The sequence below is a fragment of the Perna viridis genome, chromosome 10 (genome assembly GCF_037379345.1).
Source record: "Perna viridis isolate PV_CMFRI_1.1 ecotype Kerala chromosome 10, ASM3737934v1, whole genome shotgun sequence".
Lineage (NCBI taxonomy): Eukaryota > Metazoa > Mollusca > Bivalvia > Mytilida > Mytilidae > Perna > Perna viridis.
This window is the reverse complement of record NC_142454.1, coordinates 1,585,269-1,643,436: the sequence shown is the minus strand read 5'-3', so window position 1 is coordinate 1,643,436 and position 58,168 is coordinate 1,585,269. Positions and strand designations below refer to the sequence as shown.

Genomic DNA, 58,168 nt, shown 5'->3' with positions numbered 1-58,168 from the left:
CTTGAGTTTCATACTGGATCGATTGGCGTAGCCCTTTCATCGAAGTATAAGGGTCTTGGCGTAGTCCATTCATCAAAGTATCTTGGTTTTTTTCTTTTCTCAAAGCATATTGGTGTAGTTCTGTCATCAAAGAGTAATCAAGGGAACCAAGGCTATAGCGGTAATCAAAAGAATGCAATCCAGGGACAAATACCTGACATGGAAAACAGACATACACAACAAAGAACCTTGAGCAACTCGGACTCCAATAAAAACAGGGAGCATGGACCAGGTGCATTTGTAGGGTAAGCGTCCTCTGCTTTTCTAGAAACACCTGCCGAGTTGCTCATAAAAAGTCAAGTCCTGGGTAGACAAACGAGGAAAGGCAAACTGTGACCCGTTGAATAAATCAGTTATCATGGTGCTGATGGATACACCATAACGATCCACGAGTTCATGATGACGACCATTAAACTTCTGTAGTGATGACTACAATCTTGTAGCAACATAACCCTGTTCCAGAAGCCTATTTGTTAGAGTTCTAGCGCGATATAAAAAGTCTGCGTAGTTTCGGCAAGCTCTGGCATAACGTATGAGTTGTGATATGAACACTCCATACGCAGGAGCCGCTGGGATGTTGCCACAGATGAAAGGAAAGTTGACAATTCTGAATGAAAAGTCATCACGTTTGTCGTAAAGTTTGGTCAATAGGTTTCCTTTACCATCGATTTCTAAGTGTAGGTCAAGTATATCTTTTATGGTTGTCATCATGAACTCTTTGATCGTTATGGTGTATCCATCAGCACCATCAAAGTATCGTAGTCCAATAAACCAGTTTGCATCGATTCTGTCTTTCTGAGGTTGTCTGTTGCTGGACAGGATGCGTAAGTGGACTGCATTGGTCTGTTTGCATGGTTCTCGGAGCGTGATTGACGCAGTGATCCTTGCGATGGTCTAGAATAAGGAGAACACCTGGTTTCACTCCGATGGGGTACATCAACTAAAGCTTGGTATCCACGAGTTTTCCTAAAATGACGTTTCATATTATACCTTCTTGTAAAGACCATCTTGCATTCTGGACAGGTCGTGGACATCTTGTAAATGACGACCTTCTTCTTCGACAACTGAGAACATCATGATAACAATTTTTTTTTTACTTTTACTTTTAAGACTATTTTTTGCAAATCATCTCGCTAATATTCCTTCCATACTTTACCCCTCCTTTTTGAGGCCATGCTTGGCTCTTTAATCTTCCCCTTCTTTCTTTTGACCCCTTAATATTGACTCTTTACTCCGACTCTTGACTCTTACGTCCGACTCTTGGCTCCGACTCTTGACTTCTACCCCGACTCTAACGACTCTTGACTTTAACCCGATTAACGACTCTTGACTTCGACTCTTGACTCCTATCCCGACTCTAACGACTCTTGACTTCGATTCTTGACTCTTACTCCCGACTCTAACGATTCTTGTCTCTACTGATACTAATCACCTTCAATTTTCCATTCACTCCTTCTAACCATAACTATTTCTATCCTTAACTCTAAACTTTTAACCTGACATAAGGTTTAACACTAGATGGTTATTTCTTTAACAATAACATTCATAACACAAAGGTCTCACACCAAGCCTTAACCAATACAAAACCTCCGATAGACACAAGTAACCCTGCGCAATTTTGAAGATTCAACCCTATCTTCGAAGATTCTTCGAAGAAGAAGGTCGTCATTTACTACAAGACGTCCACGACCTGTCCAGAATGCAAGATGATCTTTACAAGAAGGTATAATATGAGACGTCATTTTAGGAAAACTCAAGGATACCAAGCTTTAATTGATGTACCCCATCGGAGTGAAACCAGATAAAAAAATCTTGTTGTGTAATAAAATTAGACCAAAGAAAGACCTCCTTACAAAACAGGGTAGCTCAAAACCGATAACACCTATTAGCGATAGCATGAAAACATGGTTACTTTCAGAGCCTCAGAACACGGGTCAAAGTATAAGTAACTTGAAAACATACTATAGCAATAAAAAGTTCCTTATAAAGATCCCATCATACAATCCTTAAACAAGAAAGGGCGGCGAAGGAAAAAAACCACGAATGAAAATATAGAGAGAAAAATAAAATTCCGTAGTTTTACCCCCATAACGGGTCAAATCTAGTGCACGTCACATGTAAACATTGAAAACATGAAAAAGGAAATTTACCCACTAGAGCCCCATAACACGGATAAAATCGGTGAATAGCTTCAGTGTACGCGACATGCAAATATCGAAAATATTATAACAAGTTCAATCTCCTTATAATAACAAAAAGAAAAACATTAAACGAGCACACAAGTCTCAAACAAAAGGGCGTAAGAAACAAAATACGAATGAAAATATGGAGAGGAAAAAAAAATCAACAAATCAATGGTTTGCCCCCATAACGGATCAAATCAAGTACACGCGACATGTAAACATTGAAAGTATGAAAAAAGGGAATTAACCCACTAGAGACCCATAACACGGATAAAATTGATGAAAAGGTTGAATGGGTCTGTAATAGGTGATGAAATGGTCGACTATTCAAATCTAATTATAATAAAAATGAAAGGCAATACACCATTCAAAAACTATTAACGTTCCAATAGTAAATAAACCTTACAATTGTCAGGATAATCATTAGTGGTTAGTCAAAATAGTAACATTAATTATTCAAACTGAATAAAAAAAAATTAATTATAATTAAACAAAAAAATAATGATAAAAATTGATTTCCTTGTTGTAAACAATGCACAAAACGTCCTTACACCTGTAATGTATTCATAAAGCACAATAAAAAGCGATTAAAAATCAATACATGTGCTATTGAAATCACCAGTAAAATGGCAAGTTTCAAACATCTGTCTAATCCGTGAGACATCAATTCAAATTACACAATTTATTGAACACAAGGAAATTCAAATCAAAATTTAAAATCTATTCAAAGTGCCCATTCAATTATTACACGAAGACAATGAAATTACAAACAAATAAATAGCAAACCTAATTAAAAACAATAAACGTTAATGAAAAAAAATGAAAATTAAAAAAATATATATATAAACAAAGAAAGATAACTCTTGTCATAATACACCCCCTTTTTTGTACTCACCTGTTTATAGTATACAGTATAATGACACTAATTAGGACACTAAATGAGGATACCTATGGCGGTCGTTTCCCCTTCCCAACCTTTAAGACCCCCTTTCCTACATCAAAAAATCCCCATGTTTCCTCTATGGGTCTAAGTCAAGGTCCACTTCCGGTCATAGCCAAGATCCATTTCCGCCCCTTCCCTCTACCTGTCACTTCCGGTCCACGACCACCGGATGTGACGTCATGCGCATGCGCATTGGGGCTAATCCCCCTAATCCCCCATCGGAAAATACTAACCCATACGTGCACATATACTACTCAGGACGAACTTTTTGCAACCGGAAGTTTGCAATTTCTTATTGGATGTGGGAACAAATAAAGTTATTTTTTTTTTCTAAACTATGAATGTCTGTCAAAAAATATTTACACATTCTTAAAGCCTATAATAAATGGTTTATTTTGATATAAAAATATATTATTTTTGTTATTTAAAGGGTGAAATCATGACAGGACGGGCTCTCTGTGCTACGTGATTTGTGCAGTTTTTTTACGGGGTACTGTAACAAAGCATAGAATATCTGAATTTTATTTAATGTCTGTCAAAATATTTATCATATAAACACGGGTTTATAAATAAATAGAACCGGTTCTGGTAGATTGGGTATATAAAGGAACTGCGCAAGATTTTATATTTATCGAAGTTAGGGCGGTGACCACTCGACTACTACATACACGTTTGTAGACAAATTTATTTTTTGAGGGAATTTAATGCATTTTTAATATATTTTCTGGATATTGAATATTTATGCTGATATTCATTTTATATTTATAGAATGCTGCTTGAGGTCTGTAATTTGGGACAGCCGGAGTGCGGTTAGTGTTTTTGGGACATTTAGTTTTTTGTTTGTATAGTTTATTAAAGGAGTCACCGTGCTTCGTAGTATCAGTACTTTGTCTTTGTGTCTTATTTTCATAGACAATTATGGCAAGTTTCGCAAATAAATGCTTTATATTCGTTTGAACGAAGTGAATTTATAACATAACTATATTTAAGTTGGAGATAAATCCAAGATCGTGACAGAACGAACTATTTTCAGGGTGAAATATCTAAATTTATCGACACAATTAGGCTTAGAACTAAAATGTATATGTATTTACGAAAAATTAATGTAGTTAAAAAAGAAATTTGGAAGTACTGTTCTATGTAGAATTGTAATCAGTAGACAGTCTCACAACAGTGGTTTTTTAATAGGTCGAACTACATAAATGATATTTGTAATGTGCCGTAGTTGGATAACTAGTAACTATCTCTAATCAACATTAACTGACTTATAAAACTTTCACACCTTGTTAATCTAATTAAGAAATGATTACATAAAAAAAGAAATCTGTAGAGAAATGAATGCCGAAGTAAAGCAAATGAATGAATAGTGACCATAAGTTCAACATAAAAAAGAAATGCAAAATCATTCTAACAATGAGTACTTATCATGGAATGTTTTTATTATAGTGTTAACGATATTTTTCTTCATTCGTATTCAAGACAGTATAGTGCTACTATCTATAGTGCTCTGATTTTAAGTATTTTAACTTATTTTAGCCTGGTATTATTTTCGTGTAAATAAGTTTTATTGTTATATAATATGTGTATCTTATCTTAATAGTTTTAATTTTTAGTGTAAATATTGCATTGTATTCTATATTTTCTTCATTGTGTTTTAATTTTAATCATGTCTTCTTTTAAAGTGGTTTCTGCTAAGGTTGCTTCTTCTAATGTGGTTTCTGCTACGGTTGCTTCTTCTAAGATGACTTCTGCTAAGGTGTTTTCTGCTAAGGTTGCTTCTTCAAAGGTGACTTCTGCTAAGGTCGTTTCTGCTAAGGTTGTTGGTAGTGGACCTATATCATACATGACAAGTGATACTGAGTTAGATAAGGAAAGGATTCTAGCTATACTTAACAACCCTGGCAAATCTAAAGTGAATACATTGCCACCTGCTAAACCTAAAGGAGGTGAGGTTTATGTTATTCGTAGCTGTAATGTAGATGATTGGAAATGTGACAAGTACTCATGGTTGAGAGACAGTATGCGGTCTTTTACACATACGATATTAAATTTTCGAAGATACATTACAAAACTAAGCTACCAGGAGTCGAAGTTAAGTATGGACGAAAGCGTCCTAAATATTCCCTTAAGTTTAAAAGTCTTTGGTTTTGGTTACAATCTGATCCTTTCATTACATTGGAGATGGTTTTGTGTATGTTCCAATGCCTCATTATTGGACAGAATAAAAACTGAGGACGGCGGCGCAAAAAAGGTCTATAGAAAAATGATGTGCTCATATTCAGTACGAAGAAAAGTATATTAGAGACCATTTGATTTCATGTTTGGAGAAGGGAGAGTTTAGGATGATTCCTAAATCTCTAATGGGTCAAGTAGGTAAGTTGAAATCAAAAAACAGCAACTGTAGAAATGAATTGTGATTGTGGTGAGGCCGATGATATTGAGGACATCGTAGGTTGTGACTATAAAAATGGGGTCAAGAGCTGTAGTGTTTGGAAACACAAATCTTGTGCAGATGCTGAACCTGAAATAAACATGGTATTGTACTAAACATGGCCCTACTTAAATATACATCAACAGATTACACTAGACATTGTTTATTCAGTTAATCTTTTATAACAACATGTCACTTGAATTAATTGGTAACACAAAGTAACTCGATAAGAAACCACAACAGTTAAAACATAATTGATAATGTCGTAATATTAAAAAAAAACAAACAAAACAACTAACTTTAAATAAATGAAAATAATAAAAAAATAAATAAATATATAGAGCAAGATCAAAGGAAACTCAAAACTTATATAATTTATTTTAGAAAGAAATATTTAACAAGTATATTATAGTTTTAATTCAGTTAATTAAAATGACGATAAATGCAAATGAAGATTTTTCAACCCGAAAAAAGTTCGTCCTGTCAAGAGTTTGGGTTTATCTTTAACTTAAGTTAAAAAATCTATGCATCAAAATGTAGCAATAAATATAAGCTTTAAGAATATGATAAATATTTTTGACAGACATTAAATGAAATTAAGATATTTCATGCTTTGTTACAGTACCCCGTAAAAAACTGCACAAATCACGTAACACAAAGAGCCCGACCTGTCAAGATTTCCCCCTTTACCTAAATCAAAAATAAAATATTTTTATATCAAAATATACCATTTACTATAGGCTTTAAGAATGTGTAAATATTTTTTGACAGACATTTATAGTTTAGAAAACTATTTGTTCCCACATCCAATAAGAAATTGCAAACTTCCGGCTGCAAAAAGATCGTCCTGTCAAGATTTTGAATTTTATATCATAAGTTATTTCAACAAAATATATATCAAAATATATCGAGAAGTTTACGCTTTAAGAATATGTTAAGTCTATATTTTTGGCAGACATGAAGTAATTTACAAGTATGTAATTTTTGTTACCGAAACCCGTAAAAGCGATACATTTCATGGAACAGAATAAGTCCGTCCTGTCAAGATTTTTCCACTTTAACTGACTTAAAATGAAATATTTTTTATATCAAAATGTGCCTATAACTGTAAGCTTTACGCATAAATAAACTTTATTTGGCAGACGTGACACATTTTATAAAGAATGAACTTTACTCACCGACATGTCAATCTTTTTATCGCCATTTTCTTGTCAAAAAAGTTCGTCCTGTCAAGATTTTCGCTTTATTTTTTGACATATCCAAAAAAAAAAAAAACCTATGTAAAAACAGTTTTATTTTCCTTTAGAAATCAATTTAAATTTTTGAATTCCATTGAGTAAAATAAAGTTAAAGCCAAAAATGTATATGAAAATCCCCGTCCTGTTTTTTCTTGTCCTGTTAATAGACCGACCCGCTAATAAAAGCAAATTAAAGAGTCAGTTTTCGATATCGTAGTTCAAAATGTAACGAAATCGCATTAAAAATAAGTAATTTTATAAACTTGTGATTGATAATAGTTGAATAAATCAGACATTTTTATTTGACTTTTCTCATAATTTTTTATACACCATCGATAGTAGCTTTAGCAGGTTAATTTGATTTAGAACGAATGTCCGTAGGGGAGTCGGTATTTCGGGTATCCCGAGCCCGAGCCCGAGACCGAGCTCAACTTACCCGAGCTGAAAATGATTATTGTTGATATCTTCTTTAATATGAGGTGAATTTCTTAGATGTTTTTCAAGAAATGTCTATGAGTACAATAGAGTAATGAAGGGAATCAAGGTTATAGCGGTAATCAAAAGAATGTAATCCAGGGGCAAAGACCTGACATGGAAAACAGACATACACAACAAAGAACATAAAGTAACTAAAATCATACATACAAAGTAACAAAAGTAAATGAGCACCGGTAGGGTAAGCGTCCTCTGCTTTTCTAGAAACAACCGCCGAGTTGCTCATAAAAAGTCAAGTCCGGGGTAGACAAACGAGGGAAGGAAAACTATGACCCGTTGAATAAATCAGTTTCCATGGTGCTGATGGATACACCATAACGATCCACGAGTTCATGATAACGGCCAAAAAACTTCTGTAGTGATGACTTCAATCTTGTAGCAACATAACTCTGTTCCAGAAGCCTATTTGTTAGAGTTCTAGCGCGATACAAAAAGTCTGCGTAGTTTCGGCAATCTCTGGCAATATCAATATATTGAAATAATCAATTTAATGAGAGATAAATTTTGCTTTCAAGTATTGAAGAAAATGTGTTTCAAAATGGGTATTTTAATAGGTACGAGAACACAATTAATTCCCCTTGGTTTACGAATATAGTTCCAACTTTGGTAGTAGGTACCTTTCACATTTTTCATTTTTTTACTGGAAACTTATTTGCTGAAGTTTTACCTCTAATTTGTAGAAAATAGGTTAAAATTACATGGGATTTTTTTTCATTAATCGATTCTGAATAAAAGTTGTGATTTGGTTCAGTGGAAGAAGGTTAAAATTTAGGACTTTTAACTCAGTTCATTTGTCATGTTTATCCCATGTCCAAATTATATGTATTAATTTCAGAAAATGATGGTAAAATTTTTTACAATTTATATATAAAATCTTGTTTGTACATATCTTTAGGCCAGAGAAGTTTTATTCAGTTTGCGCCGGTGGAATTTTTTTAATCTGCTCAAATGTGTATATTGAAATGCACTTGAAAATTAATTGCGGTTTCGTGCTTTAGGCCTCAATATCGTATTAATTTTCCCATAGACTTCTATAGTAATGTGCATATTTTTAGGATTTTTTTAAAAATATGTAAATTGATTCAATAAAACTTTCACTTGTGTAGCATTTCTAAGGACATGTGAAAAAATAATTTCCCGCAAAGAAAATAGGGTGAGTCCACGAAGATCGGACAGAAAAGTAGTCTTGAACTATAAATAGCCATTTTCCCCACTTTCACTTTCGTTTTGCACTCACCAAACCAATCTTTTCAGTGGAACATTTTTATGTTATTATGTTAGATTTTCTTTTAAAAAATTTCTTCATCTTACAGTGTGAGGTTTGCTCCATTTTATAAGTCATTATTCATAATTTTTGACAAAACATTAATTTGTAGAGAGGCAAAAAGAAAATGGACTATATTTTTATAGCATCCATGTTTTGACGTACACAGCCTCAGGGATATGCAATACGATACTGGTACCTTTAGGTACCAGTATCGTATTGATATTCTTGAGCGGGTGTACATGGAGGCTAATAAAATAGAGTTCCTTTTTTTTCTTATTTTTTGAAACAGCTGCATTTAATTTTGAACTTGAATTTTGGCCATATTTAAAGATGTATCCAAGTACAAAAAAATGTGTGATTTTTATTTACAGATTCAAAGACAGGAAAGAGGAAGGATATCCAGTTGATAGGGAGTACTGCAGCACAACAACAACAACAACACCAAAGTGAAAGTAGAAAACATGTGCTTTTGACTTCAAGGTTTGATGATTTTCCAATATTCCTGGACTGGTCTAGGTTTTTTTAAGTTAAAATCAAATTTGAACATTTCCTGAAACATGCTATATGTATGAAAGTTTATTTGAATCAACTTTTCAATTTAAAAAAAAAAAAATTGAAACATGCACCGTTATCATTGGAGCCAATGGAGAAATCTATACGATACTGAGACCTTTAGTATCCCGTCTCGGAAAAGGGAGGTAACTCGATCTTAATAGTACCTAAATTAAAGAGTGCAATTTCTGATGATAAACAAATCAAAATTTCAGTTTTGTCTCATTTTATGTATTTTTTTTTGTTTTTGCTATAATATGAATTGATGGATTTTACACAGTGTCGTATCTAAATTTTTATTGATCATGTATCTATAGTTAATTTCTTTGTTATCATTATTATTATCTAATACAGTGTAATATAAAGTCCCTGTCTAATGTTAAAATATTGTCAACAAAGCATCATGCAGGTCAGTACCTATTTAAAACCATTTATGTAAAATTACTACATGAAAGTTTACACCACTTGAAAATACGGTAAACGGAATAGATCATAATAAAGTCACTGAAACAAAAATTAAACAAAAAAAAAACCCAAAAAAACAAAAAACAGATGTGGCTTTCCCCTCTTTTAATACATGTTATAAGTAAGTAAATTATGAAAGTAAATGTCTTCCCTGCCAATAAAAAAACTGTTAATTTTTATATTAATTTGTTTTCAAAATTCATATTTCATGAAATAAGTTTGTTTTTTTCATTTGATTGTTTCTAAAAAAAAAAATAAACTTTCAACTTTTCAAACAACAAAATACATGTGTACCAATATGATATAAAATATTTAATTTCAGTATGAAATATAAATTTTTATCATTTACAGTCGATGTTTTTGGTAATTTTAAAAAAAAAATTTAATCATTTTAATATACGTAAATTTCTCCGTGACTTTTTCCCATGACTATTTACATTCAAAATACAGGTGCTTGAGTTTGTGAGTTAGATCCATAAAATTACCAATCAAAAAATCAACTAAAATGCTGAGAAAACTCAATTTATTCTATAATGTCAAACATGGAGATGCTCCTGAATATTTATGCGAACTTATACCCCTAGTATTCAAAGTTTGAGTACATATCCTCTAAGAAACGGTAGTGATATAATGGTATAATAGAAAATCAGAGGACGCTTACCCTACCGGTGCACCTGGTCCATTCTCCTAGTTTTTAGTGGTGTCCGAGTTGTTCATTTCCTTTTGTCACTTTGTATGTATGATTTTAGTTACTTCATGTTCTCTGTTGAGTATGTCTGTCTTCCATGTCTGGTCTTTGTCCTTGGATTACATTCTTTAATTACCGCTATAACCTTGGTTCCCTTGATTATTCTTTCCATCCACTATTCGTGAATGGAATGTACTTGATATATCGACATGAAATTCAGAAACTATTCCAAAAACGTGAACTAAAACAAAAATCACTTAATAATATTCAAGTCCCGATTAATGTCTCGTGCGGACCACTCATTCCTGAATTTCGAACTTTTTCGCATCAATAACATTAATAATTGTAGTTGTCAATGTGGGCACGAGAAAGATGTTTATTATTACTTCTTTGAATGCCCCGGTATACTGACACAAGACATGACTTACTTAAAAATCTGAGATGACTACCTCAAAACTGCATTATAGACATCGATTTTCTTTCTAGCAGAAATTGTGAGTTGTTAACTGTGGTAGGGAAAAAAACCCCAAGTTTTTATACACGTCTATGAATTTATTAGGAAAAGTAAACATTTTCTTCTAGCTTAATAGTTGCTGAATGTTTGGTCTAAAAGACATTATCATTATCAACTTCAACATCATCAAGTCATCACCATCGTCGTCATCGGAAGAAACATATGTATATGGAAGTATTTAAGTTTTATTTATCATACATTCTTCTGTCGATAAAATGTTAATTAACTTGAACATGTTTGTTTTGCTCCTATTATTGTTAAATATTTTAATTTGATGAGAATCCTGCCATTTGATTGGTTTGTTGACAAAAATCAACATTGTTTCAATTGTATAAACTAACTTGCTATTTAGGCCACGCCCACCTTTTACGGAATTACTTTTTGTTTGTCAACATCCGAAACAACGTTTTCAGTCATATTGTAACGTTGAAACGTTTTTGTAACAATAAATTATTGTTTATGTATAAAATGCACATTTAACCTGGTATTAATGAATTTATGTTGTGATATTAAATAAATAAAAAAAATATGTGTTGGTTTTTTTTTCTGTAATATTTTTTTCGTGCGTCGTCTGCTTGTTTACCTTTGACAAAATGGCATCCTTTGATGTTCCCTTTGATGAAGAAATGGAATTTAGACGTGTTGAGTTTCCTTTTTAACCCTAAAAACTCCTTTGAGGAAATAACAACAGAGATTTTTGCTTCCACATCCTCTTGTGAGGCAAATGCTGATTTAGAAAAGGCTTTTTCTGCTGACAGATTTCAAAATTTCAATGTTCCAAATCCTGAGCTTCTAGTAAATCAACAGAAAAAAAAAGATTCAAAAGTGTGAAGGCGACGGACCTTCAAGAACTTAAAGAGAAAAAACAAGCAAAATCAACAAAAAAGAGCACTAAATGGGATGTCAGACTTTTCCAAGGTGTGTGTTTCTACTTTTATTTAGATTTTTATAAATTTGTATTTTTGAATTACAGACTTCTCAAATATAACAGCTACACAACTGGACGATAAATTAGGGAAACTTTATGCTGAGGCCACACCTAAAAACACAGAAATTAGAGCGAAACAAATGACAACAGAGCAGGCCGCAGAATATACCAAAAACACAAACAAATCAATTCGTTCAGCAATAAACCGACATCTCCAGGATTGAGGGAGGATATATTTAGATATTGTATGAGGGAGGGAATTCAGAACAAGATATAATATTATAGATGGTAAAACTTGCAAGAAGGTTTGGCCCGTCCAACAAAACACAAAGATATCAAATCTCCAAATGACTTGAAACAAATTTTCACTTACCTGTATGGAGAAATGAATCCAATAGTTTTAAGATTTCGTGTCTGGTTTTTAATTGCTATTCATGTTTGTTCCAGGGGATTAGAATTCCACGAACAACTTAAATTAAATTCATTTATATGCAAAAATGATGAAAATGGCAATGAATATATGCCTCGCACATGAAACCAAAAAAAATGGCAAGGTGGAATTGATGTTTCAGATGATCCTAAGGAAAAAAGGATGTACGCCATTCCAGGTGCAGGTGATTGGTGTCCTGTGAAATTGTTGTTGTTTTTTTCAAAAACAAACCCTGATGCAACAAGTCTATTTAATCACAGTTCGATAATTGTACTTGCAAATCCGTCGTCACAAGATATATGGTATACTAACATTCCAACAAAATGTATCAGTTCTCAAGGTATATGGCTGACATTTCAAAGAATGCAAAATGCACAAACAAATACACTGCACACTGCTTACGTGCCACAATAATTCAGAACATGAATGATGCTGGCTTTGAGATTCGCCATATAATGCACGAGTGATCACAAAAACGAGGCATCCGTCTGTAGTTACAATCGCGATTGCTCAACTATGCAGAAAAAAAACAATGAGCGATACCATTCCGAACTTGTTACACCAACCACATCATCATCAAATGAATCTGAAAAAAAGTTTGGTACCTCTTCCTCTCCAGGATGACACACGTGTTACACAAAACTTAAACCATGATGATCAGACACACGTAACTGGGGATCCGATTGGATAAGGTAATTTTGAACTCACTTCTGCTAACTTTATGTCCGCCGGGTTTATGTCAAATTCCTGCTTTAATAACTCTGTCTTCAATTTTGGAAAATAACTGAACATTTCCCAGTGATGAAATGACAGCGTCTTGCCGCTGATTTTAAAATGGCGGCCAATTTGTTTACTAGAATTACTAAACGGCGGGAAAATTAAAGTTGCTGTCTACTCAGTGTTAATAAAAGTGATGGATATATCATTCTTGTTTTTATTTTTAATTAAAATATGTACTTTTGATTAAAATATGTAGTCTTCTCCAATGTAACATATTTAATGAATGTATTCAGTTTCTGATTAGTTTATACGGATTATGTTTCTGTAATCAGCGTAAACGGACCATAATTAGGTTATAGCGTATAAACTAATCAGAAATTGAATACATTCATTAAATATGTTACATTGGAGAAGACTACATAAGATGGTATAACTTGTGTCAGATCCATTACTTTACAAGTAATAAAATGTGTTTAAACTTAACTGTTACATGTTTCAACGAAAACGAAAATACACACCCTTACAAGTCAAGAAGATAAATATTTGAAAAAAAAATTGTAAAAGGAATATATTTGGTCAGTTCTAAATGTGTTTGACTTCATATTGGTTTATTTATTTGACAAGGCACTGACAGTAGTCCAATAAACAGACTTGTCAAATTGTCGTCTGTTCATTGATGGGAATGACATACGAAAGATCCCATCCGGGGGTTGTATGGCCCAACCAGGTGTTTAGCGTTTGTGCAGTTATTAATTGCAGTCTGTTCATATAATTCGACCAATTTGAAATACTTACCATTGTTATCAAAACATATAAAAAAAACAGTAAAAGTGCTATAAAAAACATATGGTGTTAAAATGAGACTCGAGGGCTCATAAATATATTTAACTATAAAAAATACAGCTTAGACAACTTCAAGGCTTATAACAAAATCAACATGATATTGAAATACTTTCATCTGGTTATTCTTGGAAAATTTTAACCATCACTATTTTAATTTAGTATCCGACCAAACTCGCTGATCGGATATTGCACTCTATAATTTAGGCAATTTTTTGATCGAGTTACCTCCCTTTCCCGAGACGGGATACCTAAAATACCCATTTTGAAACACATTTTCTTCGATGCTTGAAAGCAAAATTTATCTCTCATTAAATTGATTATTTCAATATATTGATATTGTACTCATAAATTCACCTCATTTTAAAGATGTCTGCATTAATCATTTTCAGCTCGGGGAAGTTGAGCTCGGGCTCGGGATACCCGAAATATCGACGCCCTGTCCGGAGTGGATAAACTAAACAGGAAGAACTTTTATTATCCATTTGAATGGGCCCGTGAGGGCATGATGTATTATATAAGAGTGAAATATTGTTCAGCAATTTGACGAGCACAATTTGTTCCCATTGGAATGCCGAAAAAAAAAGAAAGAAGAAAGAAAAGATTTTTGTGTGTACAAAATAAATCAGGGAACCTTAAGTCTTTTCGTCGAAAACGTAATGTAATGTAAGATAGATGTACTTTCGATACTTTACACCTGTCTCTTTTCATATAAAACAGCCATAAATTAATTATACAAATTGTCCGGAAAATGATTCTGTATTAAAACAAGGCAATTTAAGTACAATTAATAGTGAAAATTTGCAACTTCAAACTCATTTTGCAAAGCTCATGTTGCAAATCGAATCGAGAATGTTGTTTTTGTTTTATCTATTATTCGGTACAGAATATTTAGGTATACATCGTAATATTCAACGGTCCCTGATTATATCTTAATCAAAGAAAAAAGGCACAAAATGCCACCAATTTTAGGGGCATTTTTGTTCAGCGATGAAATAGTGACCTTCTGTCGGAAAAAGTCCTTTTTTCCATTTTTGAAATTCTATATATACATGTGATCTTTACATGTTTCCCGATCCCTACAGCGCACAATTTCACTAAAACTAAAGGGTAATATTGGGGTCGATTGATCTTTGACCCATCCTCTAAAAAATTGCAAAACTGCAGTCAAAAATAGCATTGATTTGTCGTTCCACTGACGTATGATATAGTCGTATACCCTCTAGGTTAATTAAAGTTCTAATAGTCCTTATCCGTCCACTGCTCTAATATTGTTAGGTCAAAATTAGTTGAAATGCACTATGGATAAACGGCGCTAAAATTTCCTACACCTTTTCCGTATATAAACTAGTACGCTGGCTGAAATGACCCCCCCATGTACCCCACTCATGAACCAAAATATGATTTTCATATACTCATGTACTCTTATACCTCCCATTTATGAATGTTTTTGTCGCAAAAATATTAACTGAAGAAAATCTGCTTTTTGGCTACTTTTTATACCTCGTTGAGGCCCAAATCCATTTTTTTTACGTTTTTTTATATTACGGTTTTGGGGTAAAATGAAAAAAATGTACCCCTTCCCCACCGAAAAATCGCTTAAATTGACATATTTATCCATGTCAAAACCCCTATAGTATTTTTGCTTCATTAAAAATAGGTTATTTGGTATTTTCTGTATATTATTATTACAATCAATACTTCTAGGTTCTTTTGATTTTCGTAGTCAGAATTTGTCCAAAAAAGCGAAAAGTGGGATTTTCGATTTTTCCGTAAAAAGTCACATAAATTCAACTCTTCAAGCTATTGCCCAACTAAAACGTCACAGATTTGGTATCATTCAATAGATAATTTGATTTTGTACATAAATAAACCACGGAAAACTAATTTTAAAGAATGACATTTAAAAAAAAAATGTTCCAAACATTACCACTACCCCTAGAAAACCGGTATCAGTATCAAACAGAATTCTCATTCACAGTATACTGACATTGTAGAACTCATATTCCAGGTATTCATAATTATGATAGTGATGTATCCCATGCTGTCCCAGGAAGACTTAGACGCTCAAACAATTGAGTCACAAAAATCTTGCCTTTTTGACCCAGTCGGGTACAAATATAGGCTTATACTGAAAAAAGAATTCGAGAATATTCTTTCGCGACAAATTGATTCGGTAATGGGAATTATAAAGGTACCTAAAAATCACCATGAAGTTGATGAGTGGGGGCTGTTGGGTGAGGTGGGGTGCACGGTGGACCCTCCCAGCCCATGGACTAAGTTGATAAGATATGATGTCGCACGGCATTTGAAGGTCCGTAACAAACGTCGCACTTCTGAAACAACATATATATATGATATGTTTTGGGGTTAGTAAAAGAGCAACGAATATTACTACACTCTCAGAATTAAGATGATTTCCTTTAGACTTTAGATATTTTGAAATCCATGTTATAATATATACTAGCATATACTGGAGAATTTAGATACATCATTTCCACTCCTGAAAGATGCATATAAAGCATCAAAATCATTATATGATCAAAATCTCCATCTTGGTATGGATCAATCTCATATGCTCTAAAAATATAAAAGGACTGAAAGGACTTGAAAAATACAAGTTCTTACAGATTTTCTTTTTTGTATATAAAAAAAAACCATTTATACCAATATTATGTAAAAAGCTGGAAGAATCCAATGAGAAAAAGTGCGGATGGAAAATTATGCACCTATGTTACCTTCAAAAGGGAAAATTTCACAAGATTACGTATATCTGCACAGCGACTTAGAATTAAACTATGTCCTTATCAGGGTACTCATCGGCACTGCAGGACATGCCTCAGGTGCAACACTGATGAGGTAGATGATGTAAAACACTTTTTATTGTCTTGCAAATCATTTGAGGATACAAGGAAAATATGTACACATCTATTTATCTTATCTCTTCAAATTTCAGCTTGTTAAAATCTGATGAAAAGGTAATTTGGCTACTAAACAAAGAAAGTCTTTATATATTGACTAATATTTGCAACCTCATAAAACAAAGCAAGATGTAACCAACCTGTAAAATGACTCAATATCTTTTTGAATTGGGCACAGTTCCTATCTGTTATATAAAGCATCGTCCATAGGTGTCCTCGGCGTTTGTACTCTCCAAAAAGCTGCACTTCCTGCCCCGGACACAAGGATATAACAATTTGATCGTTGAAGCCCTTCGCAACTCAGAAATGGCAATGTTCATTTGAACATATTTATAACTGAATATAAATAGATAGCTGTGGTTGGAACATATATATATATTTCTCAGAACAACGTCTCAGAATATATATATATAAAGGTCTGAAAAGGTCCCAATGATATGTTAGAACTGCCAAATTTGCAATGCAAATTTTTGGTCGTTCCCTCCGCGGGACTCGAACTCGTACCTCTGTGACATCTACGGCAACACCACCTGCACAAAGTCCAGCGCCCTAGACCATTCGATCAGCTAAGCTATATAAAAAAATATAGCTTTTGCTGGCCGGGTCATTCCTCCACGTAGGATAAATCTAGGGCTGTAACTTAGTACACGATGTATGGTATATTTTCAGACCTTTCTATACGTTTATATGTCTTCCCTGTATCAATTTGATCCGATGGAGCAGTGTAGCAAATAGAGTTGTCACATTCTGAGACGTTGTATAATATTGATTTGTTGTGACATGCATCATTAATTTGATCCTCTATCCTACATATTAACATCTAAATGAACTGTCCCGTACCACTATACATCGTGTACTAAGTTACAGCCCTAGATTAATCCTACGAGGAGGAATGACCCGGCCAGCGAAAGCTATATTTTTATATAGCCTAGCTGGCCGAGTGGTCTGGGGAGCTGGAATTTGTGCAGGCGGTGTTGCCATAGATGTCACAGCAGTACGAGTTCGAGTCCCGCGGAGGGAACGACCAAAAATTTGCATCGCAAATTTGACAGTTCTAACATCGTTGGGAATTTTTCAGACCTTTATATATATATATATATATATATACAACTTCTCAGAATGTGACAACTCTATTTGCTACACTGCTCCATCGAATCAAATTGATACAGGGAAGATATATAAACGTATGGAAAGGTCTGAAAAATTCCCAGCGATGTTAGAACTGTCAAATTTGCGATGCAAAGTTTTGGTCGTTCCCTCCGCGGGACTCGAACTTGTACTGCGCTGGACTTTGTGCAGGCGGTGTTGCCATAGATGTCACAGCAGTACGCGTTCGAGTCCCGCGGTGGGAACGACCAAAAATTTGCATCGCAAATTTGACAGTTCTAACAACGTTGGGAATTTTTCAGACCTTTCTATATATATATTACCCCAGCCTCGTCTCTGTTGTACCTGACATCCCACATTTTCATACTATATTGTACTGTGTTGTAAATTAGTCATTATAATTCTGTGTTATGTTTATAACGTAGGTTCAATGTAATGTGGCGTTATAATTTTAACATATGTAATTTATTATGCCCTCACGGGCCTATTGATAATGAAAGTTCTTCTTCTCCTCCCTCTTCTTTTATGATTATATAGATTTGATTTTTTTAAAAACTCTTCTATAGGATTGTTATCATAACAAGTAGCAATCTTAAACTGAAAACATATAACTGCACGTAGTCCCGGACTATGGAGAATTCGAAATATGTTTATACTTTCTTGCATTAAGCTTGTGAAGTCAACCAATTTTTGACACTAAAAACCATGCGTTTGCATCAGAAATCAAATCAATTAAAATATTTTTAAACTTTTTAACCGATGCTGAAATACGTTTGTCTCCCTTTGTCCAAACTGTCAAGAAGGAAGTAATATTAGGAACGAAAGTTGTTTATAGTTACCATTTATTTAAGGACATCATTTGACACAACATGCTTCAAGAAGGTAACTATTCATTTGATTTTACCCAAAAATCGAAGATTCGGTTTGAAAACAAAGCCAAGAGAGAGGGTATACTATAGGTAGGGGTACAAAACTTTGCTCAGAACTTTTCCTCCATGAATGATAAAGACCCCAAATCCTTTTGGCATCTAATTAACAAACTAGACAATAATTCAAAATCAGAAAAGACAAATATTCCTCTTAAGACTTTATACTGAATTTTGTAAGACCTTGAATAAGGAAAATAATAATAACATTAACCTTCAAAACAATGTAGATGATGAATATAATAAACTATTTAATGAACTAAAACATGAATCATCTTTCACTTCCAAATATAAAGAGGAAATCAAAATAGATGAAATTAAGAAAGCTATTAGTTCACTCAAAAATGGGAAATCAACGTCATGTGATATGATATCAAATGAAATGATAAAGAATGCTGTAGATTTTCTAATAAAACCACTTCAGAAACTAGAACGAAAACTACTTAGTGCTAAAAATAAAAAAGGTGACAAATTTGACCCTGGTAATTACAGGGGAATATCCATCACATCTGACCTTGGGAAACTTTTCAACAGTCATACTTAACAATCTTAAATTTGATAAAAAAAAACCTTTTAAGTAAAAACCAAATTGGATTTAAAGAAAAAAGTCGCACTTCTGACCACTTATTTACATTAAAGTCAATTTTCAATGCAAAAAAATCGAAACACAAAAAAGTCTTTGAAGCTTTTATAGATCTTAGGCTTTTGATACCGTGTGGAGAAAATGGCTTTTCTATAAAATTCCAAAAAATGAATTCCCACTGTTAATATCAAATATTCTCATATCAAAGTATACAAATACATCATTCAGAATAAAATTTGATAATGGTCTAAGTCCAATCTTTCCCTCCGAGCGTGAAGTGAAACAAGGAGATGTTTGAACACCATTTGATTTAATTTCTTTATTGATGATTTAACAAAACATGTTGACCATCCAGAGACGGATCCAGTGGTCATAGAAGAATCCCCATTCAACATTCTCTTATATGCTGATGACTTTGTTTTATTGTCAGAAAGTTAGACTGGTTTACAACATTGTTTAGATAAATTGCACTCTTATTGTAAATCATGGAAACTTGAGGTCAATGCAGACAAATCTAAAGTTATTATCTTCAATTCTAATGGTAAAACACATGAAAATTCATTTATATATAAAAATTTACCTCTTGAAAGTGTAACGCATTATAAATATTTGCGTTTAACCATTAAATATAATGGAAATTTCAATTTAGAAATAGATATTTTGATTGACAAACTAGAAAAACCTATTTCATAGTTAAGAAAGTTATTGGATTAAACAAGCCATGTAGACTTTTAAAGAAACTTTTTGACTCTTTAGTTTCTCCAATTATACTTTACTGCAGTGAAATTTGGGGAAATGAATTACTTCTGAAGAATACATCAATTTACCTTGAAAAATTACATACTAAATTTATTAAAGAACTACTTGGAGTTAACTGTAAATCTTGCAACTATGCTTGTCGTGCAGAACTATGTAGATTGCCCCTGCAATGTAAAATTTTTTTTCAATCATTGGATTTCTAAATCATATTTATTCCAATAATACTACTCTTTTATACCATTTTTTATATTACAAAGGATTCAAACACTTGGACAACTAATACCAAAAGGTTACTAGATATCTTGGGCTTTGGCTATTTAATGAGTAACCCAAGTGCACTAAAATAAAGTTACCAATGATTAAACAAAGAATATCAGATCAATATTTACAAGTACAAAATTTATATATGTATATCAGTAATTCTTCAAAATTATCTTTTTATAGAAAACTTTATAGGTCTGGAACTAGACCAAATTATATAGATGATTTGTCTAAACTGGCCGAGAGATCCATGATATCCAAAATAAAAATTAGCTCTCATCAGCATATGATTGAGAGAGGAAGACACCTCAATATTCCAAATGACAATAGAATATGCCCCGTATGCCATATTAACATTGAAGACGAAGAACATTTCTTATTTGAGTGTGATTTATACAACACACTAAGAGATGAACTAAAACTGAAAATTTCTTCTTTATATAAAAAACTTTGATACGTTTAATATTATAAAAAAACTAAGTATAAGTTTAACAGTAAAAATCCTAAATTACTGAGGTTGTCTTCCAATTTCATATCAGATTGCATGAAAAAAAGTCTTTATCATTTGATATATAAATTGTATTTTCATAACCCTTTGTAACTTTAATTCAGTAAGCTACATTTGTAACTACTATACATTATATATAACACATGTTCAATGTGTTCAATTAATGTAATTTTAAGATTGGCCAAAACCACTTATTGTAACTGTGTCAGAGCTAACACACCCAGCATTTAACCTAACAGCAATATGAATCTTGGTTCCCTTGGTTATGCGGCATGCTAAATTATGGCAAATCTTATATTCTGTTTTCTAAATTTAACCACGGACACTGAGCATATTTAGAAAAATTAACTAATAAACCATCCAAACCATGTTTACGCTGCTGGGGGTGGGGGTTTAAAAATTATGGTCTGAAAACAGACGGGAGTGTTCTTCTTGTAGTTCAAAACTCCGATCAGGCAAAAACTTCAGCACAAGGCCTCCCACAGATCTTCAATGAACTACAAGGAAACCCTCACACCAGAGGACAGGCTGCAGCTGGCCCAAAAACAACATTATTCACAGGTACAGCGAAAAAGTTGCCCCGATATACTTCAGCAACATAAAAGTGAACTGAAAGTGAAAACGAAACAATACATACAGAGGCCAGAAATTTCTGATTTGGGACAAGCACCAAAAAATGTTGCGGGGTTACAGTATTTTGGCGTGATCACAACCACCTTTTAAATCTAGCTATTGTGAAAAAAAATATCGCACAATTTAACACACCTACTAACTGTAACCAGTCAGTACCAATTCAGTATAAAATGGTCTGAGTCCTATGTTATAACAGAAATAAAGGAACTGATTATTCGTTACACAAATGAACAAAGGACTAGCTAGAAGTTAACTGACATTCCAGCTCCAGACCAGTTTAAACCTACAAAAAGTTATGCCCTCATGGTATGTTATATCGTAAAAAAAACGTTGGTTTTTTGTTTCAGTTCATTTTTACCTTACTTGTAAGAGGGTGGTTAAGACCTTATAAAACTAATGTAATCCCACTGCAGATTTCTATATGCCTGTCCACACAGCGAAGAATTGACATCGTTCTGTTACCGTGGATTTTTGTTATTTTTGTTGTCGGGGCTATCCAGAGCTTACTTTTAAAAAGAGTAATCAAGGGAACCAAAGTTCTCGCGGAAATCAAAGAAAGTAATGCAGGGACAAAGACCAAAGACTTAACATTGAAAACATACACAACAAAGAACATTACATGTAAGTAACTTAAATAATGCATACAAAGTAACAAAAGAAATGAGCAACTTGGGTGTATTTACACATATTGAAGACGCGGGTGATCTCTGGAAGTATTTACTATTTTGTATTTAGGTTATACGCTTAAGTGAATTTATTGTTGCGTTTCACCATGTCCAGAATTTTTTAAATGCTGACAAGGTAACTTCATCACCGCCACTCTGCTTCACTAGGCTCGTGTTGTGGTGACATTAGGAATCAGTATGTACTTTTACGAGGAAGGTGTAATCTCTTTCGTACTTCTTCTTAGATCTAAATGATCACTCTTGAACATTTAAGTACACCTCTGCCTTAAAAACCAGGCAGATGCTTATAAAGATTCATGCATTATTTAATACCAAATGTGTTTTATGGAAATCTTTCTGTAGGCCCCGTAGAAAGTATATTAGGAAATATAAGTGCTAATAAAAGTAGTCCACTGGAGATATTAAAACTTAAAATTTGGTTTTGTTCTACTAAAGAAAAAGTAAGGGAGAATTTTTACACTAAAACCAGTCAAATAATATTTCAGCACACAAAAAAAACCCAAATATTTTTTTTATTGGAAATCCTTCAGTAGGCCTCATAGAAACTGCATTCAAAAATAAAAGCGGAAATGAAAGTTGCCCACGGGAGATATTAGCGCTTAAAGTTTTGTTATGTATTGTAATGCATGCTTTTCTCGGCAGCTTAAAACTAAAACAAAATTAGTTTTGGGTAGGCACCAAAATTTGTCATTGAAACTAATGGATCAGTAAGTGGTAAAAAGAAAAATATACTATATACATTTTTGAAAGTTGAAATAAAAGAAAATTGCTGACTTACATTTCTTTTGTTGGAGTAAATGTCCCATACTAGTGTAGGATATGATCAGGAAAGTATAATACAGTTCGTGCATATCCTTATGGCTATTGTCTGCCAGTTGTCATGTGCAATTTATTGTCAACAAAAAAGTTCAGATCGTAAAAGCTAACATGCTAGTCCGCCTTTCTTAAAAAGGCAGCATTGAATTAAAATTTCAGGTTTTTCTTTTATCTGCGGATAAAGTTAAGCAGTACAAAGAGTGGACTAATCTAAGTTCTCAACCACTTACTGACCAGTAGTTTCTACAAACGACAGATTTATCTCCGTACATATTACAATATAACAAATGGAAATAACTGGTCCCTTATTTCATTTTGGGTAATGCTTCATATATTTTTATACCCCCGCAACAAAGTAGAAGGTAAATATAAATCACGCTTTCTGTCTCAGCGTATTTTGTAAACATTTTATCCGGTTTTAACGAAATTTAACAGGGAGGATCTAAGAAACATATGAAGGAAGAAAACTCTTGTGCAACGCCTGGCGGAGGACATGTAAAAATATTTTAAACGCAACTCCTCCTGAACCGCTTTATTTAAATCGATGAAAAGTATTAAATAAGACGTTTAAGCATCATTTGTAGATGTGCATTAAAGAAGTTTATAATTGTTTACAAAGCGAGATAATTTAACTTATGGATTTTACGTTTAAAACAGGAAGTACGCACAACTCCTTCTAAACCGTATATTTGATTTAGAGTATACACCGTCAGGTTGAGAATAATCCTGCTTACATTTGGGATTATTACCTAGTTAAAAAGTCAGGTCTTTTTTCTTTCATATTTCGTAAACAGTTTTCGTTTAAGCGACGTTTCATTTACACACAGGGAAGTTCTAAATCAAATAATCAAAGTACCCCAAATGCCGCACTGGATATGGAAGTGGTAGGAAAATCTCCTTTACCAGAAACGTAAGTTGCTTAAATTATATTGATAAACTACTGTGGATATGCCTTTTTAGCCCCCCTTCCCGAAGCGTCAAGTGAGTCGTTGCCTTCGTCCGTCGTCGTTATTATTTTTTTAATCCGTGGAAAAACGTGGCCGTCGTAACTAAAAATAGAACATAGGGTCAATCAGAAGTCGCATATCTTCAAAATCGTGTGGTTCAGGAAACTACTGGAAGGATAAAAATGTTTAGTATGATTTAATCTATTTGTAGTCAAATTTTCATTTAAATTTTGTTGGCGTTATGAACCCTTTCCGACGTCTTTTTGCTATTTTAAATGTCATTTACTTTAAAAAAAAACCTCTCCTCTGATACTATTAGACCAAATACCATAGAGCCAAACTTGGTATGAATGTTCCTTAGGCTAATTTGCATAGAACTGATGTGGAGATTTTTGATCCGTCGAAAAACGTGGTCGCCGTTATTAATTATAGAACATAGGGATCAGATAGTTTTTCGCGTATATTTCCAAAACCGTTAGGGTTAAAACATTTTGGCATAGGTAAAAAGTGTTCAGCCTGATAAGATCTATCTGGTCAAATTTTATGGGTGTGAAGCCATGTTGGAGTTGTTGCCCTCTTACGAAGTTTTTTTGCCTTTTTAATATAATTACTTTAAAAACAATTCTCCTCAAAACTATTGGACAGAATGCAATGAAAATTGATATGATTGTTCCTTAGGTATTGCGTCAAGTATTTTTATCCAATAAAACAATGGCCGCTTTTACGAAAAATAAAATAAAATATTGCTTATCAAGCCAGGTGAGCGATTCAGGCTGTTTAGATGCTCTAGTTAACTGTAACAGTAAGCTACACTTAAGCGATGCAACATGTGTGAACTACAAATTCATATGTGTATCACGAAAGAAGTAATTGCTATGAACGTTTAAGGGTTATATTGTTCATAGGAAAAAGTGCAATTCAGTATAATTTACAATTATCTCTTATGAACATGAGTTCTATAATAATTCAATTGTTATTTTCAGTTTAATGTAACATTTTAAACGAAAAATCAAAAATAAAAATATGTAGTATTTCCAACCATGTATCACATTTTGCATGATTCTTAGCTGGAGTGCTACTTACTAGTTTGTGTCATTATATCATTTTTACCAGTATATGGCTATAGCAGACCATGCCTTATAATATAAACTTTGGTTAATTCATTTTAGAAATACCTTTAAAGAGATTTATGACAAAGTCCTTACTTTACGTGGTGTAAGTACCAGTGGTGATGGAAAAGGAAAGAAAATTGAAAAAAAAGAAGTTATACAACAACTGGAGTTAGTTGGGACAGAAATCAGGTAATATGAGGTACATGTACCGTGCCAAAATATAGAGTTAGAGGCAATATTTATCATAATTTCATAATAATTGTATTAGTCTGTAAGATTACTATCAGCATTGTGGTCTTCGTGAATTATCGACGGCAAGGCGTGCTCATCTCCCAAATATTTCATTTCCAATATTTAAATTTTCAGTATAGAATAAAAAAATAACATGATAAACTTTGTGGATAATTATAGAAACCAGTAGACAAATACACTGCCCGTGTACTCTGTCCATTTGATTTCGTTAAGGTTTGGTGGTGTGTTACTGTTAATTTCAGTTGATACCAATCTTGAACGAATGTCCATGTGAGCTTTCCGTGTGTTCGTTCGTTGCCATTCCTTCTAAACTTTCAGAGGGTAACTCGGCGATATTTTTTCAAATATCAGTTTCTCAGAAACCACAGATTTTTCAAACACAATCGGATCGTTGACATCACTGCTATTTACTAAGCATTGATTCACTTTTTTGGTGGCTCAACAATTGACTTTGGCTGCTCAAATATGTCGTTGAAGACATGTAAGGGAACACATTCTGGTACTTATATTTGATAATGCTTAACGAGGGTTTAGAAATGTAAGGATGAATGATGTAAGAAAAGACTATTTTAAAACATATACTTTTGTTGTCCTCAATCAAATGCTATAACTTCCAGAAGTCGAATTGTCCAGTTGGGCGATCTAGACATATTTGAGTCACCGCTAATTAATATTTTAAATTTTTAAATGACAGAATCAAATTACATTTAACCTTTTTTTATGACAGGGAATATCGGGAAGCTCAGAATAGTGTCTCATCTATTAGACGCAAATTAGAATCTAGCAAAGATAAACCCAATATCAGCGAACAAAGTTCTTCACAAGGAAAAAAGACAGGAAAAAACAATGATCCTAAACAGAGAAAAACGACGACCGCACTATGCACAAAATGTTTAAATGATGCAAAATGTATTGAGAAAGAAGTTGACAAACTTTTAAAAGAAATAAAGTGAGTTTAGCGTCAATTTCTGAAAAGTTGTGCATATTTAAAACAGAATCACAAAATAAGATGTTTATTGAATTTTATGCGAACTAACACAGAAAATTGTTGATGCACTTAATTTTTACCCAATTTTCACCGAAAGTCAATTTTACGATAATATAAACAAGTTTTACGGATTTGTCTACCTTCTGTAGAATTCTGTTAATAAAATTTCAAATTTATCAAGATATTTTTTAAGACTATTTTAAGTAACTCAAAGTAATTATTTGAATTTAAAGTGAGTATGAACAGACACAGGCGACTAGAAGCGAAATCATCAAGATCCTAAAGCGAACAACAGAAGAAACTACAAGAAATGCAATGCCCAAAGATCAAAGAAAAGATGGGAAAACAAATGAACATAAAGTGCCATCCCTGACCAATACCCAACAATGTGAAAAAGATATGATCATAATTAAAGCAGATGTCCAGAAGTTAGTAGATGAAAAGCAGTAAGTATTTGCAGTCATTACACTTAAGTAATCTTAGAGAGTGCTTTATCAGAAATGTTTAAACCGTTCCCTAAGAAAAATTCTGCTAGAAGTGATGTTCATTTCATTTTTCAACATCGTTTTCGTCGGTAGAGTAAGTGTCCTCTGCTTTTCTAGCAACCGCCGAGTTGCTCATAAAAAGTCAAGTCAGGGGTAGACGAAAGAGGACAGAAAAACTATGACACATTGAAAAATCAGTTTTCATGGCACAGTTGGATACATCGTAACGATTCACGAGTTCGTGATGACGACCATAAAACTTCTTCTGTAGTAATGACTAGCAACATAACCCTTTTCCAGAACCCTTATTGTAAGAATTCTAGCGCGATTAAAAAAGTCTGCATAGTTACGACATACTCTGGCATAACGTATGAGTTGTGATATGAAAACTCCATACGCAGGTGCTAAAGAGATGCTGCCAAAGATAAAAGAAAAGTTGACAATTCTGAATTAAAAGTAATCATGTTTGTTTGAAAGTTTGGTCAATAGCTTTCCCTTACCATCGACCTCTAAGTGTAGGTCAAGATATGAGACTGACTTCATAGTGTCTGTAGTATCATTTATCTGAAGTTCTTTGAGGTAGATGCGATGTATCAAATCAGAGGTAGACGTAGAAAATAATTGCAGTTATAAGACCTATACTGCCACCACACTGTCCAAAGTAGAAATAGTGGAAAACCATAAATCTGTGCTATCCTCTTTTTGTCTCTCTTCCAAAGACGATGATTGTGATCTACTGTCTATGTACTGGATTCCTCTACTCCACAAAAACCCATACAAACAACGCTACATGGCTGGATCTGCAAAATATCCCCACAAACCTCTTTCTTTTAACTTGTATACTCACAGCTGTCAAAGAGTGTCTCCAATTTTACCACGACACTTGTTAATCTCGTAGTGGTATTAATTCAATGTGGATCCTGAAAAATTCGAAAGATCTTCTGGAAACCGTCAATTCAAGCTCATTATTAGATTACAAAAACATTAAATAGTTGATTTTTCTTTACACTTCTATTACCCATAGTCAATTAAAATCACGATTCAAAAATATTATACATTGTTGTTACTCCAAACATGACGGTATCCCTAGATACAAATATGTAGTTCATGGAAGATATTTCCTATTCCTTGAAAAAAATCGATTCCAAAACATCTTCCAAATATACCGAAGATGTTTTCAAAATTCTTGAATTTTTGATCGACAACATATTTATCCAGTGTGGTTAACGCGTTTTTCAACAAATTAAACAGTCGCTATTCTAATGGGAACAAATTTTGCTCCTCTACTTGCTGACCTATTTCATCACTCTTATCAGGCTGACTTAATAACCGAACTGTTCCAAAAGAATGAACATCGTTAAGCTAGACCCTTTAATCTCAGCTTCTGCTTTATAGATTACGTATTTTCGTTAAACAAATCATAGTTTCGGGAATTTTATGCATAGCATCTATCACAAAGAACTTGAGACAAAGGATACTACAGACATTTTGAAGTCAGCCTCGTATCTTGATCTACACTTAGAGATCGATAATAAAGGAAAGCTATTGACCAAACTATACGACAAACGGGATGACTTTTCATTCCGTATTGTCAACTTTCTCGTCATGTGTGACAACATCACTCTAGAACCTGCGTATGGCGTTTTCATATCACAAGTCATACATTATTCCAGTGCTTGCTGTAATTAAGCAGCCATTTTATATCGCGCTAGACTTCTTACAATTAGGCTTCTGGAACAGAGTTATGTTGCTACAAGATTGAAGTCATAAATACAGAAGTTTTATTGTCGTCATCATGAACTCGTGAGTCGTACCGGTGTATCCATCTGCACCATGAAAACTGATTTGTCCAACGTGTCATAGTTTTCTTTTCCTTTTTTCGTTTACCCAGGACTTGACATTATAGGCAACTCGGAGGGTGTTTCTAGAAAAGCACAGGACATTTACCCTACCGGTGCAGCTGGTCCATGCTCCCATGTTCTAGTGGAGTCCCTAGTTGCTCATACACTTTTGTTACTGTGTATGTATTATTTTTGTTACTTTAAATTCCTTGTTATGTATGTCTGCTTTCGTTGTCCGGTCGTTGTCCCTGGATTGCATTCTTTTGATATCCGCTAGTATCTTGTTTACCTTGATTATTTCTAATTAATTGCATTTACGCATTTGAAAATACAAATATCTTATTCTAATAAGCAACATAAAATTCACAGAATGCTTCTAAAACGTCGAAAAATGAATTTTAATTTGTATTATTAATTCGACAAAATTGATCAACAACAATAATTATGACGATAATGGCAATTATAATAATAACACCTCGTTCCATTACACACAATTCTTTTTGGGAAAGAAACAGTGGCCTATGGCAACATACAGTGAAAACAATTGTATTACATTGTTATACCTTTCTGTAGTTCTGAAGGCATAACTATTGACACTTAAAAACATTGAAGAATAGAAGACCTAATATAAAGTAAGGCTATAAGTAAAACGATCAGTCGACATCCATGACTGTGTAAATACCACCATCTTAGTTTTTATATATCGTGCAATAAAGTTGCAGAGGTATAATATTTTTGACTTGTCGTCAGTCTATCAAAATTCGTTGTTGCCAGGATAGCGCCTCAATTTTTTGACCGATTTCCTGCAACCTGTGATAAACGGTAAGTAGCAATGAAACTTTGAATAGAATTGATTTTCATAGAAATTGGTCTAGGGGCTCAACTCTTTTTGAAGGAGACTTATTTTAAAAAATCAATGATTTAGGCGTGTTCCAGGATAGCACATACAGTTTTGACCGATTCCCCAAACGCTGGAGAATGGTTAGTAGGACAAAATAATCGATTAGATTGATTTTCACAGAAATGACTCAAGGTTAGTAAAAAATGATTGAGATGCGTCGCCTGGATAGCGCCTCCATTTCATGATCAATATCCATCAACCTTTGATGAATGGATATTAAGTTAAAATAAATTATATTTTTATTAGTAATAAAATCAAGGTTGGGATTGATTTTCACTGAAATCAGTTAAAGGGGACCACTTTGTATTGGTTAAGGAACTTTAATTTTTCTAATGAGTATAATTGTATGCGCAAGGGGTATTGTGAGCGTGCTCTCACTTAAATTCGTGATCTTTTGCGAAAAACACAGTATGCAAGACTTACTTTGTATTCTTTTACACCCTTAAGCTCTGCCTTTGGAGGAAGATGTGCTGCTTGTTAAGTTATTTCTTATTGTAAATAAACAATTTTTTTATTAATGACCTGAAGTGTCTGAATTTTTTCTGTTCTTTATAAATTTATGCCCACGAAACTTTCCCTCTTTATGTAATGACGATGCGTCATGTTGAAATACGCACAACGCTCCCAGAAAAGGCTTATTACATTTAAACAGGTTGCTAATTAACTTTTAAATGAATTTAATATACGAAAAAAGCATACAAGTAATCCACTTAGCTATAAAAAGAAGTTTAAGCAATAGGGAACTGCACATAGCGTTTATGTGACTTATGGAAGTGTGGTTCTCAGAAGACTCGATTTCAAACATTGCTTTTCACAGGGAATTTACCATTTACTGAACGATTAAATATTGTCCAAAACCCCAGAGCTGTTTAATGTCATAATAATTTGTTACCGTTTTGTATTCTTTCTATATATAGTTCCGTTTGAATAATTGATAATAAATTGGAATTGGTGAATACTCTTAGCTATCTGATAAAATAAAATAAAATTTCGTCAGATTTTACGAGTTTGCAACTGTTTTTTTGACATGCTGGTAGTTGATCAGAAACGAAAAAAAAAGAATTGCTTAATAGAATACAAATGTCAAATCTAATTACAAAAGTTTATGTTTTTTAATATTGTTATTTTTAAATCGGGTTTGTCTAATAAAAGTGTCTTAAAAGTGCAGTTTCATTTTTGAAAAATGAATGATTTAACATGACTCCCGATAATTGTCTAATATAATACAAATTGATTTGTAAAATCTAACCTTACAAATTTATGTTTATTAATTTTGTTTTCCTTTAATAAGGTCTGTCTGATAATGTCTTTTTGATAATGCAGTTTCTATTACCACACTATTTTCAGTCGCAGACCGTTTTGTTTTGAAATATATTTGCAGTAAGACTATTTTTTTTTCAGACAGTATGAGGAGGCCTTTAAACGGTTATCTGATACCAAGCGTTTGTTTTTACCACCATCTTTGGATAAGAAACCCCTACAAAACGACATACAAAAACAACTTAATAAGAGACAAGGACAACATCCTACAGCTGCAAAGGATTTGAAAATGAATCAAGTGCCAAAGGCTAAAGAATGCATGCTTGTTGTACATTATATTGAATCAGAAGTTGAGAAACTGATGAGAAACACTGATTCATTACGCAGCTATATTCGGTATGTTATCCTGACGCGAAAAATGAGTTTGTCACTTTTGGCTTTTTAGACATAAATGAGGATTTTATTCAAGTTTTGTCCACAGTCTGGCCTAAAACCGGATTGGGCTTTGAAACTGGCTCACATTGTGAGAGTGACTAGAGAAATTTGTAGATTCAAGTCGGGTTAAAAAAGCACTATGGATCAATTCTGCTGTGATAAAAATCCTAGAAACGAGTTAACCCCTTGCAAAACCTTAATATGTTACTATCGTGAACTCATGTCCCCTTTTTAAACTCTCAGGTCAATAATATTGATCAACCTGTATTTAATTAAGTCTCACATTAAAGCGGATTCAATCTGCTTGCAGACGGTAACAAATTGTGCTTTCTTAAGCTAAAAACATGGACAGAACCACAAATCAGAAAACAGGCCTTGATCGTATATATTCGGCCGCAGCATGGCGAAGGTTTAGTATACAATCATTGTCTTTTCTCAAGATAACTGTTTTTTTACTATGGTATTCCGATGTAATTCGATCAGGCACTATGCGTATGGTATACATATTTCACTTTTCTTTTTCTGAAAATGTGACTTGAACTCTAATTTTAAACATTTAAAAATCAATTCCAGAGAGCTGTATGATCTGATGTCTTATTCGGACGATGATAAAAAGAAAACAAATGGTACCGAACCATTAACTAGTGAACACTGTTATCAAAAATTAAGTGGACACTTAAAAAAGATTAAGGTGACGACGGCTCAAACTAATCAAGATAAATCGAAAAAGAAACAGGCAGCTCTTGCTTCAGTAAATGTCAAACAGATTTCAAAGGAAAACGAGTGAGTTGTGTCTAAAAGTACACTAGTTTAGGTACTCGATAAAAGTGTATCGATATTATTAAAATAGTAATGTATATTCAGTTATTTTGTTCTTCACCTCCTCTTTTATTGAAACAAAACAATGACACGGTGTAAAATTAAAAAGAAAATAGTATAGACACTTTATTTTCATTCTTTTAACACTTAAACAATCATGGAATTTAGAATAAAAAAGAGTGTAATAAATATTGCTTCTACCTTTAAAGTCGCCATGTTAAGAATTGTATTTTTAGGACCATACGAGTTGACAGCTGTCATTTTTATTCGTCATCGCTGCAAGTTGTGCATGGAGTACTTCAAACTAGAATCAAAATTTGTGGCAGCAATTTGTGCGTGGATTAATTCAAACTAAAAGCTAAGTTCTAGCAAGAGCATCTGTTCCAATTGAGCTAAAATGTTAGGACCAGTATTCATATCAGCTTCTTGTCTCGTACTAATTATTATGTTTTAATCAATATAGTTCGATTTTCCTTTTACAGAGAAATCAAAAATGTCTTAACTTCAATGATAACAATTCCCGAGAAAGACAAAAACATGGAAGAGAACATTCTTTTTCTTGCTAGTGAGGCTAAACGTGTGTTTGACAATCTTAGTACGGAACATACGTATGTCTTTAATTAAGAAAAGTAGAATTTTTTCTTTAAACACTAATTTTCAATAGTTTGCGAAGTGGTAGTAATTTTCAATGATGCAAACACCTTTGTTGTCTGCTATTTATTTTTTTTGTCTTTTAGAAAATTGACAATTTCTAAACACAACATCAATTGTGTTTGGGGTTTAAGAAAAACTGTAAAGAAATTGAGTATAAATCCAAAATATACTTACAGTATACATGTAAAGAGATCTTCTAGACATTTATAGGGCGTTGTTCTGTTACTGGCACATTGTTTTCCAGAACGAAAGGCAGAAAACGACGAAATTATAGTTTTAAAGTTTCCATGTTAGATTTAAATTCATTATTTTTTGTGATTTACTCAGCTCCTACTTTTTTTAATAATCATGCAAACAAATCTAATATTCAATATAACGAGAATATGTATGGTGTATGTCAAAAGCAAGAACCCCTGCGGGATGAAAATGTCAGCCCAGGCCATCCATTGGTCTTCAATGAACGATGAAAAAAAATCATCATACCACAAAGCAGGCTACGGCTGGCCCCAAAACACCATTATACACAGATACAGCAAAATAGTTGCCTCTATATGTTGTGAAAGTACTTTAATCCGTAGATACCAATTTTCGTGGATTAGGGACGAAACACAAGTTCGAGGATTCTTCAATTCGCGGTTTTGAGGTTTTCAATATACACATCAATGAAGGAGTAATCAAGGGAACCAAGGTTATAGCAGTAATCAAAAGAATGTAATCCAGGGACAAAGACCCGACATGAAAAACAGACATACACAACAAAGAACATACAGTAACTAAAATCATACATACAAAGTAATAAAAGCAAATGAGCAACTCGGACTCCACTAAAAACTGGGAGCATGAACCAGGTGCACCGAAAGGGTAAGCGTCCTGTGCTTTTCTAGAAACACTCCCCGTGTCTTCTTTCCGTTGGGAACCAAATTCCGAGGTTTGGCCTACCCACGAAATCCACGAGAATTGGTTACTTTTGCGTGATCACAACCCTCACCATTGAAAATCTGGCCACTGCGAAAAAAAATATTACACAATTAGACGCACCTAAAAATCAGTTGAAAAAGGTCTGGGTTCCTTGTTAATACAACAGAAATAAAGAAACTGAATATGAATTACTCAAATGTATAAACTAAAGACTACTAGCAGTTAATTGACATGCCAGCTCCAGATCAGTTTAAACCTACAACCTGTCATCATCGTATTCAAAGTATGTTTTATTTTGTAAAGTATTCTCGTAGAACAAGTTACAGAAGTAGAAAATATGATAAAAGAGAAGAGACCTGACTACATTGAAAGCACATTGACAAATAGGGGAAATGATACGCAGTTCTTTGCTAATCTAATGACTGCAGTTATTGAAGATGCGTCAAATATTGTGGATATGGAAAAAAAACTTAGACAAGTGGAAGAAGAAAACAGATTCTTTCATTAAGTTATCAAATTGCGCGACTGGATGCAAAATATTACCATATGATATCAAAACATTATAAAATGATACTGGCAATTAAAAATGATAAAAAAATATTTTGTCATAAACATCTTTTTAATGATAAATATAAGCATAGAAATGCCAGTAGTTGAAATAACTAATACAGAATAGAATAGTTCAACCTTGTTTAACCTCTACTGACACAGAACATGATACAAACTAAATTGAAATGTTCTTATGAGGACTATCAGAATTTTGAAAAAGATTTTGCTAATGTACTCGGATAATGATAATTAAAAAAATAATTATTATTCAATGTAGAAACCTGAAGTCTTTCTTGGTTGACATTATTAATAAAGATACAACAAAATTGTCAAAAGATGATTCAGTTGACAAATGGGTCAACGAGGCTAGAAAGGTGTTTCACGAATTGCAGACAGAAGGTAATGAGATTAGGTGAGTAGCCTTCCATGTTGTATTAATTGTTTCAGCATCATATGTTGCATTTGTTGTCTACACGTTAAATAGTTAGTTTTCAAATGTTATAACGAAAACAAATAGTGATGCCTAAATTGTTGGTTTCCGTTTAATTTGTCAGTTATTGATTTAACATTATTATGAAAATCACTTTGAGAGAATGAAATAATAATAATAAACATTCGAGTGATGGAAAAATGGAAAAATGGGGACTTTACTTTTGATATTGCAAAAAATCATAATGACAGGTTCAGCTTCTTTACAAATCTTTCATATATTAGAACAAAGTACACGGTATGGAGGATTAGGTAAATTAATAATTTCCAAAAAAGTAGCACACGTCTTTCATTTATAATGGTATTGTCATAGTCTAATGATTTAAGTTAGGCATAGACTACAACCGAGCATCTCATCTTGCGTTTATATGTGTAAAGTTCCTTTAACAAGAAAAATACTTATATAATTTGTTCAAAATAAGAAACATTCCTTGAATAATGTGTGGTTCGGTAACCGACTTCATCTATGAAAAAGCTACGACCATTTCGAAATTAACAATGGTGTTAGATGAAATCTTATGATAAGCACATCTCCTAATTAAGTAATATTTAAGTAGCATAAGCAGTTTTTATTACGAAACAAATATTATTCGGGTTAAGTTGTTAACAGATGACACGACTTTGGCACTGTGCATGAGGTCATGGTATCACTAGTTCAACTAAAGTTCGACGAATGTCAACACGACTTGAGTTTAATTTTCCTTATGACTGTTGATCCATCTTTCGTAAATAGTCTTTCTCCTTTTTCGGACGTATCCTAGCAGTAGCAAGTCGGGTATTCTGCAAGACAAAGACACTATTTCCAAATTACCTGAGTACATTTTCTGGTTTAAGGGGATTTTTGTACAGTTTGTTTGTAAAATGTTCTTTTATCTTATGTGATGTCTTTATTTTTACGTTCTCGTCGTTTATTTGTTATTTGTCTTTGGATATGATATACTCGTGTTGAACATTTTGGTTTTCATCATTCATTTAAAAACATACTTTTATTGATAATTGTAGTATGCAATTAAAGAAGCAAATGCAAGTCTTAGAAAATGAAAATAAGGATCTGCAATTGCGGTAAATATTTAAGAAAACACAAGTTTGTACAGCTCAATCATTTTTTCATTTTTTTCACCACATGATCACCTTGTGAGTGCAAGTTCTAGAAGATATCGCAAGGCGTTTGCTTATATAATGAGAAGTTTAGTCAATTTCTGAAGACAGACAATTCGATATTGTTTATTTAAATAAAGAAAATCAGGTATTTTAAAAACACTCATTTCGAACCCCCCGCGCCCCCCCCCCCCCAAAAAAAAAAATGCTAATTGACTACTGCTTAATATCACATGTATTCGGTAATGACATTGACACAAATTGAAATGATCTATACAAAATGTATTTATTGGTATCAAATATACTATTAAATCATTTTATTATTATGCCATTTATTAGACTCAGTAAACTGGCTGGAAAAAAATTGACCGACGGGAATCCAAACATAACCAATTTGAGTGATTCGAACCGGCCAATGAAACTAGGAGAGGCATACTCAGAAATGTATGATAATGAGTGGACAGAAGTTGTGGATGAATGTATGAAAAAATTTAAAAAGAATTACAATGAAGACAAGGTCGTTTCCGATTTATGCTATTGGGTTTTGGTGAGTTTTGTTCAACTCTTTTGGTCAGTCCACTAAAAGAAAACTATTTGAGCTTCATCTGTAAGCATTAGACCAAAACAATACTGAGGCATCAAACTAGAAGGATAATTCCGAGACATAATAATACAAATTCTTGACCAAAACATTAAAAATAAAAACAGAGGCCAGCAGCGTACACAATGTAAACGACATACAAAATACAATTGCATATAGAACTGATAGTTTGAAAGGAAAAAAAAGACGACAAACAAAAAAAACTAAAACACACTAAAAATTCCCTTAAAAATCAGAAGTAAAATACGGAGATCCAGAATGGTTAGCATGTTCTGCTCTGCAAGTGACACCACACTGCAAGAGTTACAAATCCGATAAGTGTCAAATTGGTGGATTGTCGGACCGGTAAAACATGAAATTTACTTGATAATTTCTTGTCTCTTATGTGAGCTACAAATATTGGTCAATCAAATTATAATTATCCCTTATAACAATTATGTACCGAGTAAATAAAAAGAAATGAATTTTATGGGAATTTACTTAATTGGATTACCGATTATCTAAATGAGAGAAAGCAGAGAGTGGTATTGGATGGACATAATTCTGGATGGGGAGATATCGATGCAGGGGTCCTCCAAGGTTCTGTTTTAGGACCTTTCCTCTTTCTTATCTATATGAACGATATTATAGATGGTGTAGACTGTCATAAAAAAACCCGGGGTGACATTAGGTGGTCTGAAAGGTTAAGCATTTCTGCTCCGCAACACGAATAACAGAGGGGTACCATCAAATACTCATACTCGGGCGATTTCTATCACTTCAACAAAATACCATGATTTCAATAAAGTAAATAATGTAGAATTAGATTAAGATTATAAAAATACACCATTAAACGTTGGGCAGTAATGTTACAGTAAAGGTAATACGGATCCAAGTTTCCCATATGTAATTAGTTTGTAGATTGACCTTTCCTATATCCACAAAGAACTTGTACATCGATATAGACAAAATAAAGCGTAACAGAATTCTTGTCTGGTTACTTAGAATTCACGTAGTTATAAAAAATAGGCGCTTGCTTGTGTTTCACTTCAGCTTAAATCATAACACTGTTCGTATAGAATGTGTTAGTTCTACTTTTCTCATATTTTGTTGTTGTATTTTACAAAAATTTTGTATGATTTACTCATATTCATTGAAATATTTTGCTATTAAACAAATTGTGATTTTCAAATTTATTAATCCAAAGTTAAATCTACAGAGACGTACCAAAAATATCCTGTATGTGAATTTCGCTTTTTTTCTATGCAAAATCATATGTGTTCAAAAATTTATTTGAAAGTTATTTCTTAATTAATTTTCACGATTTTTCACAAATATCAAGAAAGATATCTGGAATTTTATTGTTTATTTTTGAAAAGATTATTTGACTGAAAATGAATTAATATTGGTAAGTTAATTACCAAGAAAACTGATTACATTACAATATTCACTATTTTCAACTTAATTTATGGCACTTAATTCCTTTTCTGGTATAAACTCTCTGATACTTCTGAAAACGATACTAAAGAACTCGATTGAACTGCAAACGATTAATTTTAACATGTTTCTTTTTAATATAGAAAGAATCATTAAAATCATTTGAGGTATATTCCATTCATAAGGTTTTGAAAGTATGATTTTACATAGGATGTTATGGGAAATATACAAGTGACTGAATTTTTGGCACGCATTTTTAGCTCTTCGATCTGGTGCTCCAAGCACATTTTAATTTGAAAATTTGAAAATTCTCGATCTGATTTGCTTTTTGTTTATGGGAAAGTTGTTGACGCAAGGCCATTGAAATGAAAGTGAAATATATTTGAAGTCATATATGTTGCGTGAAAGATTATTACACTCTTTATCGCATCTACCCAAAAGAACTTGAGATAAAAGATACTACAGACACTGTGAAGTCAGCCTCATATCTTGACCTACACCTAGAAATCGATGGTAAAGGAAAACTATTGTCCAAACTTTACGACAAACGTGATGACTTTTCATTCAGAATTGTCAACTTTCCTTTTATTTGTGGCAACATCCCTTCAGCACCTGCGTATGAAGTGTTCATATCACAACTCATACGTTATGCCAGAGCTTGCCAAAACTACGCAGACTTTTTGTATCGCGCTAGAACTCTAACAAATAGGCTTCTGGAACAGGGTTATGTTGCTACAAGATTGAAGTCATCACTACAGAAGTTTTATGGTAGCCATCATGAACTCGTGGATTGTTATGGTGTATCCATCAGCACCATGAAAACTGATGTATTCAACGGGTCATAGTTTTCCTTTCCTCGTTTGTCTACCCCGGACTTGACTTTTTATGAGCAACTCGGTGGGTTTTCTAGAAAAGCAGAGGACGCTTCCCTACCGGTGCACCTGGTCCATGCTCCCAGTTTTTATTGGAGTCCGAGTTGCTCATTTACTTTTGTTACTTTGTATGTATGATTTTAGTTACTTTATGTTCTTTGTTGTGTATGTCTGTTTTCCATGTCTGGTCTTTGTCCCAGGATTACATTCTTTTGATTACTGCTATAACCTTGGTTCCCTTGATTACTCTTTATTTTGACTACTTTTTTTCAAAACTATGATATTACTAGGCTGCAAATGCGGATAAACTTTCTAATTTTCTTAAATCTCTCTTGAAAGAGCATTGTAGAAAATTTACATTTAATTCCAAAATTCAAGTAAACAGTAGCTTACTACACTGATTAGCTGGTTCTTCTGTAATATTCTTCTTTATTGCACTGTCAGAAATGTACATAATCTACTTAATTTCAACTGAAATCCTGAATATTTTAGGAATAAAAAAATCATCATCTGATTACATGATACAAAAAGTTCATTAACAAAACACAATGGTACTATCCTGATTTTTCTCGAATATTCACACGTTTTTATTTAAAAGAATAAATAAAAATTGACTTAAATTTTACACAAAAAGTAATAAAAGGCATTCAAGAAAATTAGTAAGGTAAAGTCGTTTTGATATCTTTAAGTCAATCTTTTTATTCAATTTAGTATTTAAAAAAAAAACATTTCCGACATTATTGCTTCGATGGATGCATGATATGAATTTCAAAATGACTGTGTCGTTACATATATAAAGTTACATGATTGAAATAAATATCACAACAAGAAATACGTGAATATTTTACAAAATTTAACCAAATACAGCCATGATATATATCTAACTATGAAACGAACGTTTGAAGTGACCGAATATTCAAATTTCATTTAAGAGTTGTTTCCAAATGTGCAAAGATAAAGCAGTGTCCAGTGTCAAAAATACAGCTACCAGAACAACAGAGATAACTAAACCACTGATGATTAAAGGACAAGATGATCAGGTTTGTTTACGGAGTTGTACGTTGATATTCATAGTAGGAAAATTAATTGGAAAGAGTGAATAACCAAAATATGATCACGAAGCCGAAGAACGACTAGATGTAACGAGTGTGTGGACATTGTTCCGCGCACGACTTAAATCTTCACGCGTTCGTGCACTGCTGGCTAAAGAGTGATTGTACAGTAGTGACCATGCATATATAACTGAGGAAAACAAATAATGTCTACATGAACGCTGATTTTGTTTTACTTAGTCATATATTGACCATATCAAAACTTAAAATGTTGACACAATTTGTTTTACTCAATTTTTTTATACCGGGAACATTCGGTAAATCACTGCTATCTTTACAACAATAATCAAAAAAAAAAAAAAAAAAAAAAAAAAAAAAAAAAATTGTACGTATAGATGTAATCTTATTTGTATATTGTCATTGACCCGAGAACCATGACTGATTATTTTTGATGCTTTTGAAAGACTATATGAACCTAATTAGTTATGATTGTTAATTTTGGAAGGTTGATAAGAGTGTCCTTATCTTTTTGAACATGTCTACTTAATCAACAAAAAATCAATTCTCATCCATATTAACCTTTTGTTAGGTTCTGTCACACGCGGTCGATGTTCGGAGATCAACAGCAGAGTCAAGTGCAGATGCATTTTATCAGGTATTTGTTTACTTTTACCGTTGAATTGATATATAATTGACATTCGTCTTTGCTTTATGAAAGTGTCTGTAAACATCTTGTAAAGTCACAATGGAAGTTCATTATGGTATAACACATATTCCCATCAGAAGATTTAAGTGCGAATTAAGGGAAGATAATATACTACAAATATATTTAATGACTAAAAGTTACCTTCACGACATAACTCATGTTTGTTAAGGTGTACATAACATGATTGATTGATTGTTGGTGTTTAATGCCCGAGCAGCAACATTTCAGCTTTATTCAGGCGATGAACATGAAATGATGATGAAATGAAAAATGGGATAGGACACAAGGATAGTAGGGTAGACAAATCTTGATTGCCACCAGAACAAAAAAGAGGGATGGGTAGGGTCGGACAATTTAACCTTCTGTGACGGAGGGCAAAGGTTCCTACTCCTATCGAATACCACAGCAGGGTTTTTTAACGTGCATGAATGTGACATCTTTCCCAACACGGTGCACCACTATGGTTTGCGGTCAGGTTTTCCGCCGTACTATAGCCTGACAATCACAGCATATAACATGCCAGGGGCACCCCCATTCCACTACCTGGGGCACACAACCCTTTTGCTCTGTAAGCAGAGCACTCTAGCCCCCGGCTAGAGTTCTGAGCTCTATTAAGTCGCCTTTTACGACAAGCTTAGTGCTGATGCGAACATATTCTCTTGACACCCGGACCTACACGGAGCGATGTACATAACATGAATAACTTCTATAGTAATTTGAAAAAAATAAAAACTGTTTTTGCATCTGAATGGTCCACGAATAGATATGTTGGGTAATTAATCGTTTAATGTTAATTATTTAATTAGTTAAAATATGTGTTTCATCTGACGTTATGAAAATTCGACGTTGCACTTTATCTATCATTTTAGAATCATGTCATACTTGAACACCTTCGTATAAAGTCAACTGCACCCATATTGTCCAATCAGTAATTGTAAATGAATTGTACTGTAATGAACAGTATTGGAGAAAATCTTTAATCCTTAGAGACAACTTTAATAACCTCAAACGTTTTTTTTTGTAAATATTTTAATTTTTGAAATAAATTTTAATATTTTGAATTTTTTGTACTATATTGACGACAAAATCCGACTTCTTATTCCTCAATTGTTTTGTTTGCATTTCATTATTCTTAACTAAACCTGTACTTAATTTCTGACAAAATGAACTCATAAGTTGTGAATCATCAAATATCATTTACAGGTAGAGTCTTTAAAAAATACAAATGAAGTGTTTTTATGCTTGCTAGGCTCCAGAGGCCAGACCTTGTGAGCTTTGGCCATCACTTGACTTTCATCATCGTCGTCCGTCGTCATTTTTAATTTTCCGAAATTCTTCTCCTCTGAAACTACCTGACTGATTGAAACCTAGCTTGGTATGCACGTTCGATCCTTCGGGAACTAATGATGGGAATTTGATCCGATGACAAATATAGCAGCACAGCTCTTTGTCGATACAGTTTTTTTCGAACGCCACTATGGTATCAGTATTTGGCCAATCAGGAAACAGAATTGCGATCAGGCGACTTTTGTTTCCATGGAAGAGTGTCAAAAGCGACAACATACCGACTGAGTCGGAAAAAAAATTATACACGTAGTTGGATTCCTAATGGAAACTCCTGCTCTTTTTTATTTTTCAATAACAGTTGTGATATCTGTCTTTAAGTAACAACAATTTAAAACGCCGAACACGTCATTTAAAAAATGTTTATTAATTGTCAGGATTTTACGTTTCGCCTCGGTGTACAGAGGTATAAAAATAAATTAAATTATACATTTTGACAATATTGATTCTACATTTGTTATGATAGAAACAAAAATGTACGAATAAGAAATATGAAAATCTATTTTGAGTGCCTTTTGTCGTTGCATGACAAATATTTTATCGCTCCTGCGGGCAAAGCTTTAATCAACAGTGTATTTGCTTCTGTAGCATATTTCCTCAATTGCTTATCAATGGAATTTAGCATTGAAAGTAACACCGCAGATAATTCCACATACAAACGTACTACTCTTGACGAAGATGAAATCCTAAACAGCGTTAAGTCCTTCATGTCTTCTCTCAACATCTCAACATGGAAACAAAATGTGAGATCTTACTATTAATGAATTCCCGAACTTCATGAAAATATAACGAGACACGTTATGGTAAATATATCAAAGAGACCACCCCCACAGGGATGAAAATGTCTGCCCTAGGCCGCCCATTTGTCTTCAAGGACGACGAAAAACACTCACACCACTGGACAGGCTGTAACCGATCCCAACACATTATTATATAAAGGTTCAGCGAAAGAGTTCCCCTTATGTACTCAAGTTACATAAAAATAAACTCTAGGTGAAAACAAAACCAGACGTGCAGAGGTTAGAAGTTCCTGACTAGGGACAGGCAAAAACATGCGACGGGGTTAAAGTATATTGGCGTGATAAAAACCGGCTCCCTTTAAAATCTGGCACTGTGAAAAAATATTGCACAATTAATCACGCCTAAAAATCAGTTCAAAAAGGTCCGAGTCCCTTGTTTCACAGAAATACAAAAACTGAATATAAATTAAACAAATGTACAAACTAAGGACTACTAGCAGTTAAGTCACATACCATTTCCAGACCAGTTTAAATCTACAGTAGGCTTTATCCTCATCGTCCTTACAAAGAGTAATCAAGGGAACCAAGGTTATAGCGATAATCAAAAGAATGTAATCCAGGGACAAAGACCAGACATGGAAAACAGACATACACAACAAAGAACATAAAGTAACTAAAATCATACATACAAAGTAACAAAAGTAAATGAGCAACTCGGACTCCAATAAAAACTGGGAGCGTGGACCAGGTGCACCGGTAGGGTAAGCGTCCTCTGCTTTTCTAGAAACACCCACCGAGTTGCTCATAAAAAGTCAAGTCCGGGGTAGAAAAACGAGGAAAGGAAAACTATGACCCGTTGAATACATCAGTTTTCATGGTGCTGATGGATACACCATAACGATCCACGAGTTCATGATGACGACCATAAAACTTCTGTAGTGATGACTTCAATCTTGTTGCAACATAATCCTGTTCCAGAAGCCTATTTGTTAGAGTTCTAGCGCGATACAAAAAAAGTATATAGCTGGATCTGAATCTTGCTCTGCGACGGAGATGTCAATTCACCTTACAAAGATATTCTCCGCAGTTAGAAATTGACAGAAAGCTAGTTGCAATACTGTCTACTCTGGTAGCGGCATTAATCATATATGGATAGTTACAAATTCTAACAATTTACTTGAAAACTTGAATTCCATATTTTTAGGAAATTAGTTCTCTTAAATCCCTCACATTTATTTGCCACATGATAGATTAAAATTTCCTTAAAAAGGAATTATGCGTAAATCTCTTGCTGATTCGATAAATTAAGTTGTTCTAGGTTACAAATCCGCATATTTTTCTAAAACATCTCAGAAGGGTAAAGTGTTTAACACAGAAAAGCAGGTTTGCAGCATGCTCGATTTCCTTGGTAATAATATATTTGTAACATTTGGTGGAGCTGTTTTTCAGCAACAATTTGGCATTCCAATGGGCATTAGTTGTGCTTCTTTCCTATCCGACTTTTTTTGTATTCAGTCGAAACTGAATTTCCGCGGAATATGGTAAAGAAAAAATATATAAGATGCTAAGTCCTTTAATTTCACATACATATGATAGATTGTCAATCACAACAGATTTTTGATAAATGGTTACCTTCAATACATCCACCAGAGCTCAAGATAAATTACACTTCATAAAAAGCTTGTTCATCTTTTTTTTTAACCTACATCTTGAATTCGACAACAATGGTCACCACAGTGCAAAGATTTACGATAAAAAAGACGGCTTTAGTTTTGAAATCATAAACGTACTTATCTGGTCAGCAATATACCTTCATCTCCCGCATATGCCTCTATATTCACACCACATTGAAAGAGGAATGTTAAGCGCGTTGTAAACCCTAGATTTGACCCACCATTTCGTTTGAAATACTTGTACCAAGTCAGGACCATTACGGTATCAGCTACTCCGGTAGTGATATATCTAGTTTGTCAGATTAATGGACTTGACTTGATTATGGATCTAATAAGTGTTCGTTAATGTTGGTGTTACCCTTATGAAATGTTGTTTTTTTTTCAATTTGTTCATCTTTACAAGGGCTTAAGAATTATACTGGCTCATTTACTCTTTCAATGGATGAAAGGATATTTATACCTATACATGTAAAATCCTTTTAGATCATGTTGTGTGACGACTCATCGTAAGAGTAATAGCTCAGAAACGTTGACATTTTTGTTGTTTTAGCTTATCACTTAACATTATATCATTGATAGAAGCTTCCAGTTGTGATAATTATAACTAGGCCTACACAAGTTATTGAGGATCCTGTATGTATAACAAATTTGTATTATAGTTATTTTATTCAAAGATGTTTAGGTTATAGCTTGAACACCAAAAGTTTAGAAGAAACTTTCAATTGTTACAGTGATCCTTAAGACAGAAGTAAGATGTGGGTTTAAGTTAATTATCGGCTTTGTTATTTGAGGTGTTTTCTGTGAAAGTTGAGCGAATAATGCTTTCTTTAACCACATGGTGTGATTTATTGACAGTAATCACTTAAAATAAAGGCTTGATTCTATTTTCTGTTTTACATACAATTAATATAAGATAATAAACATTGTCATTTGTTGTGTACAAAGGTTGCTTTCATTTTAAATCGATTTTATACATTTTGTGTCGATATCCTGAATTTTGTCAGATGTGACTATTGCTCTTCGGAAAAGTGTTATTTATAGCAATCTCTCGTGCAAAAATCGTCTATGTTTATATTGGTTGAAAACATTTGATGATTTGAAACGTTGTGTAATAACAAAATTATCGAATAGATAAAATCTTAGCAATATTCAAAAGGAATAGTCAACAGAGAAGTCCGTATATAATATCAAGGTAAAACCAAACTTGGAACCTTGATACAGGCCTTTCTTAACTGAAGGTTGGTTAATCCAGGTTTTATATCGTGCTAAACCTCCCCGCTTCCACTTCGGTTCAGCATCTTCGGTATATTTCAACTAAATTGCAATCATTTGAAATCGGTAAAATCAGTTGTCTAAACAGTACAGAAGATATGAACAATAATTTGGTGAAAATACAATTAACCAAATACAATAAAAAATTACCGTGAAAAGAAAGTACTTTAATTAGTGGATGCCAATTTTTCATGGATAAGGGAAGAAACACAAGTTCGGGGATTCTTGAATTCGTGGTTTGAATGTTTTCAGTATGCACATGAATAGAAATCTTCTTTTCGTTGGAAACCAAATTTCGTGGTTTAGCCTACTCACGAAATCCACGAAAGTTGGTCCCCCACGAACAATAGTACTTTCACAGTAAGTTAATCAAAGACACAAGCTACAAAGAAGTCAGAACTTTGTGGTGGAGACTCGCCAAGTTCAAGATGAAATACTAATATACAAGTAGAAACTACAGAAAATTAATTAGCAGACAATATAAAAATTAACGTCCGTAATTTGTTTGTCAGAAACAGAATATTGTTTAATGAGATAAAAGAAGTGTTCTTACGTACATATGTCTGAATAGTCGTACAGACATGACAAATATATCATAATCGAATTATGTCTTATTTTAGCATATAAAAGGGACCCAAAAAGACGTTATCAAAGCCTATTTTAAGAGCATGAAGGATTCACCAATTCTGAATGTTATATTTGAAATGCCATTCTATGAAAAATGTGTTAAACTGTGTTGGAAGATGGTCCTCCAAGACCCACAGCTGATGTTGTTACCAGGTCCACACAAAGGTCAGCCTTATGACAAAACGGTATTCCGTGAATACACAAGTAGTGGAAAAACAGTTGTATTTACCGTGTGGCCTGCGTTGCTGCTTCATGAAAATGGACCGGTCTTAGTGAAAGGTGTATTAAAAGTTGAATGAAAAATATTTGTCAGGAAAAGAAAAGGTCACAAGATGGTAGACATTTCAATAATTAAAAAGTCATTTTTAGCTTACCTTGCTGAAAGGCCATATGAGCTATTGCCATCACGATGTGTCCGTCGTCTGTCGTCGTCGGCCGTAAACTTTTCAAACATCTTATCCTTTGAAACCACTCAATAGATTGTAACCAAACCTTGTATAAATATTCCTAAGGGTATTTAAAACAAGCCATGTGAAAAAAATCATGGCCGCTGTTACTAAATATAGACCATAGGGGTCAAATTGCAGCATTTTACAAATATCTCAAAAATAATTGGGTGAAGCTAAAATCTTGTTGAGGGTATAACTGTTCTGTATGATGGGAAGGACCTATGCCGAAATATTCAGAAAAATACTTTGACGAATGAAAGAGTTATGGGACCTGAAATGGATTTCCCCCCCGAATTTTACATTTCAAATTTTAAAAATCTTCTCCTCTGAAACTACTTGATAAATTAAAATAAATATAAATGTTATTTACAACATCTTTAACTAACTATACTCGGGGATTTTTGATCTGACGAAAAACATGGTTACCATTACTAAAAATGGGTCAAATTGCGGATTTATGCACATAACTAAAACAAAATATTATGTTTATCTAAAATCTGGCAGGAAGTAAAATTGTTCAGCAAGATGGGATTGACCTACTCCAAAATTTTCAGAAAGATCCGTTGACAAATGAATTATGGAACCTGAAATTGTTCATTTACCGAATTTTACATTTCCAACTTTGAAAATTCCCCCCCCCCAAAAAACTCTCTGCTACCGAATGTTTAAATCAGATTTATGTTTTGAAAAGTATTTATCATTGCTTCCATTTAATATGTTATATATTTGTTTTGTAAATTTAGATGCGGTAGTCATCAACTACCTGTTAAAACAGGAAGATGCCGGGGTATATAAAAAAATGATAGAAAATGCAATCTTTGAAATTTTGGTGACATTGGTGATGAATGTCATTATATTTGACATGTTAAGCTTTGCTAAATGAGAAAAAGAAATATTTATCTGTATTTTACTATAAAAGACCTGGCACATTCAAATTTGAAATATTATTTTAATCTACAAACCTAGTAGTTTGTATAAATAATGTAATTTTTTTAAAATAATCAATGTGAAAGTCAGTTTTCCAAGTTAATTCTTATCTATATTCTTTTTTCACACATACAAAGTTATGTAAATGTTATTATTATGTTATATATACTCTCTGTAGCTATATTATAGTTTTAGAAAAGTAAAGTTTTCGTATTTTCAAAAATCTTCTTCTCTGAAACTACTAAATGGATTGAACCAAAATTAAGCATAAATGTTATTTAGAACATCTTAAACATTCTGTGCGAGGGGATTTTTTATTTTGCAAAAACATGGACGCGAATAATAAACAAATAGACCATAGTGGTCAAATTGCGGAATTTGGCACGTAACTCAAAAGGAGTTGGGTTTATCTAAATCTGACAGGGAGTAAAATTGTTTGATTGGATTCATCTATGCCAAAATTTTCAAAAAGTTCCTTTGACGGATGAATGAGTTGTGGGTACTGAAATGGATTTTTTTCCCAAATTTGTTGTATTTCCAACTTTTAAAATCTTCCTCTCCTGAAAGAGTAATCAGGGGAACGAGGATTCTAGCGGAAATCAAAAGAATACAATCTAGGGACACGGAAAACAGACAAACACAACAAAGAAAATAAAGTAACTACAATAATACATAAAAAGAAACTAAAGTAAATGAACAACTCGGACTCCACTAAAAACTGGGAGTACAGACCAGGGTAAGTAGGGTAAGCGTACTCTTCTTTTCTGGAAACACCCACCGAGTTGCTCATAAAAAGTCAAGTCCGGGGTAGACGAAAGAGGAAAGGAAAACTATGACACGTTGAACAAATCAGTTTTCATGGTACAGATAAATACACCGTAACGATCCACGAGTTTATGATGACGACCATAAAATTTCTGCTGTTGTGATGACTTCAATCTTGAAGCAACATAACTCTGTTCCAGAAGCCTGATTGTAAGAAGTATACCGCGATACAAAAAGTCTGCGGAGTTACGGCAAGCTCTGGGTTAACGTATGAGTTGTGATATGAACACTCCATACGTAAATGCTGAAGGGATGTTGCCACAGATGAAAGAAGAGTTGACAATTCTGAATGAAAAGTCATCACGTTTGTCGTAAAGTTTTATCAATAGTTTTCCTTTACAATCAATCTCTAGTGTAGGTCAAGACATGAAGCTTACTTCACAGTGTCTGAACTATTGGGTAGATTGTAACCACACTTGACATGTATTTACCTTACAATATCGTGAACAATCTTTGTGTGGGCATTTTTGATCTGGCAAAAAAACAAGACCAATGATACTAAAAATAGACCATAGGGGGTGAAATTGAAGAAGATTTTTGGAAATAACTTGAAAACCAGCATGATTGAGCTAAATACTGACAGAGTAAAATTGAGACCGACCTATGCCGAAATCTTCATAAAGATCTGTAAACCAATGTCGAATTTTATTGCCCTTGAAGAGTAAAAAATTGACTACGAGAGATTTGCATTATAATATGAAAACCTGGTTGATGACTAAGATGCTCTTTTTTGATTAAATGATTTTTATGATAATAGTACAGTAAGGTCAGGAGTCTAGCATTAGAAAGCTGAAAACACTATTTTTGACCAGGTGAGCGAATCAGACTCTGTAAAGCCTCTAGTTTATTTCATAAACATATTTTTGGTCTATTATTTTTCGTATCATTTCAAGATTGGCAACTGTGTTTTTCTCGGTTTGATTGAATTGCGCCATTAAAGAAAAAGAATAATAAGTATGTGTTGTTTTATCAGATGGGAATCACATCAATAGATTGTTGGCGTACTATGGAACGTCACTTCGCTGTTAACTATGATCAATTGATTAAGTATCGGTTGAATACGTGTATTGTAACAAGAAGAGTCTTTCGTATGTTTTCATTCATATCATATTTTGTAAATATTGGTTTTGTATCCAATTCCACCTATTTTTATCTAAGGATGGGGTTAATGTACATAGTATAGTAAGATGAAAAGAAACTAATGTTCGATAAATATGCATGCCATACTAGTTACTGTTTTTTCTCCTGTTCTTCGAAACTTTATTGAAAGTAATATAACTAACAAGCGAAACAGATTGAAGAGGAAAAACTGCTACTTCTTAGATATTTAAAAAAAAACAACTTTCGGACCAACAGTGAAAAACATACTAACGTTCAAATCGTTTTAATTTAAAAGAAAACAAAAAAAAATTATTGGTCTGTTATGCTAATCTTTATTGATGTGCTACCCCGACCTGTGAATTTTAATTGTTTCATAGTGGAAAACACGTCTAGGAACCGTTAGTTAGCTACGATGAATAAATTCAAATCGAACCTTAGCTTTTTCCAAGATAGGAATGGACAAAACATGGCACACAAATGTTTACGAAAATGACGTAATCGGCTTATCAATACCGGACAATTCGACTCAAAGACATTTCGGACTATGACAACCAACAATTTGTTCCCGAACATTTCGGCTCATGTATACTTCAGACCATGGCCATAGGAGAATGAATGGGGACAATAAAACTGTATATCATAACAAATTTCACCATTTTTGTAGAAAAAATATGAACGGTTAGGTATTTGGATTCATATCTTTCTTCGGGAGCGTTTAAGGATCCACCTTCCTTATATTATGTACAAATTAAAACCACAACCATCCTTTTTCTGTTAACGTTTTTTACGTTTAAATATTGCATTGTGTATAAGAAATAGCAATACAAAAAAATATAGATAAAAAATAAAAAGAAATACAAGGGAGAAATTCTTAATCGGTGGAAACATCAAATACATTACGCTTGAAAAAATAAATCGCACAATACAAGCGAGTTATGTATAAAAATTAGTAAAGGATAAATCCCACTAACAATCTAGTGGACGTAAGTGTTCTAGAAAGGCAAACAGATTGTCCCCTTTTTTCCCTCTGTACTGTTTGTTCAAGCTCAGCGTTCAATCTAAAATCCGGTAAAATAACAAGACCATCGATGAACGTTGTAAGTCGTTGGTCGGATTGGATGCGTACACTGCATATCGGCTAATCTGGTTATGATTATGACATTTTTAAGATGACGACTTCATTCTCTCTACTTTGCCACAATAATTCGAAATCCTACAAAAAACTAGGAGATAATAACTTCATACACTTAAGCCTCGAAAATCGTACTAAACAATAAACAAAAGAGGATCGAACTAAACTTGCATCTCATTAAAGTTGAGATATTTAATCTTTTGACACAATAAAACAGAGTCAAAATATAATGCAACAAGAGTTTTATATATATTTGATATTAACAATCATAACTCTGTTCTTAATTTGAAAAATGTAATACTTAATAACAAGGTCATAGTTCATGAAAATCTAAACACTATTAATTTTCACTGCGTAAAAAGGAAATGAATCAGAAATAAAAATACAAACAATAAAAAACCCCAAAATATCAAACAATCAAAAAAAGTAGAAAAAAAGAAAATTATTTAAATGAAATGGAGTGAAGTTTTTTTTTAAAAATTTTATAAATACGTCAGCGGGAGTACCAAGTGTATGACTGGATACCATTTTTACAGCTGTTAAAAGTTTTGAAAGCGGTTTACATTTTGCAGGTCCAGCTACAGTTGCGATTACTTATGACCTCTTTTCGATTCTGTTAGGATTCACTGTCATAGCATAGAACAGTTCTAAACACTCAGAAACTGTTCTGACCCGCGACCCACATTGTAAGGGTCTGTCAGGGTTTTGGACAAGCTCTGTCATAATCTGTCATGGGTCCTGACACTCTCCTGTCAAGAACTGTTCTAGGTAGAATAGATACGTGGATTAGAAGAATTCCTGACAGATTCTGACAGTCACTAGCTCGAGAATACTTCTCAGAGTGAATTAAATACAGTACATCTACGTGATTCCGAAAAAAAGTCGTAGCACCCGAATCCCGATTCATACGACGGGAAGGACGCCTTGCTATGTTTGAACTTTATTTTTGTCAATTTGTGACCTGACTTTTGTGTATGATAAACAGTACAAAAATACTGCCTGCCGTACCTGCTACGCCCGTGACTTTAAAGAATTTGGACTGAATTTTGTTATTGCAAACACCAGTATGATACAGAGTACCTATATTAACAATTTTAAACATTTTATACAGAAATTTTAGACCTTTATGTAACTTAAAAGTGTTTCACTCATACATTTTGAAAGAATATGACATTTTTGAAGAATTTTGACGCTGTAAATATACGTTTTTGACGAATTTTGACTGAAATATGTAAGTCGCAGTCACCCACATGGTAATTATATTACAAAAATTAGCATTTTAGTCAATATTTTTAGACTCTCATGAACATAAAAAGTGCTCGCACTCATACATTTTGCAAGAATAAGAATTTTGACCAAAATAAATGTTTCGCAGTAACCCATAGGATAGTTACATTACAAAAGAATAGCATTTTAGTCATTAATATTATACCCTTTTAGAAATTAAAAGTGTACGCACTCATACATTTTGCAAGAATATGACATTTTTAAAGAATTTTAAATCAAATAATTATGTCGCAGCCACATAATTTTAGATCATGGATATAAAAAATGTGTGCACTCATACATTTGCAGACATTTTTGAAGAATTTTGACTGAAATAAATGTGTCGCAAGCGCCCACATGATAATCATATTGAAAAAATAAGCATTTTAGTTTATGATTTTAGACCCTTTTGAATATTAAAAGTGTGCGCACTCATACATTTTGCAAGCAAATGAAATTTGTAAAATATTTTGACTCAAATTAATATGTCTCAGCCACCCACATGATAGCTATATTTAAAAAATAATAGCATAATAGTCATTAATTTTAGACCCTCATGGAAATTAAAAGTGTGCGCACTTATACATTTGGCTGAAATATGACATTTTTGAAGAATGTTGACTCAAAGTATTGTGTCACAGTCATTCATATGATAGTTATATGGAAAGCATAAGCATATTAGTCAATAAATTTAGACCCTCTTGGAAATTAATAGCGCTCCCACTCACACATTTTGCTAGAATATTACGTTTTAAAGAATTTTGACTCAAATTAACACGTCACACCCACTATATGATAGCTATATTGAACAAAATAGCATTGTAGTCAATGATTTTAGATGCTCATGGAAATTAAAATTGTGTGCGCACTCATACACTTTGCAGAAATATGTCAATTTTAAGAAATTTGATTGAAATATATGTGTAGCAGCCACCCACATAATATTTATTTGAAAAAAAAAAAGCATTTCAGTAATTAATTTTGGACCCTTTCAGAAATTAAAAGTGTGCACACTCAGACATTTTGCGAGAATGTGACATTTTTTAAGAATTTTAACTCAAATAATTATGTCACAACCACTATATAATAGTTATATGGAAAAAAAATAGCATTTTAGTCTTTAATTTAAGACCGTCATGGAAATTAAAAGTGTAGGCACTCATACATTTTGCAAGAATATAACATTTTTGAAGAATTTTGACTCAGATTACACAGACTGGTATTGACCAAAGAGGACATTTGAACATACATACGTTTTGTCTTGAACGTGTTTGCATGTATAGAAAAATTCTCAATTTATTGATATCGATAATTGAATAATGCACATGTTGATAAATATCCATTAACATAAGTTACTAAACATCTAAATGGGGAACAAATTTTACAAAATATATTACAATGCTCTTCCTTAAAGGTTTACTTGCTTGCATGTGTTGAACTTGCTGTCATGTTAAGGATCGACCATTTCACTTTATGTAGGTGAGCTGAGTAAAATTCTGGACTCTCAGTTTTTTTTTAGATTAACAAAAACCTAGAATGTAGTATCTGTCAGTTACATGGATGGCCTTTATTCTTAAAAAAGTAGGGGTCATAAAATCAAAATTAAATAGGAAAATTCTTTAAGTAGTTTGTAAAATCATACCAATTTCATAACAATTGATCAACCATAATTATAAAGTCATCGCACGAAAACCAAGTGAATATAGACAACAACACGGACGTCGCTGTCATCACCATACCAATATACGACTGCAATGTTTTGCGGTGACACTGTTATGAAAATTTGGAGTTTTTAACGACCTTGATTACCAATATAGGCCTCTCACGGTCACTATTAGTGGGTAAGTAGAACCAACTGGTGTTGGTGGCGGAGCCCAACCTTCGGGATACCTGACCGAAGAACTTGGCAAGAGTATGTCCTACTAGCGACTGGGCTGCTGCGTTGACGCTCTGGCCAACTCCCAGATTCTACGTGGGTCCGAGAGCGTTTCCCCACTGTAACTGTTTGGGAGGACATCAACGTGTAGAGTGGACACTTTCATTTTAAATATATACAAATTCGGGCTTTGGACATGCTCCATTTTCCCTAAAAAGCGTGTCAATTTCTCTTCCTTAGGACCAACTTAGTAGTGTGTGATTTGCTAAGAAAATTTACATCGGTAAGGTCTTTCTTTTTACATTAGTCCTAGTTAAACAGTTCTCTAGCAAAAGAGAATAAAACTACATAAATGAAAAATTTCCCACTTACAGTCATGTCCTCAACAGAAAACATTCGTAATTCTTATTAATTAAAATTACCGTACCGGTATATGAAGGACTGTATGACCAAATCCATCGATACTGGCTAACAGTAAGTTCACTTCAAAGTCAATTTTTCAACTAAATCTTGTATGAAACAATTTTAATCAACTTCTAAATAGTTATTCACATTTGTAGCCTGGAAAATGTTTTTTTTGGACAAAAACTGTATACTATAGTACTTGGTTTGCAACTGTATAAAATATATCCAGAGGCACTGCCATTATGATTTGGTTTCAGAACCAACATAATGTATATGTACAGTCAGCACTTCAAAACACCGTCATTTACCTTTTTTTTTAGAATCTCTATTTCATTAAACCTTGTAAATCTTACCAATTAAATAATAAAACTGTTTACGTGTGTAGTATTGATGTCTTGTTACTAAATAAAACCTTCATCCTTTTAACAGAGAAGCGATTCATCCATAATTTTCTATTTAGAAATATATGAAAAAGAGAAGACATTTATTTTCAATACTTTACAAAATTATCAAAAATGTTGTTCTTTTTAACGTACATCTAGTTGTATGTTAATGCCTGCATTTGTTGATTGCATTTGTCGATTGTACAAGTATGTTGTTACTTGTACATCTAAAATAGTACAGTAACTCAAAATCAATGTCTTTTGAATATTCTATGGAAAATATCATGTGATATCACTATGGCTATAAAACATTTTTTAAAGAACATTGCATGTGCGATGTATTTTAACTTGTATGCACATGTGTGTTCAATACCATAATAAAATGAATGAGCTCAGAAAAGGAAATTATTACAACTATTTGCTCGTTTTTCTTAAATACAGCTATTGATTCTTGAATTGGATGGAATTTGAGCTGATCTGATGTAAAAAGTTTGGAATTTTTCGCACCAGCAAAGGGAAGTAAGCCATACAAAAATGCTCATTTTTTCTTTAAAATCATGATCGATCTTTGACTCCAGTTTGAAATAGGCTTCATCAATATACAATTTAGCCATATTATACTCCGGTGTTTTAAATTCTAAAAAATCGATATCCTGCTATCCTACTTTTGCGAAAAAAAAAAAAAAAAAAATTTAATAATGAAAATTAGGCATTAATTCAATGTTTGACTTTTGATTTATAAACGTGTGAGTCGTGTTAAATTTTTGTGTGCGTGCTTACATATATACTCAATACAGTTTAAGCCGGTTTGTACTCACATGTGGTATCTATAAGAGTTATCAAGGGAACCAAGGCTATAGCGGTAATCAAAAGAATGTAATCCAGGGACAAAGACCAGACATGGAAAACAGACATATACAACAAAGAACATAAAGGAACTAAAATCATACATAAAAGGTAACAAAAGTACTCGGACTCCACTAACAACTGGGAGCATGGACCAGGTGCACCGGTAGGGTAAGCGTCCTCTGCTTTTCTAGAAATACCCGCCGAGTTGCTCATAAAAAGTCAAGTCCGGGATAGACAAACGAGGAAAGGAAAACTATGACCCGTTGAATAAATCAGTTTTCATGGTGTTGATGGATACACCATAACGCTCTTTCTTTTGTCAAGTGGTCTCGACCTGTTAAATACCTCTGAAAACGTCTAGGTACTAATTTATTCAAAGATCAATGATAAACCTTAACAGACGTCGCACAAAATTTTTGGGACGTCATCAAAAGAAAATCTGAAAATTTAAAAAAAAAACTGATAAAAATTTAAAGGTCTGGATTGAAGGTCATATTAGCAACTTTTGCTGGTAAAGTTGATAAGAAAAAAGGTAAGTATGACCTTAAATCGCAATATTGAAATTAATCGATGAACACTGATTTGTAGCGGCAGTTGTTGAACATTTCCGTTCAAAATACATTGGAAAGAAAGAAATAGATATATAAATATATCTTTAAATGGACATATAAAAATGTACTTAAAATATAATCTTGATATCATTGATCAAGATACTAGAATACAAAACAATGATTTTGTTGACTGAATTTCGATATGGACTACGACGGCCCACACAATGGATATGAAAAGTACAATATTTTTGATATATCGTTGCTTTCCAAATTATGTTTGGTTGTGTGTAAATAATGGGCAAATCATAAAGGATTATCCCAATTTTAGAATTAGATTCAGGATAACTTACTGGAGACATATTGAGCATTGATTAATAACACTCCTATTTCAAACTACAAAGGGTATTGCGAAAGTAGTTTAAATCTTGATAAAAAATAGTTCTTTCAAAAATATCAGTTTGCCATACTCTCCAAAGAAATATTTGCTATCCTAATTTGGTCTCTCTACCAAAGACAATGATTGTGATCTATTGTCTGGATTTTACAAGAACCCATACATACAATGCTTCAAAGTTCTGCAAAATTTCACAACCGAACCTCTTTCAAAACGTTTCACTTCTATACTCACAGCTGTCAAAGAGGGTCTCCAGTCCTACCATGACACTTGTTTGTCCCGTAGTGGTATTAAATCAATGTTGATCATGAAAAAAATAAAAGATCTTCTGGAAACGCTCAATTCAAAATAATTATCAGCATTTAAACCTATGATGTTTCAACTCTTTATCCTTTGATTCCCAATACTCAGGTATAGTGTCATAGTTTTCATCATTTCATCTTTCGTCTAACCTGAACTAGACTTTTTATGAGCAAATCGACGGGTGTTTCTAGAAAAGCAGAGGAAGCTTACCTAACCAGTACTCCAGTTCGATGCTTCTAGTTTTTAGTGGAGTCCGACCTGCTCATTTACTTTTGTTATTTTGTATGTATTAGTTTGGTTATTTTATGTTATCTGTTGTGGTTTTCTGTTTTCCATGTCTGGTCTTTGTCTATGGATTAAATTCTTTTGATTTACGCTGGATTCTTGGTTCCCTTGATTACTCTTTTTATAGAAAAAAAAAACAAAAACAAAAACAAAAAAAAAAAAAAAAAACCAAAAAAAAAAAAAAAAAAAAAAAAAAAACAGAGTGTCATTGACTCTAAAAACAAACACAAAGTACTTAACCACTAAAGAATATTTATTAAAAAGATGATCACCAAGGGACGTTTTCAATTGTGAAATACCATACAACTCTTACCTTCGTATTGGATATTAACTTATCTTGTTGGAAGTGTTGAGGCGCAATGACCAGCGCCCTATTTCTGTCAGAATATTTGAACAGCCATAAAATTGAAATTCTTGGCCTGCCAGAGGACTGGCTGTAAACATATAACTTTCATTTATTAGACTCACTTGACAATTGGTACAAAGCATTTGGCAAAGATATAGATATTGATTTTCCCGAAATAAAACTGTAACATAAGAAGGTGAGTTCTTGTATAAAAAACAAACCTAAAATAATATGTTACTGAAATAGAAACCAATAGCTCAACAACATTCGGCACTGAAAACAATTTATATTTCCTGTATCTGCTTATCGATGGTGACTTTTCAGTTTGAAAGATTTAAGCATGAAATTGAAACACTTTATAACCTGTGCAATATGTACGTTGGAACTGAAAATATTATTTTCTAGGCAATTTCAATGCAAAGATATCCGGACCACGCTACCTGATATCCGAAGTACAGACCTCTCAAACGTCTTGAACAATTTTGATCTGTATTCAGTTCATCTACACACCATTGCATCTAAACATGTGCATACATTCCAAACCTATCACCAAGGGCCACTATTTGTTATTGATCATGTAATCATGACTTAATGTGAAACGTTACCAAATCGTAAGTACTCGGCGACCATATATTCAATATGTCGGACTCCCTTCTCAGTAATATGTACTCTGTATGTACAGTAATACCTAAATTACAGAACTACTGGTAATAATAGCCAATTCAATAAAAGGTTTCATGGGAAAAAGCTAGGGAGACTAACGCAGGACTTCACATTTGCTTTTTCACAATTCCTAAATAAACTATTAGTTTCTCGTTTTAAATAATTAATAATTATATCGATGACTAATTTATACAGCATTCGGATGCATTCATTTAAGAAAGTTGCAAGCTACGTGTGTACTATTGTAATTTGAAATTTTCATCCATTGAAAACTTCAGGTACCAGTATCGTATTGCATATCCCTGAGCGGGTGTACGTCAAAACATGGATGCCATAAAAATATAGTGCATTTTCTTTTTGCCTCTCTACAAACTAATGTTTTGTCAAAAGACATGAACAATGACTTAAGAAATAGAGCAAACATCACAC

General features: G+C 33.2%; 1 protein-coding gene across 2 annotated transcripts; it reads left to right on the top strand.

The window, feature by feature from the left end:
* The first annotated feature begins 18,548 nt into the window (after positions 1 to 18,548).
* On the top strand, positions 18,549 to 49,139 carry LOC148604105 (uncharacterized). 2 transcript variants are annotated; one of them, XM_088547746.1, is made up of 14 exons: positions 18,549 to 18,643; positions 23,761 to 23,843; positions 25,050 to 25,181; positions 25,972 to 26,193; positions 26,466 to 26,678; positions 30,861 to 31,115; positions 31,728 to 31,937; positions 32,456 to 32,581; positions 34,372 to 34,506; positions 35,586 to 35,645; positions 36,021 to 36,228; positions 39,503 to 39,610; positions 40,212 to 40,277; positions 45,978 to 49,139. In XM_088547746.1, exons 2-14 carry the CDS (start codon positions 23,809 to 23,811, stop codon positions 46,281 to 46,283), a joined length of 2,076 nt encoding a protein of 691 aa, XP_088403872.1. In that variant the 5' UTR covers positions 18,549 to 18,643; positions 23,761 to 23,808; the 3' UTR covers positions 46,284 to 49,139. The 2 variants fall into 2 exon arrangements, with proteins under 2 accessions (XP_088403872.1, XP_088403873.1); XM_088547747.1 differs by lacking the exons at positions 18,549 to 18,643; positions 23,761 to 23,843 and having other exon boundaries at positions 25,052 to 25,191.
* Positions 49,140 to 58,168: the final 9,029 nt, after the last annotated feature.

Bases quoted from the DNA above. Each gene is read 5' to 3' on its own strand.
- LOC148604105 (XM_088547746.1), top strand. From the start codon at position 23,809: ATGGAAGTGGTAGGAAAATCTCCTTTACCAGAAAC. The intron at 32,582-34,371 runs GTATGTCTTTAA...TATTCAATGTAG, and splicing joins AATCTTAGTACGGAACATAC to AAACCTGAAGTCTTTCTTGG. The intron at 39,611-40,211 runs GTTTGTTTACGG...ACCTTTTGTTAG, and splicing joins TTAAAGGACAAGATGATCAG to GTTCTGTCACACGCGGTCGA.